The sequence below is a fragment of the Callorhinchus milii genome, unplaced genomic scaffold (assembly GCF_018977255.1).
Source record: "Callorhinchus milii isolate IMCB2004 unplaced genomic scaffold, IMCB_Cmil_1.0 Scaffold10, whole genome shotgun sequence".
In the NCBI taxonomy this organism is placed as follows: domain Eukaryota; kingdom Metazoa; phylum Chordata; class Chondrichthyes; order Chimaeriformes; family Callorhinchidae; genus Callorhinchus; species Callorhinchus milii.
Window position 1 is genome coordinate 10,782,889 of NW_024704751.1, and position 66,299 is coordinate 10,849,187.

A 66,299-nucleotide genomic window follows, 5' to 3' on the forward strand; every position below is an offset into this window, starting at 1 on the left:
TCAGGAAAGAAAGAGAGAATTAAGTGCCTATTGAATTGGAGATGAAGAACATTTTCAAAAAAGAAACTTCTTAGAAGAATACTTGCTTGAAGAAGCATTGTTAAAGGTACTTGGTTCCATGGTAGTGTATAATTGTAATCTTCTGTATTCCTGATCATTCTAAATGTTAACAGTCACAAAATTCACATTTTGTATACATTAATAATGATGATAATAATCCTTGCATTTGATATAGCGATTTTCTTCAAGACGTCTCAAAACACTTCATAGAATATACTGTAAAGAGAATTGACTGTATATTTGTGGGCGAAACACGGCAGCCAATTGCGCACAGCAGTGTCCAACAAATAGTCGTGGATTGAGTGACCAAATTGTTATTGTTTTTTTTCTTGAGGGATTATTATCAGGCATGTGGAGTAAGGAAACTTGCCCAAGGTTTCACCCTGCTGGGAATTGAACCCAGGTCTCTTGCTTATGATTTCATTTATTTTGTGCACACTTCAACAACAATAACATTTTATATAGAGTCCCAGAGTGCTTGATAATGGCAGAGCATGATTCCGAGGCAGGGGGAAGTGACCGTAGGCATGGTCGAAGAGGAAGATCTTCAGGCGCGATGGGGAAGGAGGAGGCACTTCAAAACTGAAACAAGGTTATTATAAAGTACATAGAATCGTGAAGTGTACAGAGGGCAAACATTGATTACATTTGTTTTCCTACTTCTATCCCATTGGGTGTCAAGCAATGTGTAGAGATTTTGTATTAAACTAAACAAACACTTTTGAGTATTTTAATAAATAATGAATTACATTTCATGTTTTATATGATTGAAGATCAGATATCTGGTTGGATCTCAATCCACTGTACACAGAAGTGGCCGCAAAAGCACCTAATGTCCCTCCAAGTCACAGGCTGTACCTTGAATACCGACCAAGAGAACTAGTCTCGCTCTGGAAATTCTCCATGTCTCAGGAAAATTAAAATCTAATCCACCTATCTATCGGAATGGGAGCATAACCAGATGGAACCCAATGTATTATGCCATGTGGTGCCTGTTGGAGCAAAGTCAATCCTTTCCATGCCAGAAAATGTGGTGTTGAAAATTGGCACCAAACTAGGCACAGCCTAATCGAGTTCTTACATGTGGATCAGATACATTTGCTAGGTGTTTGAATTGTTAGGTCTAATTGAGAGATACATCATACTTTGGTTACACGTCCATCACTGTATCAGTTAAGCTCGTGGAATTAGTTATCTTAACCTGGAGAAGGTACTAGCAGATCATTACTTTACTCCATGCGATCTTGCAGTAAAGTTCATGGTCCTCTTTGAAACTTTGATTGTTGTATTTAGATTCTATCACAATCCTCAGTTTGGTGTAGAGATTACTTCCAGCAACTTTTGGGGAGTCGCATAGCTCAGTGGTTAGAGCACTCGCCTTGAAGACCTGGGTTCAATTCCTGGGCAGGGTGAAACCTTAGGCAAGTTTCCTTATTCCACGTCTCATTCAGAACTCTGTCACCCGCATACTCATGTCTGTAAACTCCATACCCACATCTCACCAGTTCTGGCCCAGGCTCCACTGGCTCCCCATTACTGAACGAATCAACTTCAAGATCCTCACTCTCGTGTTGAAATCCATTCACTCCCTGGCACCTCCCTCCCTACCTCTCCAACCTCCTCACTCCCCAATGCACCACCAAGAGCCTCCACTCCACTGGCACCGGCTCCTGCTCATCCCTCGCACCCTCCGCCCTACCATCGGAGGGTGTGCTTTCAGCCACTATGCCCTAATACCTTGGAACACTCTGCCTTAATCCCTTCGCCTAGCTCACTCTCACCCCTTTTTCAAGACCTGAGTGACAACCTTTATCTTCGACCATGCTTATGGCCACCTCCCCCACCCCCCCATGGCTCGGAGTCAGGCTCTGCCACTGTTAAAGTGCTCTGAGATGCTACCCTGCATGGAGGGTGTGATAGAAGTGCAAGTTGTTGTTTACATAGTGGTAAGTAGGAACCCGGCTGTCAGTCGGTTGCGGATCCCTTTTCCGAAGTGATAATCCCTTCATAAAAAGAATTTTAAAAAAGAATAATAATTTGGTCACTCAATCCACGACTGTTTGTGGGACGCTATTGTACACAATTGGCTGCCGCATTTGGCCCACAAAATATACAGTCACTACACTTTACAGTATGTTCTGTGAAGTGCTTTGAGACATCTCGAAGATGTGATGAGGCACTGAATCAAATGCAAGGATTATTATTAATATTTATTATTAACCCATCTTTGAATGCTTAATAGCTACTGAACTGAAAATAAGGGATCTAAATGTGTGCCTCATGTCATTGATTGGCATGCATGTTCATCAAATTCTCACTCATCTAAAAATAACTGTAACTTGGGGATTTTAGGACTTTGATCTGCGTTGGCATTTTTGTAGAAAAGTTGACATATTAAGTATATCTCCAAAACATTGGAATATATGTCTGTCTGTCACCCTTTGATTTTGTCTGCTCCTCTTCCATGTATTCTATCAGTGGCTTTTATCCACCTAGAATTTTATACAGATCTAGCACAGGGGCAGTTGACCACTTGAGCTTTTAGAAGGAAAAAGGTATCAACAGCCTTGTTCCCTTACATTTCTTTTCATCCTCTCTCCTTCTCATATGCATTGTTGTTGTCATCACATAATAATTCTCCTCCTCCTAGGGGATGAGGTCACTAACATCCTTGTCAAGCTAACGACTAAATGGCTGCTGCTGCTGGCATGCCTCACCGATAACAGCCGATGAGGAGGTTTGAAAGACAGATGACAAAGGCAAGTAGCCTATTTATGGTAATTTTAGTAACTAAAGTAACTGAAATCAACCATTTCCATCCAAATGATAATTGTAATGATAATTGTCTACCTTAGCTCCTGGATGAGCAATACTTTTAGTAGCCTTGGAGGATGACCAGGAGCTGTTACCTCCTTCACCAACATGACCATTGTCAAATTCACCTCGACCTCAAGCCCAGCATTGTGCACCATCTTCCTCGGAGAAGAAACCATCCATATCCAATAATTCCATCCACTTATCCTCCTTCACTCGTGTTGCACTAGGTTGCCAATGGCGCCCCCCAAAAACCTCCAAGGGTCATGGTGCAACACACCAGTGTCAATTGGCCCCTGGAGCTCAACCTCCTTTTCCAGCCTCCCAACACTCGGCTGCTCGCTCTCTATGCTGTTTGTGCTTCCATTTCACATTGAAAGTGTTATTTAAATATGGCCACCACATGCAGTGATCAATTGTTGTCTTATTTTTCTTGTTGAAATAGGGTAATTCTGAAAGTGGTTTCTGTCCATCAGATTTTGCTTCCACCAGAGAGTATCACTTAGATATTGTAACTTCCACTGGTACAGATCCCTGACTGTTCAGCGCCTTAGGGCATCCTCCTGACGTGAAAGGTGCTATACAAATGTAATTTGTTGCTGTTACTGTTGACATTTCTAGTAAATTAAAATTAGAGAACCAACACCCAGACAGCAGCTGACAGAATTTTGAGCCCCAAGAAATCACGATTTGGTAACCAATCAGAAGTTTGGGAATGTGTCTGTAACTGTTACACTGGGGCTAGTCTTAAAGTAAACAATAGTTCAAAATTGATTGATTCTGCAGCGTGACCTGCATTGTACACTGAGCAGCCTGACACCCCAGGGAGCAAAGGGGAGGAGCCACGTCATGTTGTTTAAAAGGCTGAACTTCTGAAACATATTCAGAGAGAATCTGAGAGTCTTGAGGTGAGTGACAATCTGCCTCCCAGTGTTGGCGTGGGGGCTGTGTGGACACACACTGAGAAGCCACACTCCTCAAATATATACTCATTAGGTTGATAGTTGGGATGGGACATCTACAGCAGGCAATTTACTATCAGGACTGGGATTAATTTTACCATTAGGACACAAGACCTCTGATGGACATTTTGATGCACCAGCTATACTTTCAGGAATTAGGGTATCTCAATAGTTTAAGGAAAGTTACAACCATCTCTGTATTATTGAAGTCTGCATTTAATTTTCAGTCTCCCTATCGTTAATTCCTTTCCACTCTCGGACCATAGCTGAATCCCCAGTAACTGTGAGCCCGTCTCTAAATTGTCAGCTTGGCATCTGACTCATGAATGAATGTGTTTCTTTCAGAAATGACACCTGTGTGGCTCCTGGGTGTGATCCTCGCTGGCTTTTTCCAGGCTCCGACTGATGGAGTTTCAGCAGGTAAGAGACTGAGCAGGAATCCCCAGAGCTCTCCCATTTAGACATAGTCTTGGAGTGTAGCAAAGGCTCAGTGCTAATAACAGCTTAATGTTTTTCATGTATCTTCATGAACCAGACTATGCATATCCAAAAGGATTCAGTATTAGAAAAGACATCTCAGCAGATTATTCTCATACATTTCTGGCGAATAACTCCAAACTGTTTGCACAGAAGTTGTACTGATACATGTTTTTCATATTTAATTAATTCAGAATTGTCTGCATCAGTTAGTGGTGTTGTTGATTTCATTTGAAGAGTATCTGGCAGAGAATAATGGACTAAATCTCCCCGATTCAGAAAATTAAAATGTGTGAGCCCTTTGGAACCTCATACAGGTCTACAGGTGCAGCTTTGCTAACCTGCTGACTGTTTCTCATATTTTCTGTGCTAAATATTCAGTAGAAGTGAAGAAAGCTTTGGCTTGTCAGCCTTGTCTTTTGCTCACAGCCGCAGTGTTACACAAGGTCAGTTAGGCGCTTGAAACAAAGCTCAGCCTTCGTCAGTGATGTCGTGAGAGCTCAAATTTAAGTAAATATGTTTCAGCAGAATGGGGCTGGCTGTTATTCGAGTGACTGCCCAGTCCCAACTTGCTGTACCTGAGCCAATAAGGAATTACACACAAATCACACAACAGCCAGGACTCCCAGCACTGGAGACATTCTCTGTCTTTAATATGCCAAGTTTTTAAATAGAACCTCCAAACATTTCCCTGTGAGATGACTTCTTAGACATTAGCTCGCAGCCACTGGAGCAGTTATGCAACTCTCGGCAACACTGACCTCTGTTTATAGATTGATGCAGAAACTATCACAACACTTTTCATTGCCTGACCTCAGTCATGTGCATAGACCAAGCGATATATGCCATATTCTGCTGGCAGTGGACTGTGCACAAAGCTTGGTGTATTTAAAACAATGTTGTAAATAGCATCAATAAAATTCAATACCAAACAGACCATAGAGCAGCCCTGAAACACTGCCGTCTCACACACACAGTGTAGAGCAGCAGCTATGAGCTTGCAGTGCAGAAAAATGATACGTTGGACTTTGATCCAGATTCCACTTGTATATTCAGTAATGGAATAGAATAAGGTATAAAAATTATAAATTGATAAAATGCAATAGATTGGCTACCTGGAGAACAAAGAATAAACCTCCTGATCAAACTCATTAGCAAGTCAAAGAACAGTGTGGTGACTGATATTCTTCTGTTTCTTTTCCTAGATAATCCTTTGGCAGACATTACCTTAAGGTAAATGATACAATAATCCTTACATACGATATAGATCTTAAAAGGGCGAAATGCTTCACAGGGAATTTCTGTAAAGTTTAATGACTATGTATTTGTAGGCAAATGCTGCATCCAATTTAACTACAGCAGCGTCCCACAAAAAGCCATAAAATGAATGACAAAGATGTGGGATTGTTAGCCAGCATACCACGTGAAAAACCCTTCACTTTTTGAATAGTGCCATGGGATCTTTACTAGATTAGTTTAGACAAAGAAGGCTCTTTGGCCCAGCTGATATTATCCCTTCAGAATATCCACCCTTCCATTCTCCCATCACAGTGTCAAGCTGCTTTTTTAAAACCAGTCTAGTGTCCTGGCATCAACAACTCAACCTGGCATCTGTTCCAATCATTAATTAACCTCTGGGTAAAGAAAGATTCCTGGTATTTGTTCTGAAATTGCCCTTTCCAACTTTAAATCTGTGTACTCTTATTTTGGTACATCCTAAAGTATGACTCTGAATTCACTTTTCAATCCCATTTAAAATATCCCTCCATAAGGTCCCCTTTGAGTCGTCTTCTATTAAGAGACTGAAAAACCCGAGCATATCCAAGTTTGCTTAAAGCTCCTTCCTCCAACTTTGAGGATCATTATCGTTACCTCTGCTCTGCTTCGTGGGCTGGGCACCCTCCTTTTTGATACAGTGACCAGAACGGAGCAGTATTACAGGTGTGGCCTGACCAAATCACTATACAGCCTGAGTACAGAGTCCACAGAACACATGTAGGCGACAAAATGGTACATGTAATCTTACACATGGTTGTGTGACATCTTTTGATTATATATATTTGAGAAGATTAGATCTGAGCTTGACTCTATTGAAGGATTGTGTTTGGCACATATTCACATGTTTTAAAGCATGCTAGAATACTTGAGCAATATAGAGGGGCTATTCCCAGAATTGAACCTACTTATATCCTGCTTAAAAACTTCTCATCTGCCCAGGAACAGCATTCCCAGTAATAGCCTGAAGCCTTTCTGTTGCATGATTGGATACTTCCTATTCACATTACATTGAAAGTTGAACTGAACCTGTTAAGCTTGCTTAAAAATCATACAAACAAAACATTACAGCATGGAAACAAGCAGGACTGTGCGAGTTTCCCATCTATGATACCATACTATATCATGAGTAAGAATTGGTAGGAAAAGAGGCACAAATAGGAGGCTTTCTGTATGATACACAACAACAAATTACATTTATATAGTGCCTTCCATGGTGGGAGGATGACCCAGTGATTTTGTTATAAACAAAAAATGACTGCCCTTTCCTGCACCTTACAAATAATATTCATTGCATTTGATATAGTGCCTTTCACATCAGGAGGCCATTTCAAATGCTTAACAGGATTTGCTGTAAAGGGTAATGAATGTGCCAATCGCACAGCAATGTTCCAAAGACAGCCATGAAGTAAATGACCAGTTTTACCTGGGGGATTATTAGCCAGCACACTAGGATAAATTCCCTTCTCTTTTCAAATAGTGCCATGGGACCTTTAATCCACACCTGAACAGGCAAACAGGACCTCAGTTTAATGTCTCAACTGTAGGTTGGCAACACCAAAAATGCAGCACCCCTTTCAGCCTCGATGATGTGAGTTCAATTTCTGACTCAGTGACAAGAGTTCTATCAACTAAGGGGAGCTGACATATAAATCCTGAGTTATCAGTATATCAGAACTGAGAGTGACAATTTCCGATGAGCAGTTCTCAACTGGAAGTTTATGGGGTGCAACGGCAGCAACTCCTGAATTATTCCAACAATGTAGCAACAGTTTTTAAATTAGGAATTGTTCAATCATCAAAAGATTTTCAGCAACTTTGTCTTTAAGAGTTCTTTATAAACTGAAGATCTATTACTTATTTTATTTCATCTACAGAAGCTTCAATAATTTGGATGCCGAAGTTATTGCAAAACGAAACTACTGTGAGTTGAGAAACATTTTAACTATAATAAGAGAATTGAAAAGGGCAGAGGGCAATGTAGAGGAGGCCAGGCTTATAACTGTTCGAATACTAAATGTCTGACCTTCTTAAACAAAGATCGTAATGTGTTCTTTGTCCTCAAAATACCCAAAGTAACATGCTTTTTCAATTTGCTGACATATGAAAGTAGAGGTGCTTCTCATTTTATGTATATATAATATATATATTTACACATTTCATACATCACATAGAATTACATAGTCTTTCTGGCACCAAAACAGGCCATTCGGTTGGTACTGCCACTCCGTGTCAGTGTTTATATTCTACACAAGTCATCCTAATCTCCTTGATTCCCTTTTCTGTCTTTTATATCCTGCATGAATCAAGTTTTCTCCAAATGCACTGATGTTTTCTGGTTCAACCACACTTTCTTGCAGCGAATTCTACATTCTCATCATCTTCTGTGTGAAGTTCTTCGTAAATTCTTTTTTAGATCTGTGGATCTCTACATTATGCCCCCTTGTTATGAACTCAGCAAACATGTGAAAACTTCCTATTTCAGGTTCAGGTGGATGTTAAAGGCACTACTCAAAAAGAGAAGGACATTTTAACTGGTGTCCTTACCAACAATCCTCCAGCTGAAATTAGACATTTACTTCATGGTTGTTTGTGGGACATTGCGCTGCACAAATGGGCTGCAAATATACAGTTACTACACTTCACAATAATCCAGTGAAGTGCTTTGAGATCTTATCCTGACATGAAAGATACTATACCAAATACAAGGATAATTATTATGATTATTATTAAGGTTGCTTTATGGAAAAAGACAGAAATACCAAGCTATTAGATTATAGAAATGATCCCCTGTGGATTGTTAAGCTTGCTGTGCCTATATAATAATAACATGCATTTGATTTAGTGCCTTTCACGCCAGGAAATCACCTTAAAATGCTTTAAAGAACTCCACTATAAAATGTAGTGACTGCGTTCTTTAGGGAAACACTGCAACAAACTTTGTGCACAGCAATGTCCCATAAACAGCCATTAAATTGAATGATCACTTTTATCTGCGGAATTGTGTGTCAGAACACCAGGAGAAATTCTCTTCTCTTTTTCGAATAATGTCATAAGAACCTTAATGTCCACCTGACGAGGCCTTGGTTTAAGGTCTCATATGAACAACAGCAACTCCAACAATGCAGTGCTCTCCCACTGTATTAGAGTGTCAACGAATCGAAAGCCCCAATGTGGCTTGAACCCACAACCTTCTGTCTCAGCGACTTGAATGCTATGAACTGAGCCAGGTTGACACCCATCTGAGGTTCATAGCAGTCAAGTTGCTGAGACAGAAGGTTGTGGGTTCAAGTCACATTGGGGCCTTTTGCAAAATCTTTCTATTGTTCTTAGCTAAGTACTTGTCTAAATATATTTATTTTGTTCATTTTTTTAATATAATTTCTTGGTTTATCTCTTCCTTTGCTTTACCACCTATTCACCATTCCTGAACATAGAGAGAATGCACAGACAAGCTGTTGCTGAGCCTGTGTTAATTTATATCTTGACCTGATTGCTAAAGGAGACCAAGATGATCTCTCAATGCAGATCCTCTGCCCTAATGAGTTATTATGGCATCACAAATACCCCTTGACCGAATTCGAGAACTCTAAAATGGTGCCAACTCGTATAACAGCTCACTGACAATGAACGATTACTGACGATCTCTCACGTGATTTGCAACGCTTCCATTACTTCAGTGAAATTTGTTGGAATATTTTGTGATATTCCAATCCACAAAGACCCTTAACCACAATGCAATCAGAACTCCCACTCACTTTTGTGAATGTGATCTTCCAGTCACTGAGTATCAGCGAGTTATTCTCTACAACATCATAAGATAACATCTGATTGTTACACTGACTCGGGATATTATATTTTTATTTTCCAGTTCCAAACTGTGGCCCTATTCCTCATGTTCGCTATGCAAAATTTAAACTTCTAAGAACATCAGTGAGGTATACTTGTGATTCTGGATACACATTGATAGGACCAAACATAATATACTGTCAGAATGGAAATTGGGATCATGAACTACCAATGTGTCAAGGTAAGAAGGATTATGTGTAAGTGTCAGAGCTCAAGAATTCCATATACACTCAAGACTGCAGTAACATTATTGTAACATATCATAGCAAAGTTTCACAAATAATTACATAGAATGATACAGTATAGAAACAGGCTATTTGGCCCAATTGGTTTGTTAACCCTAACCCTAACCCTGGTTATACTCCATCAACTCCTGAAACAACAACAACAAAATTACAGTTATAGAGCGCCTTTCATGTCGGGAGGACATTCCAAGGTGCTGAAAACCCTTCTCCTATGTCCCCCATCTATTCCTTTCTCTCATGTATGCATTGATTTTCCTCTTAAATACATTATTCTTTTTTTGCCTCAACCACAGCTATGGCAGTGAGTTCCACAGTCCCATCATCATATTACTTCCCTGCTTGTACTTTATTCCTCTGGACATAAAACCAAGGATCCTAACAGCATTCATTATGTTTCATGTCTGCTTCAGACACAGCATATGAATCTCAAATGTTACAGCACTCGACATAGCCTCTTAGTTAGCTTTGATCTCTTTCTAACTGTTTTATTGTTATCTAATTCAAAAGGACCCTAGGGTGTTCTTATGATAGACAATATTAATTCGAGGCATTTTGAATTCTCTACAACATCACAAGATAACATCTGATTATTGCTACCTGAAAGTAGATAAATAGAACTTAGAATCATAATATATTAAGTAAGTTATTCAGCTCAATGTGCAGTACAGATTCCCAGTTTCTCTACTCTTTCCTTGTAAGTATAGGCTCTGAGCCGTGGTATCACATGTATTTCTATGATAGCCTCTGAATTCAAAACCAAGGGATCAACCTCAGAAACGGGTTACAAACCTCCAGATCGTCAAACGACTTAAAATTGTAACCTACAAAACATTGTATGAGGTCAACCCACCACCATGTAACTGACACAGGATTATTACTTACACATATCTAAACAGGATAACTGTTTGACAGCTTAGTCACAGCATGGATCCCAGAAGTAAAATGATTATATGTGCATGCATCTTAACCAGTGGTGCATTATTTTCCCAGTTTAGTTTCAACAGCATCACAAGATGCAGTTCATTTCTTTGATGATCTGATATAGATACAGTACAGGGTTAGAACCAGGAAAATATAGAATTGGAGATAGAGAGAGAGCGAGAGACTTAGAAAGAAAAAGAAATGTAGAGAAAAAGGCAGATAACAGCATGGCACCTTCTGATACTAGTGTTGACAATATACCTCCAACAGAACTGGTCCCAATTAGAGAAGATATTGGGATAAACTTTAGTTTTTACTATTAATCTGAGTAATTTAGGCTTAATAATGGCAGTGATACCACTTTATTACTGTATTTATTGTTTTTTGTGGTCAGCGTCATAGTGGATGAACTGAAAACATAAAGAACTGTTCAATCATCATTGATTTGAGTCTCCCCAGATTCGCCAGTCACTTGGGAATTCAGGACAGTTTATTGTAACATGGAAACACACCATTAGCAAATGGGTTGAGACTGGTCTGACTGCATTGCATTGAATAACTTTACAGTCAGCAGAGAAGTTTTTCACTCAATGTCACCTGAAGGCAATGAGTTGCCTTATCATACGATACCAATACCTGATATCTGTATAGCTAAAATGCTCAAAATATTTTTCAGCACAACCTAAATTCAAACCGGGACCCCCAGGTGATAAAGGTGAGCATGGACCAATAGGACCCCCCGGTGATAAAGGCAACAGTGGGCCAATAGGTCCTCAAGGTGAAAATGGTCCTCATGGATTTAAAGGATCAAAAGGTGAAATTGGGTTCCCTGGACCAAATGGTCAAACAGGTATTCCTGGGGACACTGGACTACCTGGACCACAAGGTAATCCAGGTCTATTTGGGGAAAATGGTGATAAAGGTTCCAAAGGTGACAATGGCATTCCAGGAATACCTGGTTCAAAAGGTGACAATGGACTAAGAGGAGCCCAAGGAGAGACCGGCTACATAGGACAAATGGGACCTCCAGGAAATATTATTTTACCAGTGAGATCTGCTTTCTGTGTCAAACTTACCAGCGCCAGTCCAAACTGTAACACCCCAATTCTATTCAACGAAGTTCTCTACAACGGTCAAGGAGATTATGATCCTGTCACAGGCATTTTCACTGCCAGCATTGCTGGGGTGTATGCCTTTGAATATTTCTGTGAGGTGTATACAAAAAATGCACTAGTTGTATTAGTACTAAATGGTAAAGTTGTCATTAGCACATATCAGTCCTATTACTCATTTTATGAAATTTTATCTGGAGGAGCAATACTTAGGTTGTGTGTTGGTGATAAAGTATGGCTGGAAACTCAACAGTCAAACAATGGGTTAGCAATTGGAAGTTATTTCATGGGATACCTAAAGCATTGCAGTAAATAATAATGTAAACATTATATAAGACAAATTCATATTTCTTGTGTATCTAATTCCAATAATGATCTTAACTATCATCTATATTCATTATTGAATTGTTCATTGAGGTTTATTTTTAATATTCTCATCAAACACTTAGTTTTAATAGGTAGCCATAAGAATTTGGAAAAGTAAAACGCAAACATGTTTTATTGGAGGACTGAATAATCACGCTTGAATTTCTGTATGTTTTTCAGGTACTTTATTTTACTCAATTACTCAAAAAATAATTAACAAGGTCTGCTGTGACATTGAAGAGATTTGACAAGTCTCTATAATGTAACACAGTTGGGTTAGAACTTACATATGCTGAAATAATCATTTGTAATTGTGGGAAATATATATAGCAGAAGACGAGACAACTGAAGCTATTAATGCTCTTCATTATTGCAGTGGCTGTTCATTATAAGCTCTAAAGGTCAGCCTTCCTACTTTCATGTAACATCCAACCATCTTTCAAAGTAACAGATTATTCTGATCAGGTTAAAGCGTGAGTTTGGTTAACAAACCAATACTTATTCGACAATAGGAAAGATGAGGGTTCCCTCTCATTTGGTTTAATTGTTACCATAGGTTTATTGCCCATTGTTATATATGTTCTGCTATAGCCAACATCCCAATATCCCATCAGAGACAACAACAGGCATCCAATCCAACCTCTGGGACAGCCAATCACAATTCTTCCTCCAGCTGCTCTGTCCATAATCAAAGCAGTTAAGGAACTGATGTACGGTCTAGATTTGCAGCATGACAAACACCTTCCCAGCACCTTCACAAGACTTTACAACCCAGACTGATACTGCAGTTCCTGCCCCTCACTCTGTAGGACCCCACTGGCTGGTGGTTGCTATAGATGCCTGGAGGCAGATATTGCTCAGTTTTACTGGTAACACATTTTGTGTAAAAGATAAAAATATCAACAAAGACCAACTCCTTCATTTCTGTGCATGTAGTTTTCTGATGCATAACATCTCACTTGAGTTGTCACCTATGAAATATTGATTTTGGGACTAATTATTAATAGGTATGACAGTATTGATCAATAATTAGACATAGATAATTAACAATTCACTTCCATAATGTTATGAATGAATAATTGTAAAGAATCAGTTTAGAATCCATTGGCTGGATCAGCAGTAGAATATCAGTCCAGTAGATTAATTGGGCTGGAAACAGATTAATTGTGACATAAACTGTAATTTCTAAATGTATGTTTCTGTGAAAACTCAATTGTATTAAAATTTTCAAAGATACACAATAAAGTATACTGCCACCTCACACGGGTAGTGCTGCCTTCTAATGGAATTCACACGTCATCAGATACAACAACTTGCATTGGTATAGCATCCTTAGTGTAAACTAAAGTAATCATAACTAGCAAGGAGCCAAAATGTTTCTTTAAGCTATTTTCAGTAGTTATGGTCTGCATTATGAGGCAAATCAATTGATTTCCAACTGAGAAAATCTTCAATGTGTTCAGTTAAACTTGCAAAGGTTAATCTAGCTGGAGCAATTCAGTGCAGAGAAAGCTATGTCTAGTTCCAGGGAATCCCTCAACACAATAACTGGTCAACTGTTAACTCCACTAGGCAATGACTGGGCAGATTTACACTTTTACCAGTAACTTCATTATATGCATATTTTGATTGAGAATTACTTATAAAGGTTCAATTTACCCTCATACTTTGAACACAAACCCTACTGTTTAGTCACAAGCCAGAATGTTTGGTAGAACTTACAGATTAAAATGATAGCAGGGCCTATTTAGAAAAGACTGCTTCCCACCACTTGCTGTTATTTATCACTAGCCTATTCATTCACTCTTAAGCGTATGTGCTGATGAAAACCCAGATAAACCATGAGATTGTGCTACCAACAGATCTCGACTGTTATTTGACTTTGTACTTTAACCATTCAAGAGGTTTATGGAGGGTATGTATGTCCTGTCCACAAGGAGAGAAACCATCTATATCCAATAACATTTCTGTCCTTGGTCAAATAATTTGCTCACAGAGAGATTTAGACTGGTTCATGTGGGGAAATATACATCAAGCAATACATTATGTAGCCCAATTTGTTTTATTTGTACCAAGACTGCAGACAATATTGGCAAGGCCAGCAATTATTGTCTGTCCACACTTGTCCTGAGGAGGTGATGCTGGGCTTTCTCTTTGGAACTATATATTTGTGCCCAGGATACTGGGGAGACATTAAAAGTCCCATCTGCTTGTTCATACCATTAAAGATCAATTGACAAAATTTGAAAAAAGAAGGTACTTTTTCCACAGTGTCCTGGCTATCATTCCCCAATAAAATTAATCAGTCACTCGTAGGATATTGCTGTGCGGGACTTGGCTGTCTTGTTCATCCACAAAACATATTCAACCACACCATTCTCAAGTAGATCCTGTGAACCGGTTTGGGACATCTTCGCGACACGAAAGATGCTGTACGAAATGGAAGGATTATTAGTATAACGTGAGTGTTCTCTGCTGGACAACCATTTTACATCCTGAGATACTGGGATATTATTTCCATTTCTGTATTCCCAATGAGCACAATTTCCACCTGAAGAAAAAGTTTATAATGAAGAGACAAAGAAAAAGTAATCGAGTGTGTGAGACACACAGAAAAAAGAGACACATGGATAGATAAAGGGAAAGACAGAGAGATTGAAGGTTAAAGATAAAAACAGTGTCACCAAGTAGACAACCCTATCCAGTGAGATGATGTGAAGGCCTTCTTTGGTATGGCTCCTCTCCTGTTCTCCTATGTCTAATAAAATTTACTGCCCTTATGAAACTTGTATGTAATGTTCTTTAATTTCCCATATTCGGCGCTATTGTGTGGGAGATTAGCATGGGTGGGAGGAATTTGATGATACAGGATGCTGCATAAGAAGTTGCAGTTGAGAGTGTGAATACAGAAGGAAACACTTGACACTCTGAGACAATAAAATGTTGGTCCCCAGGCAGGGTCAATAAATCTGTAGCAGCCATGGGAAGCCGTGACCTAGTGGCTTGCTTGGTAAGTGTCCAAGACCTGCTCTGTCAGAGGCCCCCTACCTCATATGCCAGGCTTTGCCTTCAGCTCCCCTCTCGACTCTCTACCCCATCCTCGCTCCCTCCCTTCCCTCCCCTCACCCTGACCATGTCCCCCTGCTCGGGTCCTGACCAAACTGTACAGCGCCTTGGGATGTCCTCCCGACGTGAAAGGCGCTCTATAAATGGAATCTTGTTGTTGTTGTTGTTGTTTGATTGGCTATATCCGCCTCATGTGAAAGGCACTATACAAATGTAATTTGTTGTTGTTGTATCATTTTATATCATTGTTGGACATTGTAATCAGAGATGAAGATGTCTCCTGGAATATCTCAGCACAACTGAAACAGCTTAAAAGAACCATTGACCACCATTAACTCTTGCAACATTTATCCAGTGTATCAGTCTGGCTCCGTTTTGTAGCATTCTCACCTGAATCAAGAAGGTTGTAGGTTTAAGCGCCACATCTAGGCTTGAACTCAGATAAGCTGACACTCCAATCTAGTGCCAGGGAGGTATTGCATTGCTGGAGGTACCACCCTCCGATGAAATATTAAACCGAGGTCTTGTGTGCCTGGTCCAGTGAATGTTAAAGAATCTTTGGCACTGCTCGAAAAAAGGGGAGTTTCTCCTGGTATCCTGTGTGCAATTGGGCTGCCATGTTCACCTACAAATACAAAGTCACTCCAGTTCACAGTAAAATCTTGTGAAGAGTTTTAGGATGTCCTCCTGACATGAAAGGCGCAATAGCAAATTCAAGGATTATTATTATTATTACTGTATCTCAGGTGGCCCTACCTGCGGACTGTCCCATCCACCAATGTGGCCACTGCAGTGCTTTCTAACCATTAGTTTGTACAGACCAAACCTAGAGATTGTAGAGACTCAAATGTCATGTTCAGATAACTGTTCACATGCACGTGTTTCTATGCTGCGATCAGTGCTGCAGAATGCACCTGCAGCATAAACAGGGTGAATCACACGTCACTAGTAGCCAAAGATATTACAGAGCTGCTTCCAATTGTGCAGCACCATCTAGAGTGTGGGCTAAGAGATTTTGCCTGTGCAACTGTGATCTTATCTGGTGACTGAGTTCCTGTAAATACAGTTCAAATGCTACAATTAACTGAGAAGCAAAACATGGGCCAACTGAAATAAGCAATGTTTCATGTGGCTGAGGGCTGAGGCAGGACCCAGCTACTTGAAGTCATTTTTTGCTTACACAGAACTCATTTTTTTTTAGTTACTGACATGTTGCCAAAATTATAAGAAAGATGACGAAAGGGCCAGAAACTGGTTCACACAAAGGAAAAGATAAACAACTACAATAATAAACCTTGCATTTGATGTAGTGCCTTATCACATTGTCAAAATATCTCAAAGAGCTTCACAGATTTTACTATAGGTCCAACAGCTGGCCCGGGGGATGTTTTCATCCAGCCCGAGACCATTTCCAACTTTGGGCCACCTGCGCCCTCCCCTCCCAATCGAACGTCCTCTCATGGTAGCGGCAGGAGCTGGCAGTTGGGCGGAACGAGCGTGGGGAGTCAAAATAATGGCAACTGTGACTGCAGTGTGTCACATACCTGGGAGATGGTGAAACACTAAGGCAGCATTGTCCAAAAAGTGTCCCTAGTCACATGTGGCTATATCAATTTTCAGATGTGGCCACTTCCACGTTAATGGATCAACTTGCATTTCAAGAAAAAACTCATTGGTAGAGTGCCTAATTATGCTGAAACAACTCAAAACACTTAGAGTAATTATTGTCAAGTGTTGTGACTGATTTTGTAGCGCTCTGCACTGCTACCCTGCTTGAGGGGTGCTATATAAATGCAAGCTGTTTTTTTTTGGTAAACATGGCAGCTCTTTTGCATGTAGCATATCCAAAACAGCTGTGAGGTAAATGAATGATTTAGCTGTAAGATTGAAGGACAGAACACAATTGCCCCAATCTCCTGACTCTGTGAGAGAACACCAATAAATTAGACATTATTATGGTGTGGTTGTATCCTGTTGGCTATACAAGGAAGAGTTTGTGGATTAGCTCATGTGAATTTCTTACTGAAATAAAACCTGGCCAATGTCACAGGTATATTGAAGTCCAAAGTACTGGAACTCTCTAATTGAGGACATGATAACCATCTAGTGTGCATTTTACACAATAAACCTATTGAGGAAGAAATGCCCATTCTAACCAGTTAAGAAAGGTGAGTGAACCAGTCTTGGTAGATTGTATACTGCCGTATGCAAAAGCAGAGTTGCATCTGATGCAGGAATTGAAAAACTGATTAAACTCCACATATTAATGTAATGCTCACGAACCATTCCCACTCCAATCTGCACCTTATCACTTGTAACAAGGAGTTAACTTGCCTAAAAATACATACCCCCACCCCCCCCCCCAACTCATATATTGTTCATTATGTATCAGGGTAAGATGCAAAATTAGGTGATGTTTGCAAAATGCTTTTGAATATTAGTTAGGATTTTAAATCCATCATAAGGGGGAGCTGCATAAGTTTAGTTCGGCTTTTTTTGATCTGGGTGCCTAACATGCGGAAACTATTCACCATACTTAAGTGTATCCAAACCAAACTACTAAGAGTTCTACATATGCATGGAAATTTCCATTTGTCTTGGATGGGGTAAGCACTCTCTCCTGTGTGAGACACACCATTCTTACCTTATTCCAGAGTATAGGTGCAATTTCATAAGAGACAAGGCTTTTGAACCCCCAAATATATATTGGAGTACTGCTGAAGTCTAACCAGTTAAAATAACAGTTTACATTGCAAATACTATCTGATGAGCTTCCCACTGCTGTACAGCGAGCACCACCATTAGGGCTTTGGCTTGCAAATAGAAACAATCGTTTCCCTTAATGCTACTCTGGTAGCTGGCTGCTCTGTCATCAACTATCTTAGAGAACTGTGGACCTACCTGGCTCAAGAACCAACTGGGAGGCTGTAACTGAGGATTAATTTCATTCTGATCTTCCTTTGAAGGCACGTGATCTTGGAACCAACTTACCCTCAAAGAGACCCTGCTTACCTCCCCCCAAGAAGATAGTTTGGTTAAAAAAAGTTAAACAAGACACAATGAAAAGAGCAAGGGAATAATAATTAGCTCCAATGAAGAAGCTAGTCACCGTTTTAGGCTTGATAGGCTGGATATCATTCTCCTTCATAAACTATAATTCCATGAATCTAAAGGATGGGTGTAATTAGTCCTCATGGAGAACATGAACTGAAATTAACTAAATTCAAGTGTCATTTCAGTTTTGTTTTATTGTAATGTTGATCACAATGGATATAAATTCTCTACACCAGACAAAAGGAAGCCATGCATATGTTGAACTTTCAGTTTGGTTTACAATATGAACCATGGTGTTTGATTGCAGTGTGTGTCTGACACTTGATGACCAAAAATAAGTTATAAATTCAATGAGACGATGTACAATTGCATCATTTTAAGTATAAATAAAACATTAATTCAGTCTTGTTTGAACCTGGTTAATATTTTGGCGATGTGTATCACATGAAACAACAGAGCAGAACCACACCTGACAGAACAAATAATTTTACTTCAGACCAGAGTAACCATCTCAAATCTACTTTAATCTTAGTTCTCAGCAACATAAATAATTATGTTGGCTCACATGGATTTTTTGGTAAATTGGAATGTCACATCACAGACACTGTGTAATTGAAACCATTAAAACTATGATTCAAGATTTGATAACCATGAAAAATACAATGCGTACAGCACAAAAATGCCCGATGAAGCACCTAATGTCCCTCCAAGTCACAGGCTGTTCCCTGAATAGAGACCAAGGGAACCCAGCAGGTCTCACCCTGGAAATTCTCCATAATGTTTCAGGAAAATAATCTAATCTGCCACATCTCTGTCTGATTTGGGGCACGATAACCAGATGGAACTCAATTTATTGGCCATGCAGAGCCTTTTGGAACAATGCCAGTTCCCTCCATGCCACACACATTGTGTGTTCAATATAGGCATCAAACTAGTCACAGCCAAATTGATCCTATGCATTTTTTCACTGTTTGAATAGTTATGTCTGGATTGAGACACATGCCATATTTTTGCAGCGTCAATATGATTATATCAAATGTGGTTAGTCCAGCCTTGGCCTTTGCTTTACTAGAGTGTGTTCCCTCTGTAAAAAAAACCAATAGCTGTGGGGTTATTCCCTCTATGAAGGATGGTGACCTGGTTTGTTCTCTCTGTGATAGAAAGTGGCCAGGAATATGTCCTCGCTTGACTCTGGGTATTATCCATACGTTGCTTCAAATAAGATCACTGCAACTAAATCCTGATGCAAACATGTCTAAGACTCCACCCAGTGTTTGCTTCCCACAAAAGTAAATATACTATTGCATATTAAGAATAATCTTCAACAAGCGGAGAATTGGCCAAACTATGGAAACTAGCATCCAATTGTTAGCTTGATTCAGAATTATCCTTTTATTTCCAATAATCCAGTCACATGCTTTTCATCAATTGTGAGATTATCTATTAACCATCAATGATGCTTATTTCACAGGAAAGTACAGATGGATGTCAGGTCTTATTCTCCCAAAATATAGCTTTCTGCTGCCTCTTTACCATGAACTCCACAAACTTTAATTTTTCTTAGTTTCTTGATACACTTTTACTTCTTAAAACCCAAATAAATTATTGTCCTCATCCAATCTGTTCACATACTCCCTGAAATAACTCCAGTCAGCATAACTTATTTTAAATCCATCCAATAATTTGCCAATAAATCTCTTCATGAAATCCAATTTACAACAACAAATTACACTTGCGTAGTGGCCTTCACATCGAAAAGACATTTAATATATTTAGAAATCCAAGCAATGATAAGCAATTGAAAGGCTGAATGAGTGAACCATCATATTAAGGATCAATTCATCCAATGGATTGAGAGGCACAGGACAAACTAAGATGACTGTAACATGACACTGCTAATACATAATATTCCTCTAGAGGTTAAAGGTATTTGTGGGCAAGATGCCAGAAACACTAATGTCTACTTCAGATGCTTCCCACTCACTTCTATAGTTCTAAAAAGGAAAAAAAATGGTTGGTGATGTGTGAATGACTATAAGAAGGCTCAAATATAATCAGAATAATGCAAGTAGGGATAACACTGTACATTACTTGATTGCGAAACACTAATTGATTTAGAATGGAATAAGAAATTTGACAGGACATTCATCAGGAGCATGCTAATCCCTGATACACTGTACCAGCCTCAACCTGCAGATAATAATAATCCTTGCATTTGATATAGCGCCTTATCATGTCGTTGACACATCTCATGGTGTGTCAGTCTGGTTCAGTGTAGCACGCTTGCCTCTGAGTCAGATGGTTGTGGATTCAAGCCCCACATCGGGACTTGGAATCACATAGGAAAATGTTGACACTCCAAAGCAGTGTTGAGGTGTGGGGTGTGGGGTTGCATTGTTGGTGGTGTCGTCCTTCCGATGAGATGTTAAATAGAGCTGCCGTGTGTCAGTTCAGTTGGACCTTAAAGATCCTATGGCACTACTCGAAAAGAGAAGGGAGTTTACCCCAGTGTCCTTGCCAACAAAAATAAAATTGGTAAAGTCATACAATGAATTCTTCCAAACCATGAAAATATATTTGAAATATAGCTATGAGTCTTTGCTGAATCAGAAATACGGGAAACTACCTTTAACCATACAATGCACCAGCTTTAATTATAAAAGTAGTGCAACTTTAAAATTAATTAGACATTAGTTTCAAGGTGATTGATTCTGCAGCGTGACCTGCATTGTACACTGAGCAGCCTGACACCCCAGGGAGCAAAGGGGAGGAGCCACGTCATGTTGTTTAAAAGGCTGAACTTCTGAAACATATTCAGAGAGAATCTGAGAGTCTTGAGGTGAGTGACAATCTGCCTCCCAGTGTTGGCGTGGGGGCTGTGTGGACACACACTGAGAAGCCACACTCCTCAAATATACACTCATTAGGTTGATAGTTGGGATGGGACATCTACAGCAGGCAATTTACTATCAGGACTGGGATTAATTTTACCATTAGGACACAAGACCTCTGATGGACATTTTGATGCACCAGCTATACTTTCAGGAATTAGGGTATCTCAATAGTTTAAGGAAAGTTATAACCATCTCTGTATTATTGAAGTCTGCATTTAATTTTCAGTCTCCCTATCGTTAATTCCTTTCCACTCTCGGACCATAGCTGAATCCCCCAGTAACTGTGAGCCCGTCTCTAAATTGTCAGCTTGGCATCTGACTCATGAATGAATGTGTTTCTTTCAGAAATGACACCTGTGTGGCTCCTGGGTGTGATCCTCGCTGGCTTTTTCCAGGCTCCGACTGATGGAGTTTCAGCAGGTAAGAGACTGAGCAGGAATCCCCAGAGCTCTCCCATTTAGACATAGTCTTGGAGTGTAGCAAAGGCTCAGTGCTAATAACAGCTTAGTGTAAGTGTAACCTCATCATTCCATGTTTTTAACGTATATACTTAAATCAGACTCTTGGGCTCAGCAAGGATTCAGGGTCTCAACAGTTGATTCAATTCTCATTAGTTTCTTTCAGACCAAGGAAGTAATTCAAAACTGTTAGTACAAAAGAACTACCGAAACACATTTTTATATTTAACTAATTGTCTTATTATTTTTATTATGTGTATAAAAATATTTTGAAAGATATTACTGGAAATAAAAAAAGGTGCCAAATCCAGAATATCCCAAAGAAGACCCTTTGCCTATTTAGAATTTTTTTCTCTGTTAAACCTTTTGAAGAATGCTGTCATGAAACACGATTAATATTTCTAGGATGTATTTATCTGGTCATATTCTGCAAAAGTACCGAGCTACAATAATTAATTCTAGTGGTAGTTTTCCTTTCCAAAAACCTTTCCAAGGAATCAATATTACACGTAATGGTGTTTCATATAAATACAAAAATGAATACAATAGAAATTGGTAGCTTCCAGAATTCACTTACATCTGTTCAAAATTGTAATTAGTATTATATGCACTTGTACAATAAGCTTTCAATAAGCTATCTTATGTACAATGAGCACAGATCTTATGTACAATAAGCTATCTTATGATCAGGGATCTCCTTTATTTCCACTAGCAAAAGAAACTCTCATCTTCATTTTCAAAATTATCTTAACAACTCAATGAAAAACACAATCTATTAGGTTATGTAGACTGAACAATGCATATGTTGTCAATACTATTAAGCTCTGTGAGGTTGGAACACATAAAATCAACAGCACATGTAACTTGATGTAACCATTTGCTGTACAAGAGCAGTCCATACCTTACACTACAGTGTTTTCATTCCCATTGTCTAAAGTTTCTAATCAATCACGTTCTTGGTTGTTGCATAAGCGAAGCATTCTCTGGAGCATTCCAATGTCACCTATGTTGCTCAAACAACTTCCAACTGCAATCAAAGGTTCCTTTTAAATCAGATTGTCAGTTTCTTTTCATTTGCATTTCTACCTTAGTTTTCACCAAATGCCCATTTTGGATTTGATAACTACTTCCAAGGTACTTTTTATATAGAAAGCGCATACAGTTCCAAAACGAAAAAACATGCTGAGAAAACGTAGTGCTTAACTCTTAGAAACTTACAGTTTACAAGAGAGAAAACATTTGCAGTGTGAACGAGAAAGAACACTTGCAGTGTGTGTGAGAGAAAAATAGAACATTTGCAATTGTGTGGGAGAACACTCAGTCTGAGAAGAGATGGAAAGTACCTTATGGTCTGAGAACAAAGGTTACGTCACTATAAGTCCTGTGTAAATTACAATAACAGCTTGCATTTATATGCCTCTTCATGCAGGGTAGTGGCTTGAAGCACTGAAAATTAATATGTTAACGGTTAATTGTTAGATGTAGACTTTGCCTGTCCAGCGCCTTGAATCATCTTCCTGATGTGAAAGGCGCTTTACAAATGTAATTTTGTTGTTGTTGCTGTAGACAATTTATACAAATATTACATGGCTCTGAGTTATTGATAGTCCAGACAGACAATGCACACATGTACGCACTAGTTAACAATGAGTCAAACGAAGGCTGAAAAGACTTGAGAACAGAACTGCATAACAGAACTGGGGTGCATTTTTTTTGTTTGATGTGAGTTTAAAATTCTCAAGTCCTGATTAAAATTTTGATGACAATGGGATAGAAAAGGTGGCCCTGAGGAAGTTGGAAGTGTTATTGGTGCTTTACAAACCATAGCTCGGGGCTAAGGTGATCTTGAATTTCTGCAGAAAACAGAAGTCTTTCAAGTGGTGAGGTGCCAACAGTATAATCATTAGAGGAATATAACCTAGAGGTGTGTAGCACTGTACAGAATAGAGCATTTAGAGGCAAACTAGCTCAGTTGATGCAAGTGTTGACATGACTAATCCTACATGAAGCCTAAGATGTTATAGAATTACATCTGGGAGATCAAAAAAGTTCAATGCCTTTCAGAAAACATCAATTCTACCAAAAAATAATTGACTTTATGCATGTACCTATATACTGTTCCGCTGTAATATAGTCCTTGCAATCAAAGCAGTTCAAAACCAGGAACAGGAGGTTCAGTACCTTGTAACAGAGTGATCATCAGAGTTTAAAAGCATTACAATGCTACAATGCTAGATTCAATCCTAAATTACACAATTTAATCACATTAGATAAAAAATATTACAACCTAAATAAAAAGATCCAAATATGGCCAAAAATTTCCTCTCCAAACCAGTGAACTATTCACTAGCCATTACAATGTGTGACTGACTTACCACGTTTCCTATTTCTTTATAGGTATTCAGCAAAGCATTGATCTTATGGAGAGAGGGTATCTGAGCAGCAACCAATTGTAGGTATTGCAGTAAGACTGCTCTCTTACATGTTGTCTGTAATTAGTGATACAATACTCACAATAACAGTATGAGAATCTGGGTGGAACTATATTAGATGAGATCCTCTATTGTGGGAGAGAGCAAGGGATTAATTAAGAATTTTTAGGTGACGTGGCAACAAATTTGTGAACAGCAATGTCCCACAAACAGCCATGAAGTGACCAATTTTATCTGGGGGAATACTGGTCAAGACCCCAGGATACACTCCCTTTCTTTGGTAGTGAGTGTTCAAATAGTGCTATGGGATCTTTAACGTCCACATGAACAGGAAGACAGGACATTGGAAGGACAGCATCTCCATCAAAGCAGTGTACCCCAAGTTCTGAGTTGCAGTATCAGCCTAGACTATGAATTCAAAGTATCTCTGTGAGGCTTGAACCCACAACCTAACTCAGAGATGATAGTGCTACAAATTGAGCCAGGCTGACACCCTGAGTATGAGACAATATATACATAAAGAGAGACCGTTCCCCCCTACCCCCCACTATCAGTGAGGTTTAGAATTCTGAAGAGGCACAGCAAGATAAGTACGGAAAATCTATTTCCTTTAGCTGGGGAATCTATGGCAAGGCAGCAGGGCATCATAATTGCTGTCAAACGAATCAGAGAGAAAAAATGGCAACTCAGAAGTTTGAGACTTAAGTGGTCATTGTGGTTCGATCAATAGAATCATTCAAAAGATACTAGATAAACATTTGAGTAACAAAAAACATTAAGAAGTGTGGGGAAAGAGGGATTAATAAAAATAGAGACTTTAGAAAAACAGTTATCTTTGTCACAGATACCATGTCTTGGCCACCTCCTCTGCAGAATTATTTTCTAGTGGTCAGTGGCCATATACCATTTACTGTAATGTGAGAAAATCATGAATACCTGTATCACAATCCTCACATTTGGTACAGTGCTTTTCATGTCAGGAGGATACCCAAAGTGCTTCACAGGGCACACTGCAAGATGGAGTGACTTTGTTTTGTGAGCAAATATGGCAGCCAATTTGAACACAGCAATGTTCCACAAACAGCCATGAAGTGAATGACCAATTTTATTTTGGGAAATTGTTGGCCAGGACACTGGGAGAAACTTCCTTCTCTTCAAATAGTCCATCTGAACAGGTAGATGGGGTCACAGTTTAATGTTTCATCAGAAGCACAGCATCTTCAACAGTGCAGCATACCCCCAGCACTGCGCTGACGTAACAGCTTGGACTATTTCAGTTGCAAGTCCTGATTTGGAGCTTGAATCCACAGTCTTCTGATTCAAGAGGCGAGAACACTAGAAACTGAGCCAGCCTGACAACATATTGTGCAAAATTTTTGTCCTTAAGAGTTCTTCTGAACTGAAGATTCATTAACTTTATATTTCATCTCCATCTTTCTTTGCTTCACTAGACCTGCAGTACAAGCAATCAAGCCCCTCAACAGTGGTCTTCAGAAACGAGCACACAGTAAGTTGAAATCCATTTTTAGTAAAATCCAGTTCATAGAATTGAAAAGGGAAAGAGAGTTATTTATAGAATAATAATCCTTACTTGAGAATATAATTAGACATTTACATCTGATAGACATTTGTATGAGTATGTATCGCTCAAACCAAATGAAAGATACTCATTCATTGATTATTATTATGAAACAATATTCTTAGATATTGGAGACAGCAGGGCAAATGTTCAGGATTCTGAGAGAACATCTAGGACAGACATTCAACTTTACACAGAGGATAGTGAATGGGTCTCCAGGAAGGGTGGTTGAGGCCAGGAAACAACTTATTTATTTGACAGCTTGATACTGAAATGGGTTTTGGTATTTTTGGAAGGAAGAGATCAAAAGTGGTCAAAAGGCCTTCTACATCCAAATATTTGTAATTTTGTGTATCAGTCTCTGACTTGATGTTAAGGATATGTTTTATCTTCCAGTGATAGATTGTGGCCCTGCTCCTCTGGTTAAACATGGGCACAGTATTATTCTTGTTCGTGGATATGCAGTGAAGTTCACCTGTAACTCTGGATTTATACTGATTGGTCCAGCCCAAATAATATGTTTGCCAAATTGTCAATGGGACAAACCACCAGTCTGCCAATGTAAGTACTTCTTTGTAACAACATAACAGCGTCATGTTAATATGTTTACTATATTTAAAATGCTAAACACAGAGCATGTCATTGGAATTAGTCCATAGGTTTACATTTAAGAAATTTAAGATCTTTAGGTGACTTTCCCCCTTTTCCGAGGAGCTGAGCTGGCTCCCTCCAAATTAACATGACTGACAACAAAATATCAGAATTGAGTTAACCCTTTGTTGTTTCTTGGTAAGATAGTGGGGCACTGCTGATGGCAGACAAGCCAGCCTGGCTCCCCAGCAGGCCTTAGATTGATCACTGGGATCTGGGATTCTTCCCACCCGGCTCTTGTTAGCTCTACAAACAAACGCCCCAACTGGTAGGGTGGCCCAAGGTGGACAAGCAGTAAACGAGTTGCCAGACAGTACTCTCAACTACAAGCTATGCAGTTTTAGTTGAACTTCAGAAGTAACCAAGCATTCTCTTTCCCCAATCTGATACTAATAATCTAACAATAATAATTCGGTAAGAAGAGTGCATCATTCCAATACAATATAATACAATTTGTAAATAGCACTTTTTATTGTCAGGAGGACATCTCGAAGAGCTTTATACAGCCATCACTATCAGTCCTTTCTCCTCCCCCTCACACAGCACCAGACCTTCTCTCTTCTTCTCCCCCAACACATTGCAAACCCTTTTCTCTTATCCCTTCGCAATGCCAACCATTTTCTCTTTCCCCCCTGACACATATTGTCAGCCCATTTCTTTCTATCTATGTCTGGCTGTGTCTGTCTGTCTGCCTTTTTCTTTCTCTGTATGTTTGTCTCTGAATATCTAATCTGTTGCTGGTATGTCTTGATGACAGGAAGAAGAGTAGCCTCTTTTCCTGAATGGTGGTCTCAGCTCTGATTGAACTTCTCTTCCTGCCCTAATTCACACAAGATCCCTCATTGTCAGCTGATGCAAACAAAATTCACGAGCTTAAACGTGAGAAAATCCAACTGTCACATCTCACGTGCATTTATATAAGCACAGGTAGAATTCAAGATTCTAAAAGCTACAGTTGAGTGTCATATGGTCTTACATATGGGGTACTTGACATTGCTAGTTGTTTAGATAGCATCCAAAAATAATAACTGTTTGGTATAGCGCCTTTCACAGCAGTAAGACATCTCAAAGCACTTCATTGGATATACTGTAAAGTAGAGTGACTATATTTTGTGAGTGGATGAGACAAACGATTTGGACACAATAATGTCCCATGAACAGTCATGAAGTGAATGACCAAAGTGTTTATTTTTTGGGAGGGTGGGGGTGGGTGGCGCAGGGGAGAACTTGAGACACTGCGGAAAACTCTCTTTTCTTATGGACAGAAATTCACCCATTTGTCTCTGTTTCACTGGCAAAATAGTCCGTTCAGAAAAAGTAATGCTCCTTGTGTACAATCATAAATCTTCATCCCACAGCTTTTACATATCCAAAAGGACCGAAAGGAGAGCAAGGTGATCCAGGATCAAGAGGAATGCCTGGTGAGCCCGGTGATGAAGGGTTCAGGGGAGTATCAGGCAATACAGGATCACCTGGTCTAAGAGGACAAAAAGGTGACAATGGCTGGAATGGAGTACCTGGGTCAAAAGGTTTACCAGGCTTCACAGGACCAATGGGACCAAAAGGTTATATGGGTATGAATGGAATGCCAGGTCAAGATGGTGACCCAGGTGATTTTGGGCAAACAGGGATTCCAGGATTAATGGGCAACACTGGACCAAAAGGAGAAGTAGGACTTCCAGGTCCTATTGGATCAATGGGACCTCCAGCAGATCTTAGTTCTTTAGCTCAATCTGCCTTCTGTGTAAATCTTTGCAACAACCAACCACCAACTAACTCAATAATTATATTTCAAAATGTGATCTACAATGACCAAGGAGATTTCAATATGAATACCGGTCAGTTCATAGCCCGCATTTCAGGCGTGTATTTCTTTAAGTATATCTGTGAAGTGTTCACAACCAATGCATATATTGTATTAAAACGAAATGATGACATTATTGTTAAATCTTTCCAGTCATATCATGATACTTATGAAATGTTAAGTGGCGGTTGCATTATTCAACTGAATTGTGGTGATAAAGTCTACTTGGAAGCTTTAAAATCGCAGAACGGCATCACAAAATTTAGTTACTTTATGGGATTTTTGATCTTTCCATGTTCATAGGATTGTATCAGACAGAGTCATAATTTTATGTTTCTTGTGTATCTACTCTAATATTCTTCACTGTATTCTTAATTTAGTTATGCATCACTTCATAGCTGTTATGCTTTTAAGAGTACTCCACAAATAATCTACGGAAAGGGAAAAGGAGGGGAACACAAGAAATCTGATTTTGGAAAAAAAGTTTGGAATAATGTAATTTTGTTTTAACTTGTCTGATTAATCATAATTGTCCGGTCTGCTAAGTATGGTCCACAGCTAAGAAATCTGGGGCCAATGCCATGAATCTCTCTATGGTGGCACCTGTGCTTATCTTAAAATCAAGCTCAAACATTTAGAAACAGCTTTAATTGATGAACTCCGAAACAATAGGCACTTTATGTGTAACACAGGTAATTAAGTTCTGGAATAAAATATTTGCTCAAATAATTCTAAATTTCAAAAACTAAAGAAATCTGTGAAGAAGAAAAATAAATTGACAAATAAAGGGTATTCTTACTTCAACCAAATTGGACAGATCTGAAATGATCAGTTGCAGATAGCTTACAGTCATTTTCATGTGTGATGTGTAGAAAGGTATTTGAGGAGAATATAGGAAGAATATTTGAAATTCGGCTTAACATTAATGTGCTTCATTAACATGGCTCCTACTTATCTTAAGCGCTAAAAGTCTGACTTCCTGGATCTGTGTGACATCCAACAACACCATCTTTCGAAGTAACAGATTATTCTGATCAGGTTAAAGCGTGAGTTTGGTTAACAAACCAATACTTATTCGACAATAGGAAAGATGAGGGTTCCCTCTCATTTGGTTTAATTGTTACCATAGGTTTATTGCCCATTGTTATATATGTTCTGCTATAGCCAACATCCCAATATCCCATCAGAGACAACAACAGGCATCCAATCCAACCTCTGGGACAGCCAATCACAATTCTTCCTCCAGCTGCTCTGTCCATAATCAAAGCAGTTAAGGAACTGATGTACGGTCTAGATTTGCAGCATGACAAACACCTTCCCAGCACCTTCACAAGACTTTACAACCCAGACTGATACTGCAGTTCCTGCCCCTCACTCTGTAGGACCCCACTGGCTGGTGGTTGCTATAGATGCCTGGAGGCAGATATTGTTCAGTTTTACTGGTAACACATTTTGTGTAAAAGGTAAAAATATCATTTTGTGTAAAAGGTNAAAAAAGACCAACTCCTTCATTTCTGTGCATGTAGTTTCTTGAGGTAGAACATCTCACTTGAGCTGTTACCTTTGTAATGTTGATTGTGGGCTAATTATTAATAGAGGTAATAAGGGATTAATCAATAATTGTTAAGATTATAAAATATATCTGTAATTAACCTTTGTAATGTTGTGAATGAACAGCTGTAAAAGATCAGTTTAGATCCATTGGCTGGATCAGCAGTAGAATATCAGTCCAGTAGATTAATTGGGCTGGAAACAGATTGTCATAAAGTGTCATTTCCAAATGTACATTTCTGTGAAAACTCAATTGTATGAAAATTTTCAAAGATACACAATAAAGTATACTGCACTCTCACACAAGTAGTGCTGATTTTATATATGGATTTTTAAAATGGCATACCCGCTAAACCAGAGATTATTTTTCTAATTTGTTATCAAGTCTCTTACAGTACCAAAACGAGTTAACTCATTATTCAGCAATAATGGTACCGGGGCGAGGGCGGAGCACTGGTGAAGGCGGCCAATGGGGCCGGGGGGAGCGGTACTGGGGGCGGAGCACTGGTGAAGGTGACCAATGGGGCCGGGAGGAGCGGTACTGGGGGCGGAGCACTGGTGAAGGCGGCCAATGGGGCCGGGGGGAGCGGTACTGGGGGCGGGGCACTGGTGAAGACGGACAATGGGGCCGGGGGGCGGGCGCTCGATCCCCGGGAGCGGTTGGTGAAGGTTTGAATGAAGTGCTGCGCGCGGGGCTGCTGGTGCGCGCGCATTGCCGCTGCTTCTCGCGCTGAGTCCCGGGGAATGGTGATGAGGTGGGGAAGGCGGGGTCCGGCTCGGCGCTGTCCCGCCCCAAGGTAATCCACAGCGGCCACTTTATGGTGTCTTGTCTCTGCACCGACTGTGCGGGCCGGGCCGCGGGCTGTGACTTTGATAGTCAATAAGCAGACTTGCCGCAATTACCCCTTCGGGCCCCGGAGCACCGGCCACCTGAGCATCGACGCCAGCCTGACCAGCTGCTGCAGTACATGGCCTTGGCTTACAGGTACTGACTGATCATTCATATCACGAATAATCTGCACGTTCAACAAAGACCTTCCAAAAATATAAATGGGTTGTTCCACTGACTTTTATATTTCGTAAAGTATTTGGGAATCCTATTTCGGATTGTATCTGAACTTTAATTCTGTCTTCAGATGTATTATTAATAATGATTATAATCCTCACCAATAACCTGATTACATCATATATTACAGTCCAACAGGTGTGAACCCGCCCAATCCAGCCGCGGCGCTGGACGTGCTGACGCGGCGCTGGACGTGCTGACGCGGCGCTGGACGTGCTGACGCGGCGCTGACGCGGCGCTGGAGCGGCGCTGGACGTGCTGACGTGGCGCTGTGCTGGCATGGCGCTGGTGGCGGGTCTGTCGTTGCCGGTGGCGGTGCTGGTGGCTGTGTCGCTGCTGCTCGGGGCGCTCATTCTCCTCATCTCAGCGGCGCTGGCGGGGCCCCGGCCTGAGGCTGAGGGGAGCGGGGTCGACCATGAGGGTAAGCAATACCGAGCCGGAGAGGCCTTGTCTGCGGGGTGGCCCTGAGTGAGCAGCGGGGGTCTGCCCCACCCACGGGGCTGCCTATGTCTCTCCCCCACCCACGGGGCTGCCTATGTCTCTCCCCCACCCACGGGGCTGCCTGTGTTTCTGTGAGTTTCCTCATTTACACCAATATTCACATTGACTGTTGAGGCCAAAGTCTGAAACCTGACACTTCAGCATCGCCCCGGCCTCCGGTTTGTTCCTTGTCCCCTTCGCTCCACCATTGGCAGCCGTGCTCAGCCACTACACTCCCCAATCCACCCGCCTTCCCCTCCTTTACATCACAACTGAATCTCATCGATCGTGCTTTCGGTCACCGCCATCAGCTCAGCGTCCGACTCCGAGATGCTGCCCCGTGTGAAGGGAGCTATATAAATCCAAATTGTTGTGCCCTCTTTACAATTCTCTGCTGCCCTCTTCACCATTTATAACCTCTCCCAAGCTTTATGACATTGGAAAATTTAGGTAATCTCTAACCAGGTTATTTATATTTCCTACTGGTATCCGGGCCAACAAGCCTCCAGATAAAATTGGTCAGTCACACACTCCATGGGTGTTTGTGGGACATCGCAGTACGCAAACTGGGCTGCTGTGTTTGCCCACGAAATACACAGTCACTTTACCATACATTCTGTGAAGCGCTTTGAGACATCTCGACAATGTAATAAGACGCTGTATCAAATGCAAGGATTATTTTTAGGTTTAGGGTGAATGAAGCACTGTGTCTCAATATCAATCCCCAATAGACATTACTTTTCACTGCTGTCAATCAATGATCCATTTATCCCAACTCTGCATCCTGCCTTGCAACCAATTTCCTAACCATGTCACAATATTGATTTAATTTCCATGTGCCAATGATTAGCATTTTTTCCTATGGTACCTTATGAAATCCCTTCTAAAAATCCATATATATTAATCAACTTGATCCTCCGACTATTACCTCAGTGGTTATGTCAGAGTTTCAGCGCCTTGGGATGTCCTGCAGACATGAGAAGTACTATATAAAAGCAGTATAGCACCTTTGAGACGTCCCAAAGATGTGAGAAGGCGCTATATCAAATGCAAGGATTATTATTTATAGGATACCCTATGAGAAATGGCACATTTACGGGATATGGAGGGAGCGGGTGGCCCAGTTGTATGCGGAGCTTGTGATGTATGGAGGTTTGTGCATTTCACTATACGGCTTATTTCCTTCGCAGAGAGCAGTATCGTGGGGAATGGAGTGGCAGAGAAGCAAACCACGTCAAAGAAGCAGAAGATGCAACGCTTCCGCAAAGAGAGGCTGCAGCAGCACGTGTTCAGCCACCCTGTGCTGGCAGCCGCCCTCAAGGTAACGTGTGGGATAGGATACTCAGTGCAGAGTATGTATATCCATGTGTGGGAAGGGTGGGATCTACCTACAAATCAGCAAATCATAAAGAAGCAAATGTGTATCATGAAGATAAATCAGTACAGTAACTGGGAGAGTGGCTTGGTGCATAGAGGGGTGGTCTCTCACTACAGAGGGGGATGGTCTGTCAGTACAGAGGGCAGTGGTCTCAGTACGAAGTGGGTAGTGGCTCCAGGTTGGTGACGCGGAGACTGGTGCTGATGTTGCCTCCTGTCATGTTTTGAAGGGTCACAGTGGGAATATAAGCTGCCTGGATTTCAGCAGCAATGGCAAGTACCTGGCGTCCTGCTCTGACGACCGCACAGTGCGTGTCTGGAGCACCAAAGACTTCCTGGAGCGGGAGCATCGCTGCATGAGAGCCAACGTGGAGCTGGACCACGCCACGCACGTGCGCTTCAGCCCCGACTCCAGGTAACTGTGCTCCAGTCACTCCCAACAACAACAACACCTTGCTTTTGTATAGTGTCCCTTATGCAAGGTAACCTCCCAGAGCGCTTGAAAGTGGCGGAGCATGACGCCAAGCCAAAAAATTCATTTCTGCATAAATTTCTCCTGGACTCAACCCAATGATGAGATCCCACTCTTTTGGAAATTGCGATAGTGAGACATGGGGCGGGTGGGGCCTTGTTTTGTTAGGGGCTTGGGATTGCTGTGTTGGGGGGTGTAGGGGGATCGAGAGCACTGTTGAGAGTGGGTGTGGACACTGTCCGGGTTGGAGGTGTGGACACTATGTCGAGGGGCAGGCAGGGTTTGGGGGCCACCTATAATCTGAAGCTGTAAAGAACTAGTGACTCCCAGCTGAGTTCTGTGCTACAGGTGAGGGGCTCTGATTCTCTCTGTCTGGGACTACACTAGAAGCTTCTTTTCTGAAGGTTTGTTGGCATCTCTCACTTACCCATCTGCAGAGCCTTCATCACTTGGCTGGCAAATGAAGAAACCGTCCGGGTTTTCAAAATGACCAAGAAGGACGATGGCTCGCTCACATTCAGTGCCTCTGTGGACGATTTCCCCAAGAAACACCGCTTTCCCGTCATCAATATCAGCATTGCAGAGACTGGTGCGTGAGGGGCAGCATCTAATGATCGAGTACGGGGCTGGTGAGGGAGATGAAACTGGGAGGGAGTGGGATTAATCGATAGCTCTTTCAAAGAGCCAGCAAAGGTACAATGGGCCAAATCGACTCCTTCACTGCTGTAAGATTTGAATAATAATAATAATATTTGCATTTGATACTGCGCCTCATCACATCTTCGAGACGTCTCAAAAGCGTTTTACAGAATATACTGTAAAGTGAATTGACTGTATTTTATGGGCAAAACTTGGCAGCTAATTGGACACAGCAGCATCCCACAAACAGTTGTGGATTGACTGACAAATTTATTATTTTTTTGAAGGAATTATAAACCCAGAAAAAATCGATCCGCCAATCGTAACAACCGGGTTCCTACTTACTGCGAGGTAAACAGGCGTGTGGAGTAAGGAAATTTGCCTAACGTTTTGCCCTGGTAGGAATTCTTACAACAATGGGGAAAGCTAAGCGCTCTGTGATGAATCTGGCCAGTATTTACCTAGCTCCCGAGCTCCTAAATCTGGACAGTACTGTAACCACTTTTGCCGCGAAATGGTCCATTGTGATTTATTACTGTCTGCATTGGGGGATGTGCTTGCAGATATTTCCTGCAGTGTGCATATGTGCCACCAGGTGGTGCCATTCCTGATACAATGGTATGAATGCCAGTCATGCCTGTTGTGTAAAAGGACAAGGATCCAGCACCAATGGCACAAGCCTCTTTTCCTACAGTCAGACAGGATAATAATGACTGTTGTGTCTTGATTTTAATTGTAGGAAAGTTCATTATGTCTGCAGCTAGTGACACAACCATCCTGATCTGGGATCTGAAGGGAGAGGTGATGGCCACAATTAACACTAATCAGATGAACAATGCATTTGCCACTGTGTCTCCCTGTGGAAGGTGAGTCTTAGTTACTGATTGTGCACCTCAACTATGACCGCAGTTATGCTTCATTGTTCTGACAAAGGGTTGTGGACCTGAAACTTTGACTCACTTTCCTTTCTCTGTAGATGCTGCCTGACCTGCTGAGTGTTCCGAGAGACTTCTGTTTTTGTTTCACACTTGATTGTTTATTGTGCTGCAGGTTTGTAGCCTCTTGCGGTTTCACACCAGACGTGAAGGTTTGGGAAGTATGTTTCACCAAATCGGGTGAGTTCCAGGAAGTACTCAGGGCTTTCGACCTAAAGGGGCATTCTGCTGGCGTTTATTCATTTGCTTTCTCCAATGATTCCAGAAGGTGAGCTCTGGTCAATAACATGATTACATCATATACTACAGTACAACAACTGTTCGTACAATTATAATAATTGTCAATGTCTTGAAAGAATATGTTATAAAGTGAAATTTTGTGAGCGAAATACCGCAGCTAAGCAGTACTGATTCAGTGACCAAATTATTATTATTTACTATTTATTTTGAAGGGATTATTACCCACAAGAAAGCGATCTGTAAATCGACTAACAACCAGGTACTTACAGTTAATTAAACAGATGCCTGGGAAGTAAGGAAACTTGCCTAATGTTTTGCCAAACCCAGAAATCGAACCCGGGTCCTCTTGCTTGCGAGGTGATTGCTTTAAGCAATACGCTACAGGACTATCAGATGGAGTAATCCGTTTCAATATGCCCATAATAAATTTGCCTAATAGTCTCACCAGCAATTCCTTGAATAGTCCCAGACTTTGGACTATTGCGTGTTTTTCTTAAACACATTTTGCACGGCCTCGAGCTGATCTTTTACGATCTATCATTCCTCTCAGGATGGCAACAGTTTCCAAAGATGGGACGTGGAAACTGTGGGACACGGATGTGGAGTACAAGAAGCAGCAGGATCCATATCTGCTACTGACCATAAAGTGTGATGTAGCGGATCCGTGTCACATTGCCCTGTCGCCCGATGCAAGGGTTGTGGCTATCTCCAGTGGTTTCAGCATCAGTGTTTATAACGCCAAGACTGGTGAGAAGGAGGAGGAGTTTTTAAATGTGCACGGAGAGGAAATTGCGGACTTGGCCTTTGATGTAAACAGTAGATTTTTAGTGTCGAGCGGAGACCGAGCAATTCGTGTCTTTCACAATGTGGTCGGCTATCGTGCGGTCATCACAGAGATGGAGGCCATGCTCAAGAAACCAACAAGCGAAGCCATGCGGGAGAGACTGCAGCAACAGATAAGCAATGCTCAAAGCGCACTAGACTCAGTGTGTACCAAAAAACAGTAAGGCCTCAAACAGTGTAACCAGTGTGTGTGTGCGTGCGTGGTGTGTGTGTGCACAGTGTAGCCTCACTGTGTATGTGTGTGTGTGCGTGTGTGTGTGTGTGGGGAGGGGGGGTGGGCAGTGTAACCTCACTGTGTATGTGTGTGCGCGCGTGTGCGGGGGTGGGTCAGGTGGTTTCACTGCTTTTAACTGTTTAGCATCGGAAGCGGTGCTGTCCCATGTTCTCGGGATTGAAGTGTTGATTGCTCCACACATTGATAACAAAGGCTGATTTCTGCAGCTGTTGCTGTAGCTGAAATTTTGGAGCTTGGAAAAGAAAATACAGATTTCCAGAATCTTCACCTTTGACTCCTTTATCATTAAATTCCAAAACAGACGTGAACACAAGATAGCAAACAAACATGGGTAAACACATACAGTGTATTAAAATGTGTATAAACACAATTATAATGCAATGCATCACTGCAGCTAATGCCACCAATTTCTCATTCACTGTTTGCTCCATGGGTCACTTTGAAAATGCAGCATGAAGCCAATCAACAGCATGTCCAAGGCACAAAAGGCATAAGCACGTTAACCCATTGCACTGAGCTGGAGAAATTAGACCCAGTGCTTTCTGGTACACAGGATAACAATAATAGTTTCTGTTGCCCTCCAGCCCTCCTGATCCCAACCCCCAACATGGGTCCAAATCCCTGACTGTCCAGCGCCTTGGGACTTTCTCCCAAGAGAATGGCGCTATATAAATGTAATTTGCTGTTGTTGCAGACTAGCAGATCTTGCAGCACGTTTCACACACACTGATAAGGTGACTGACAAATGGTGCGAGAGATTAAAATATCGCCATGTACAGCATCTAAGAGGCTGCAAACCGAGCTATTGAGAGTTCATTATGTAACTCAGCACAGTTTGTATCTTCAGTGTATGAATTGTAACTGACCTGGTGACAAAGCAATAATGCACTCGTTACCATGGGCATGAAGGTGAAAGTGGGAGAAGGGAGTCAGGTTTGGAGGCTCATGCAAAGTAAACATTGCACAGATTAGTGGATTGAATGGCCTGTTTCTGTGCTGTATATTCTGTATGTAATTCTCTGGTTATGAATAGATGGATTACTCCCTTTTATCCCACTAAATACAGTCAATCCACTTTACAGTAGTGCTTTGAGACCCCTGACTACATAAGGCTCTATCAAATTCAAGGATTATTATTACAGTATCATCTCTCAGTTGATGTTCCTTGACCAAGTTATTGCCTATAAGACCTTCGCAGACTGTTGTTCAGCAACTGCAGACTAATATTCTGAAAGCAATAACAACTCCACTATAGGTATTAAGGGATATGGGGAGAAAGTGGGAAATTGAAATTGAAAGGATTAGTTGAGGTACACTTCAGCCATGATCTAATTAAATGGCAGAACAGGCTCGAAGGGCTGAATGGCCTCTTGTTCTTATGTTCCAGATAAGGGGTACAGACCCTATCTGACATTTGCCTACATTTCTCACATTTCTCAGCTTGTGTAAGAGGACAGCGAATGAAAGCAGTTGAGAGTAAGAGTTTTAGCAGGCTTTGGAAGGAGAGGAACTCAACCAAATGCATTTTAATATTCTGTGCATAACCCCATTTGTTTCAATTAGATGTGGTTATACAGAGCTGGTAAATCAAATTGCACTCATTCAAGTGTATTCCAGATGCAGCCGGAATTGGGTTACCCTTGAACTCGCAGCCCAGGAACACAGCAGTGGATGTAGCAGCCTGACTGGGTTGGGTTGGACAGAGCGGGGCTGAGCCCGGTTGGGACAGTGTCCCTGTACGGGCTGGCCGTACACTCAAGCCAAGGTTTGTTACTTGAAAGAGATGATCAGAATGATGATGAGAATCAGCAGCACCATAAGAACAAACGCCATGTTCAGCAGACATTTCTGTAGGAAGCAAGAAATAATAATAATAATATTGAATTTGGTATAATGCCTTATCACGTAGTTGAGACGTGTCAAAGTGCTTCAGAATATACTGTAAACAACAAAGCCAAATTATATTTGTACAGCGCCATTCATGTCGGGAAGATATCCTAAGGCACTAGATAGTCAGTGATTTGGACCCGAGCAGAGGTTGGGATCAGGAGGTGTGTAGGGTATGGGTATGAGGGTGACTGAAGGCACGGTTGAAGAGGAGGGTCTTGAGACGTGTCTTGAAAGAGGTGAGGGAGGGAGCGAGGCAAAGGGACTGGGGATTAGAAATCCAGAGGGTGGCAGCTGAGAGGCTGACTGGCAAGGGACATGGAGTAGGCCAGAACCTGCTGAGCGGATGTAGCTGACAGGTCGATATGGAGTCAGCAGGTCACAGAGGTAGGAAGGAGCAAAGCCGTGGAGGGCTTTGAGGCGATGACGAGAATTTTGAAGTCTATATTCTGGGACATGGGTTGCTAGTGGAACCTGCTGCGGGAAAGGACATGAGCTGCAGAGTTCTAAATGTGTAGGGAAGAGTTGTCGAGGCCGATAAGCAGGGAGTTGGTGTAGTCAAGCCTGGATGTAATGAATGCATGAATGAGTGTCTTGGCGGCCTTAGGGGAGAGACAGTGGCAGAGCCAGGCGATGTGGGGGATGGCAGAACGGTGAATTGACTATTTTGGGGGTGAAATGCAGCAGCCAACAACCACTTGCACTTGTGTAGCGCCCTCCACGCAGGGTAGCGTCTCAGAGCACTTAAACTCAGCCAGTTGCACACAGCAGTCCCAAAAATAGTCATGGATTTAGTGATAAATTATTTATTTTGAAGGGATTATTATCCTCAGAAATTGATCCACCAAATCGACTAACAACTGGGTTCCTACACACTGCTCGGTAAACAGGTTTGTGGAGTAAGGAAATTTGCTTAAGGTTTCGTCCTGCCCGGGAATTGAACCAGGATCCTCTTGTTTGCGAAGCGACGGCTAAAAAAGAAATATAATACAGTATGCTCCACATACGCTATGGTACCAAGAAATGGCCAGTGCAGTGTAAGCATACCACCAACAACAACTTGCATTTATATAGTGCTCTTCACGCAGGGACACATTCCAGAGCACTCTTCTGTGTAGAAGAATTATGGAACATACATGTTGATAAATTTGCTATTTATAACAATAATTCTTGCATTCAATATAGTATATAAACATCAAATTGTCTCGAATTACTTGACTGGGAAATGCTGTAAACATAGTGATTGCATTTGGTGATTAAGGTGACTGCTAATTTGCACAGAGCAATCGCTGACAGACACCCTTGAAGTGAATGGCAAAAAAAATCTACGGAATTGTTGACCAGCAAACTAGGAAAAACTTTTTGAATTGTGCAGTGGAATCTTTAACGCCCATGTCAACTGGCCGATGGGATCTTGGTTTAACATCTCATTCAAAGGATGGTATTTGTGACAATGCAGCTCTCCTACAGCAATGCACTGGAATGTCAGTACTGGTAAAATGTGAGCCACCTCCATTGGAGAATAGAACCAGGGTTAGTAACCACAGCCCCGTGTCTCACCTGCCGGCTATTACTCTGAAGGTTTGTTGCTTTCTTTGTCTCATTCTTAGCCTGTCCAATGGAGCCTGCCGCCTTGTCTGCATTCCGGTCAATGTGGTTCACTGTCTTTCCCTGCAACAGGTGAAATATTTACAGTAAGCAAAACACAAGCTTCGTATTGACGCTGGAACAGTAGAACAGGCACGCTAACACTAATTCTGATATTCCATTGCCAGGCATGTCACCTTGGAGTTCACTCCCCAATGATATCCTACTTATCTACACCCCAAAGAGGATAGTCACTGGTTTTCATTAGATATCCAACAAGGTTTGAGGCCTCGCTAGGTTGATACCAAGTACCAGGAAGGCCCTGTGAATCTCCTTATGAGCAGCACTACTCACACAAAGTGTGAAAGCATTGTTGCTCTCTTTGTGCGTGTCCACAGCTGGGACACACATGCCCACCCGTTGAGTGATAATTACATCAGTTGGAAGTGTAGAGCTTTAGCAGCAGCTGTTGACGTCTCTGCATCCATATCAAGGCAGATACCAAGCCCTGGCTAAAATATAGTCAGCTCCTGGGCAGTAAAACATTAATGGATATGGGCAGAGCTGGAAAATGAGGTTAATATAAGGTTGATTTAGAACAACAGGTGACAATGGCATTGACAGGATGGCTGAATGGCTTGCTCTCTTCAATGCTGTGTCTCTCAGTGTTGTCTCAATGTCTCTCTATGTTATCAGAGTGTTGTCCCTCTTTGTGCTGTCTTCAGTGCTGTCTTTGTCAATGCTGCCTCTCAGCTCTGTTTGGTTATTGTAAAATCATTCTTTGACACCAGTAATGAAAGAAGGCACAGGAGTAGGTTGGAGGAAGAGGGCAGGCAGCACTCAGTTTCTCAGTCTGTTGGAAGAAGGAACTATTGCTGTCTGAGCCTGGGTTGGTTTGAAACCTGTATTAGGGCAGGCGGCTGAGGCTGGGCTTCTACCTTGTACCTGATTCTCCACCAGCCGAGGCAAGCTCTGGATCAGGTTGTGCAGCTCGCGGATATCGCTCTCCAGTTTAAGAATCTGCATGTATCGGGTATCAATATCAATCAGGGCTCGCCTGGAAATAACAGGCTCCTTTATCTGTCATAAGAGGCAGACACAGAGAGTTAGTGACTCAGAAGTGAGAGAGAATCAGATGTGAGACAGCGTTAGAGATTTGAACCTGTCTGTTTCCTCTTCTCCTGTCTCGGTGAAAGTATTGTTCTGGATTTACTTTCTCAATGCTATTTAAAATCATATATATCAACTGATTGATGGGTAAAAAGGTAAACGAGCAATGGGAGGCCTTCAAGAGGAAATAGTTAGGGTACAGACCAAACACATACCCATGAGCGGAAAAAGTAGGGCAGCCAAAGATAGAGCTCCCTGGATGACTCCCGTGGAGTCCTGTAGCTCAGTGGTTAGAGCACTCGCTTTGCAAGCGAGAGACCTGAGTTCAATTCCAGGCAGGTCAGGGCGAAACCTTGGGCAAGTTTCCTTACTCCACACACCTAATAATAATCCCTCCAAAACCAAAAACAATAATAAATTGGCCATTTTCAAACTACAGCTGTTTGTGGGACACTGCTATGCGCAATTGGCTGCCGCGTTCGCCCACAAATATACAGTCAATTCACTTTACAGTATATTCTGTGAAGCGCTTTGGGACGTCTAGAAAATGTGAAAAGCGCTATATCAAATGCATGGATTATTATTATTATGACTAAGGAAATTGGGATTAAAATGAAACAGAAAAAGGAGGCTTATGATAAATATCAGGATCAAAATACATTACAAAATCAATACCGAATACAGAAAATACAGAAGAGAATAGAAAAATGAAATAAAAGGGGCAAAGAGAGTGTTTGAGAAAAGATTAGCAGGTAACAAAAGGGAACACTAATGTCTTCTATAAACACAAAAAGTAAATGGATGGTCAAAACCAGGGTGGAGCTGATTAAGGACCAAAAAGGAAAACTTCTTGTGGCGGTAGAGGGCATGGCTGAGGTACTGAATCAGTACTTTGCTTCTGTCTTCACAAAAGAGGATGCCACCAATGCCACAGTAAAAGAGGAGGAGGTAGAGAAATTGGATAGAAATAGATCGAGAGGAGGTATTCAAAAGGTTGGCAGCTCAAAGTAGAAACGTCACCCAGTCAAGATCAGACGCTTCCTAGAATGCTGAGGGAAGTTCGGGTGCAAAGAGAGGCTCTGACCACAATCTTCCAATTCTCCTTGGATATGGGAGTGGTGCCTGAGGACTGGAGGGTTGCAAATGTTACAACCCTGTTCAAAAAAAGGGGAGCGAGATAGACCTGGTAACTACAGGCCAGTCAGCCTAATGTCGATGGTGGGGAAACTTCTAGAGACCATAATCGAGGGCAAAATTAATTTTCACTTAGAAAAACATAAGCTAATTAATGACAGTTAAAGACAAATTGTATTTGACAAACTTAATTGAGTTCTTTGATGATATAATAGAGAGGACTGATGAAGGTAGTGCAGTTGATGTAGTGAACTTGCAGAAGGCATTTGATAAGGTGCCACATAATACACTAGCTAGCAGAATTGAAGCCCATGGGATAAAAGGGAAAGTGGCAGCATAGATACGAAATTGGCTAGGAGACGGAAAGCAGAGGGTAGTGGTGAATGGTTGTTTTTCAGATCGGAGGGAAGTATACAGTGGTGTGCCCCAGGGGTTGGTGTTAGGTCCACTGCTCTTTTTGTTTTATGTGAAAGACTCAGGTATAAAGAGCAAATTTTTAAAGTTTGTGGATGACCCAACACTTGGGAACATAGTAAACAGTGAGGAGGATGTCAGCAGACTACAAGAGGACATAGACAGACTGGTGAAATGTGCAGACACATGGCAGATGAAATTTAATGCAGAGAAGTGTGAGGTGAAGCATTTTGGGAAAAGAATGAGGAGAGGCAATATACAATAAATGGTACAGTTAAGTCATCAGTCAGACCTCAGCTGGAGTATTGTGTCCAATTCTGGGCACCACACTTTAGGAAGGATATGAAGTCCTTGGAGAGTGCAGAAGATATTTACTAGAATGGTAAAAGGGTGGTGGAAACAGACTCAATAACTACTTTCAACATGGAATTAGATAAGTACTTGAAAAGGAAAGATATGCAGGGGTATGGGTAAAGAGTGGGGAAGCGGGACTGATTAGGTAGCTCTTCCAAAGAGCCGGCACAGGTATGATGGGCTGAATGGCCTCCTTCTGTGCTGTAATATTCTATGATTCTATGATACTGTAAGTTCTCATTGACCAATTAACTGAGAGACTGTTGGTCAGGATACTGAGAGAAATCTGTTTTGACACAAGGAATGATGAATATTTCAGTATTAAATATATGAGTGTTTCGGCTCCGAAATTCTGGAACACTCTCCCTCAATCCCTCCTACTTGCCCCCTCCTTCCCCATCTTCAGGTGACACCAGAAGACCTTCCTCTTCAACCGTGCCTACGGACACTTCCGCCCAGCTCCACGTCGTGCTCCGCCACTGTCAAGTGCTCTGGGACGTTATCGTGCATGAGGGGCACTGTGTAAATGCAAGTTGCTGTTGTTGAGTTAGCAAGCACCCTTAGATCTCTTTCAGTTTCCCTCTTCACACATTTTTACCCATCGATGGAGCACACATGACTCCTATGTTTACTTCCAATATGTAATGGATTGTATTTGAACTTCAATTTCTTTGCAACTTATTCAGCCTATGTTCATACCAAGCTTTCTTTGTATCAAGCTTTCTTTGTAAAACAAAAGGAAAAGTCTCTCTGGAAGACCTCTGCTGCCTCCCCTCATTCCTTATTCTTCCCTTACTCCAACTTGGCATCCTCTGCCCTTCACTAAGAAACAGTAAACTTCTCTGCACTATTGCATCCAGCACTCCCAGATAAGATTTAGCACAGGTTAGATCTAGAGTAAACCTCTCTCTGCATGTTTCTATGTAATAACAATAAACTCTTCTATCAAGCAGATGAAGACCCTAATCTATTCTCAGAGTGAAAATAACAACGTACGGCCAACCAGCTGTGTATTTGCAATAATAGAACCTGACCATCCTTGCGACCATGTGCGCTGACACACAGCCTGTCCCCTAATGGCACTTACCCCTGCCATCAGAGTGTCCTGGTTCTCACATGTTGACATGTCCGCAAAATCTTGGTGTGAAGTCACTTTCCCAGCTGGAAGGTAGAAGGCACAGCAACCCATTAGCTCTCAAATTTACAATGTAATATTCCCCACAGTTTGTGATATTTATTATGCACTCCATTTTCTATCTGAAAGGTCCATGTCATCTGTTAGCCACCGGCAGTCCAACAGACAAAGTTACGTAGCGATACCTGTCTCTGCATGGCAAGGTTTTACAGTGCTCACCACTTCCTCTGGCCCCCACACTGGCCCTGCACTTACTGTCTATTTGGATTTGCTCTACGTCAGTTAGGTTCTGGCACTTTGACATTGTTATCTGCTCAAACACCTTCCCCGGGGCTCTGCTCGTATCCTGCAAATCGTTCACTTTTGTCTCTGTGATGTTCTCAGTTTGTTCTTTCATTCTCCTGTAGATCTGCCTCCAGTCCAACAAAGCGCTGAGGCCCTGCTCCGCCATATCACCACTGCAGCTGCTGTTCATCTCCGTGCCCAGAGCATCGAGATTCAGGAGCGGCCACGGTGTCAGGTTACCAGAGGAGAGACAGCTATTCAAATGCCAATGCAAATGTACTGGGTGCAGTTCCCTGCGCCCCAGCAGAGTTGCTGCCCAGCGAGAGACTCCGCCAGCTTTTGTTGCATCCCCATCCACTCCCAGCCCTTCCTGCTCCAGTCCCCACCACCCTGACCTGGCCACAAAGAGCAAACCGTCTCACAGCATGAGGACTACTTTTGGGCTGTGAAGTTCACAGTTGCCTCCTTTATGGCCAATCTCAAGAAATTCCACTTCAAGTGCGCCTTCGATCATCCCCCCACCCCCATCCTCCCAGCCCTCCACCCCTCCTGATCCCAACCCCCTACTAGGTCCAAATCCCTGACCGTTCAGCGCCTTGGGATGACATCCTTCCGACGTGAAAGGCTCTACACAAATATAACAGAATAGATCTAGAATAGAATGGCTACTGCAAACTGCCTTACACCTCACCCCGATTTGCCCTCTCTGCTTGCCCTTCAACCTCATCAGAGTGTACAACCGTGGGTCAGGGGGTGTGAGGGAAGCAGTATCATGTGTTGCTGGCAGACTTCGCTGTTTGTGTGTTGCCACATCCGCCTGACCAAGGCCGCCGCCTTCCACCTCCACCACATTGCCCACCTCCAACCGTACCTTACCCCAAATTCAGCTGAAACCCTTGTGCACGCATTTGTCACTTTCCCCTTGGATTCCTCCAATGCACTCCTCGCTGGTCTCCCAGCTTCACCATTCACAAGATCGGCTCATTTAGAACTCTGCCACCCATATACTGAGCCAGACCAAACTCCGCACCCACATCTCACCAGTTCTGGCCCAGGCTCCACTGGCTCCCCATCACTGAACGGATCGACTTCAAGATCCTCACTCTCGTGTTGAAATCCATTCACTCCCTGGCACCTCCCTCCCTCTCCAACCTCCTCACTCCCCAATCCACCACCTAGAGCCTCCGCTCGACTGGCACCGGCTCCTACTCGTCCCTCGCACCCTTCATGTGGGGCAGCATGTCAGAGTGCTTAACAGTGGTGGAGCCTGACGCCAAGATGGGGAGGTAACCATAAGCACAGTCCTCAGTCATGATCTAAAAAAAGAGAATGGAGGGCAAGGCAGAGAAATTGGGGAGGAGAGAGTTCCAGAGCTTCGGGGCATAGTGGCTGAAAGAAGAGCCTGTGGAGGGAACGAGGGACAAGCAGGTGGCCAGAATCAGCCAAGCAGAGGCAGGGGGTGCTTGAGTGGGGAGTGAGCTGGAACTCCTCATTTGTCCCTGAGCACATTAGGTTTGAGGTTTGATCAGAATGGTGAAGCTCTTGCAGTATCCATTACCCAGGGAGTGGAAGCCTATATGGTCACTCTGTACATTCAGACTGATCAAAGTACAGTTGTTGTACCACCAGCCACTGCCCAAAGCGGTTGCGCAATTCCTGCTAGACAGGTCATTTTCCCAGTCCTTGGTGGAAAAACCATGCTGTCATGCATGGCAAAGCCTGATGTCAACCCATCTCCCACTGTAGCTGCCCAGCTTCGTTGTCAATAGCAAAGTCACGGTAATCAGCAACTCTTTACTCACCGATGGTGATGACAATCAGAAACTTGTATTTTCTCTGGTGCGTCAGTTGGTTAATGTACCTATTCCCCAACCGATGGTCAGTTTCTATATCTCCAAATCCATACTTGCAAGTTGACCAGTCTTGTCCCCAAATGTCTGTGCTCTTGATGATGTCCTGTATATCACAAAACACCAGCAGCATTCGACCTCCCTTAAATTGGATGACATAAAGACCACTTGTTTCACTGAGCCTGCACTGCAGTCTCTGGCCACCTGGCCTGGAATCACACAGAGACATAGTTTGAGGTTTAATGTTGTGATGATAAAGCAAGGGTTAGAGTTTAGATTCAGGGTTAGGTTTTTTAAATGTCTTGCATTCCATGTGCTGGAGTTTTTTTTTGTTAAACTTTTCTTCGGGCTTATGATTGTATTGTCTTGCTCCAAATATCTTGTACTGTACAATATTTTGTATTGTACAGGTTAGGGGTGAGTAAAACCACCCCAAAATTTAAAAAAAACCTAATCCTAACCCCAACCCTAAACGTTACCCTAAACCTAATTGGTAACCGTAACCCAGTTTGAGGGAAACTGTTGCCAGATAAAGGGGCGGTCACAAATTGACAGATGGCAAGAATTGAATGAGTACTTCAGCCTGTACTCAAGTTTGCAGCATGTATATTATACATGTATATTGTTGATATGGCTATCCCAAGTGGATATAATGTAAAAAAAAGGAACTATATTGATCTACAAATTGAATGTGGCAAACTAAACAAATATAGTTCCTATAATCGTCGGTGCAACTGGGACTGTTAATAAGCCTATTCGGAAATAGCTGGCAAGATACTGGGTGAATAAAATATCAACCTCCTGGAAAAAGTAGCTGTTTTAGGAAGCTCAAATATAATAATTTTGTATATTTTGTGGGCAAAACTTAACCTAAGAAAAGTAACATGTGAAAAGTGACAGTGATATTGGTCTGGCTGACCATCACTGAAAACCACTTGGAAACTGCCTCCTCATTAATCGTTAATGACATAAAATAATAATAATCCTGGTATTTTCTATCCCAGTGAATTGATTCTGAACTTGAGGCTGATTACGCCACTACAGTCTTTTTGAATCAACAGAAAGTCTGTACCATTCTCTCCATCACATTCTTTCTCCCATCTGTCACACTTTCTCTCACTCTATCAAGAGCTCCAGGGGCTCCAAGAGGCAGCTCGGGGTGGCCGGGGTTTTATTATGAAAAAACATCATAATAAAACATCTTCGTTTATATTATTTTTCGTGGTTAAAAAAAAAATCACCTCTCGCGTCAGTGGGAAATTATTACTCTTTTACAATTTTGATTTGTGTCAAAAAAATTAGAGGAAACACTGTAAATTGAATCCGAAAACCGGTGCAAAATGTTCCTAATTCTGCATTAATCCCAATCATATCCATGGGGTTTGGCATTGACTTTGGGATTCCCTAATAACCGCTCTCCGGGAACAACGCGGGAAACGGGTTTAAAGTGCAATAGTTTATTAAACTCAATCAGCTGCAAACAGGAGCCAGACAGGGGCGGGGCTAGTGACGGAGGTGGCGGGGCTAGTGACAGGTGGGCGGGGCCGAGACTTGTGACACGTTAGGGGCGGGGCTAGTGACTGGGGTGGGCGGGGCCGTGACTTGTGACGCGTTAGGGGCGGGGTTAGTGACTGGAGTGGGCGGAACCGGGACTTGTGACACGTGAGGGGCGGGGCTAGTGACTGGGGTGGGCGGGGCCGTGACTTGTGACACGTTAGGGGCGGGGTTAGTGACTGAGGTGGGCGGGACCGGGACTTGTGACACGTGAGGGGCGGGGCTAGTAACTGGGGTGCGCGGGACCGGGACATGTGACACGCGAGGGGCGGGGCTAGTGATGGGTAGGCGGGACCGGTACTTGTGACACGTGAGGGGCGGGGCAGGTGACTGGGGTGGGCGGGATCGGGACCTGTGACACGTGAGGGGCGGAGCTGGTGATACGGGAGGGGCGGGGCTTTTGCCGGGTGGGCGGGATCGGGACTTGTGACACGTGAGGGCGGGGCTGGTGACGCGGGTTGGGCGGGATGGGGACTCGTGACACGTGAGAGGCGGGGCTGGTGACGCGGGGTGGGCGGGATCGGGACTTGTGACACGTGAGGGGCGGGGCTAGTGACTGGGGTGGGCGGGACCGAACTTGTGTTACGTGGGGGCGGGGCTAGTGACTGGGGTGGGCGGGACCGGGTCTTGTGACACGTGAGAGGCGGGGCTAATGACTGGGGTAGGCGGGACCGGGACTTGTGACACGTGAGGGGCGGGGCTAGTGACCGGGTTAGGCGGGACCGGGACATGTGACACGTGAGGGGCGGGGCTAATGACTGGGGTAGGCGGGACCGGGACTTGTGACACGTGAGGGGCGGGTCTAGTGACTGGGTGGGCGTGGTCGGGACTTGTGACACCTAAGGGGCGGGGCTGGTGACGCGGGGTGGGCGGGATCCGGACTTGTGAGGGCGGGGCTGTTGACGAGGGCAGGATTTCAGTCTGTAGACCGTATTTTGGAATTAAAGCGAGGTCGTCACCCTCTTAAAGGCAGGAGCGAAGGTGTATTGGGCATGTGGGTTGTAAACCGCCCCACTCACATGCACAGCCCCCCCCACACACACACAGACCTCACCCACACACACAGACCTCACACACACACATGTACAGCCCCCACACATGTACAGCCCCCCCACACAGACACACACATACACACAGACCACCACCCCCACACACAGACCCCCCCACAAACAGAACCCCAACCCAGTAGATAAAAACAGTAGAGAGGAAAAATTTAAATCAGAAAAGCAGGAAGTGGAGTCAGTATGGGTAGAATTAGGTAACAACAAGGGGCAGAAAACTCCAGTGGGAGTAGTTTATAGACCCCCGAACAGCAGTCACAGTATCTCTCAAGGTATAAATCAGGAAATTAGCAGAGCATAGAGTAAAGGAAAATCATTAATTGTGGGTGATTAATCTGCACATAGATTGGGACAACCAAATTGGAAAAAGTATGATAGAGGAAGAGTTTATAGAATGTGTTAGGGATAATTATCTTGATCAGTGTGCTGAGGAGCCAATCAGGGCGAAACCTTGGGCAAGTTTCCTTACTCCACACAGAGCCTAATAATATTCCCTCCAAAACCAAAAAACAATAATAAATTGGTCATTTTCAATCTACGACTGTTTGTGGGACATTGCTGTGCGCAATTGGCTGCCGCGTTCGTCCACAAATATACAGTCAGTTCACTTTACAGTGTGTTCTGTGAAGCGCTTTGGGACGTCCTCCCGACGTGAAAAGCGCTATATCAAATGCAAGGATTATTATTATTATATTAGACCTTGTTTTGTGCAATGAAGCAGGGCTGATCAGCAAACTGGAAGTTAAGGCTCCCATAGGGCAAAGTTATCATAATATGATGGAATTTAGCATTAAGTTAGAGAGAGAAATAGTTAAGTCCGAAGCAAAGGTTTTAAACTTAAGTAGAGCCAATTTTGCGGGTATGAGAGAGGATTTAGCCAAAATAAACTGGGAAATTAGACTTAAGGATTTGACAGTAGACCAGCAATGGCAGATGTTTAAGGAGTCAGTGCAAAATTCCCAGCGAGCATGTATTCCTTTAAGGAATAAGAATGCCACGGGAAACGTGGCCCAACCGCGGCTAACTAAAGCAGTTAGGGAAATTATAAAGTTAAAGGAAGAAGCCTATAAAACAGCTAAGATGAGTAGGAAACCCAAGGATTGGGAGAACTCGGGTTCTCAACAAAGGAGAACCAAAAAAGTGATTAAAAGGGAGAAAATGGAATATGAGGGCAAACCAGCGAGGAACATAAAGACAGACTGCAAGAGTTTTTATAAATATATAAAGAGGAAGAAGCTGTCAAGGGTAAATGTGGGTCCGCTACAGGCAGAGACGGGGGAATTATAGTTGGGGATACAGACATGGCAGAGTCATTAAACAAGTACTTTGCCACTGTCTTCACCTTAGAAGACACTGAAAACCTACCAAGAATAGAGAGGAACGGAGAAGAAAATGTTAGCGAGCAACTTGGAGGAATTAATATTAGTAAAGAAATGGTTTTAGGTAAATTGTCAGTCTTAAAACTGATAAATCTCCTGGACCTGATGGCCTACATCCTCGGGTTTTAAAAGAGGTGGCTACTGAGATAGTGGATGGCTTGTCTTTTATCTTCCAAAATTCTCTGGATTGCGGAATGGTTCCCATTGATTGGAAGATTGCAAACGTGACACCACTATTTAAGAAGGGTGGGAGAGAAAAGATGGTGAACTATAGACAAGTTAGTCTGACTTCAGTGGTAGGGAAAATTCTTGAGTCCTTAATTAAGGATGTTGTTATGGGATTCCTGGAAGACCATAACAAGATTAGGCAGAGTCAACATGGCTTTACAAAAGGGAAGTCATGCTTAACTAATCTTTTAGAGTTTATTGATATATGTATCTAGCAGGTTAGATGGGGGTGAACCAGTAGATGTAGTATATTTAGATTTTAAAAAGGCATTTGACAAAGTGCCACACAAAAGGCGATTGCAGAAGGTTAAGGCCCATGGGATTAATGGGAACATATTAGCATGGATTGAAGAGTGGCCAACGGGTAGAAAACAGAGAGTAGGGATAACCGGGTCATTCTCGAATTGGCAGAATGTGACTAGTGGAGTGTCACAAGGATCAGTGCTGGGCCTCAGCTATTGACAATTTACATCAATGATCTAGACGAGGACATTGAATGTAACGTATCTAAATTCGCGGATGACACTGAACTCGGTGGGAGAGTGAGCTCTGAGGATGATGCAAAAAGATTGCAACGGATATAGATAGGAGAGGGGAGTGGGCGAGTAGGTGGCAGATGGAATTTAATGTGGGGAAGTGTGAAGTTATTCACCTCGGTAGAAAAAATAGAAAAACAGATTATTTTCTAGAGGGGGAGAGATTAGATAGTGTTAGTGTTCAGAGGGATTTGGGTGTCCTTGTACACCAGTCTCAAAAAGTTAGTTTGCAGGTGCAGCAGCAACTAAGAAGGCGAACGGCATGTTAGCGTTCATTGCAAAAGGTTTAGATTACAAGAGTAGGGAAGTCTTGCTGCAACTGTATAGGGCCCTGGTGAGACCGCACCGAGAGTATTGTGTGCAGTTTTGGTCTCCTTATTTAAAAAAGGACATATTTGCCCTCGAGGGGGTGCAGCGTAGATTCACTTGGTCAGTTCCTGGGATGAGGGGACTGACCTATGAGAATAGGCTGAATAAACTGGGGCTGTATTCTCTATAGAGTACAGAAGAATTAGGGGAGATCTTATTGAAACGTATAAGATTCTTAAAGGGCTGATAAAGTAGACACTGAGGGACTGTTTCCCTGGTAGGAGTATCTATAACCAGGGGTCACAGTCTTAAAATTAAAGGTCAGCCTTTTAGAACAGAGTTGAGGAAACATTTCTTCACTCAGAAGGTAGTGAATTTATGGAATTCACTCCCCCAGAAGGCTGTCGATGCTCAGTCAGTCCTTGAACATTTTCAAGGCTGAGACTGATAGATTTTTTAAAAAAGAGAGGGATTAGGGGATATGGGGATAGGGCAGGTAATTAGAGTTAGGTCAGAAGATCAGCCATGATCTTATCGAATGGCGGGGCACAGGCTCGAGGGCGAATGGCCTACTCCTGCTCCCAGTTCTTATGTTCTTAACCCCCACATACATACAGCCCCCCCTCCCCCCACAGACACTCACAGCCCCCAACCCCACACAAACACAATCCCCCCCCCACACACACACAGGCGTCCTCCCCCAACACACACATACACACAGCTCCCTTCCCACCCCACGCACAACACCTCCCCCCATACACACCACCCACTGCCACTCACAAACCCCCCCACACACACACAGCCCCCCCCACCAATACATACACATACACAGCTCCCCTCCCACACACAGCACCTCCCCCCACACATAGCACCCTGCCCAGACACACACAGCCCCTCCTCCCCCATACACACAGACGCCCCACATACCCTGCCCCCCCCGACACACACATAGCTTCCCCTCAGCACATAGACCCGCCACCCCATACAGCACTCCCCACACACACATACAAACGGCTCCCCTCCCACCCTGTACACAGCACTGCCCCCCACACACAACACCCGGGGTTGCTGGGGCTGGCTCCTGAGATTGGTTCAGTGTGGAGTTGGTTTGTGTTGGGGCTGATTCAATATAGGTAAACAGCCTATTAGTTTAGAACGGTGTCTGACTTGGATGTGTTGCACTACGTTGGACTACATGGTAAGTGAAGATTCCTGGAAACCTTAGGGGGACGACTGAAGTTCATGCCCTGTTTCTCTCTCTCTCTCTAGCTCCTTGGGACTCGTGGAGGATAAGGTAAGTCTGTACTTGTGCGAACCAACCCAGTGATGATGGCAAAAGTTGTATCGCTTTCTCTCTTACACCTGTCCACACTCCAGAGGTTTGGGAGCACCATGTGGACATCATGGAGGATGTCTGTCATCTGAACACATATGAGCCAATCTCTGGATCACACTGGAGGGTGAGATTAGAAGTAGTTAGTAACAGAGACCAGGGTTTGAGAGGGACAGGATGGGCAGATGTTGCTGGGTTAATGTGGTGCGGTGACATTTTGGATCCAGAGTAGAATTAATTGGTACAGATTGCATGAATCGCAGAGATTGAAGTCTGACACTATAGTTAGATGGTATTAGATTTGATAACATCTATTACAATAGTTTGATCTGAGTTCAGAGTGAATTTGTGTTGTTGGGTAATATAGAGTCACTGTGTGGAGGTTGGCTTATTTGCCCAGAGCCAGTGTCTGTCAAGGTCGGTTGGGTTTAGTGGCTGAGAGTCAGTTTGTGTTGGGGCTGGTTGTGGAGCATTAGTTTGTGTGCGAGTTGGTTCAGGGCAAGTGACTGTCTGTCGAGGCCGGTTGAGGGTTAGTGTCTTTCAGGCCTGGCTCAGTGCAGTTGCCTCGGGTCAGTCGCTGCCAGGGCTGGGTTGGAGCAGTTTGCACGGCTGGTTTGCTAGTGACCGGCAACGTGTAGCTGCCGAGAGTCAGTCGCTGCTGGGTTTGGGTCAGTGCAGCTGCCACGAGTCAGGTTCTGTCCAGACTGGTTTAGTGTAATTGTGGAGTGAGTTTATGCTGAGATTAGTTTAGAGTTGGGTTTGTCAGGGTGAGTTCAGTCCAGATGTTGAGAGTTGGTTTCTTAATGTAGTTGAAAGTTGGTTTAGTTGAGAGTGTTTGAGAGTTCGCTTGTGTCAGGGCAGCTTCAGTGCAGTTGCAGTGTAATTTAATGAGTGGGGCTAGGGTTGGTTTAGTAGAATTGTTGAGAATGAATTTCTGTGGATTTGATCAGTGAAGTTCACAAGTTGGTTTGTATTGGGGCTGGTTTAGTGAAGTTGAGGTGTTGTGAGATGGGACTGGCTTTGTGTTGCTGAGTTAGTTTGTCAGAATCCTTCATGTAGTTATCGAGGCAGTTCTTGTTGAGATTGGTTCAGTGTATTTGATGAGATTTGGTCAGTGTCAGGGCTGGTTCAGTGCAGGGGCACAACTAATTTATTTACAGGTGAGCTTGGATCAGACTTGTTGAAATACTTTGGACTATAGGGCAAGTGTGAATTTGCGGAAACCTTAGGATATTTGTGTCCTCTTTCTTTCCAACAACTTGGGATTTGTGGGAGGTAAGGTTAGTGTGATAGCAGAAACACTCTCTGTCTGCACTGTTATTATTCCAGGTTTTGTGAGGCTCCTGTAAATGTGTTGCTTTGCTGGGATTTCTTTAACTATTTCAAGCTTGTCCTGGAGCCAATGCAGGTCTATGAACAACATCATTCCAGTTGTCACCCAAAGCCAAGTCTGTACAAATGGGAACCAAACACGGACGACTAAAGCTCACACCCTGTTTTTCTCTCTCTCTCTCTCCAGCTCCTTGGGACTATTGGAGTTTGCGGTGAGTCTGTACCTGTGGGAACCCTGCGATGATTGCGAAGGTGGTATCTCTCTTTCTCACTCACACCTGTCCAAACTCCAGAGGTTTGGCAACACTATGTGGACATCATGCAGGATGTCTGACCTCCAGGGGCTCCAAGAGCTCGAGGGGCTCCAAGAGCTCGAGGGGCTCCTCTCTCTATCGCAATCTTTCTCCTCTCTTTCACACTTTCTATCAGAATATTTCTCCTTCTCTCGATCATAATCTTTCACCTCTCTATCACAGTTTCTCTCCTTTTCTCTATCACAAACTTTCTCCTCTCTATCACACCTTCTCTCTATTGCAATCTTTCTCCTCTCTCACACCTATTAGTGTTTGTGATCTGATTTGATGGTGTGTTTGATAGTGGCTCTGAAGCATTCAGTAGGAAATTCTAGGAAAGTGTGAATGCTGTAAAGTAATGAATATCAACCCTGTGAATTCTCTGAACCAGCCAATAGCCAACAGCCAATGTGATGATACTGACTGTTTGCAGCTGTGAAGGGAGGACGTTCCCTTCAACTGGACCTCGTGAGGAATGTGATTCGCTCATTGGCCACATGTCAAACCTGAACCTTTGGGTATTTAACCCAGAGGCTGAGCTCAGTCAAACAATTGGAGGAAGGAGTCACTTCATCAGCCTAGAAGAGAGCAGATGAGTTGTTGGAGGCTTGTGGTTCAGAGCAGTGAAATGGTCAGTTTGTGTGTGGTGGAGCTTGGCTCAGGCTGGTCTCTATGGACTATGTCAGGTAAGTCTGTATTTGTGAGAACCTTCTGGTGGGCTGTAAATTGTCAGTAATGTTTGTGAACGAAAGTTGTCTAAACCTTGGGTGTTGTCAGCCCTGTGAGCTTCAGAGACATTACCACTGTCCACCTGCTCTCCATGTCAATTGTGAGCAACTCTTGGCCAGTTTGGCTTCTCCTTTTATTGTATAATATGTCTCAAAAAATTGCTACTTTGTTTCTATCTGGAGTCTGTAGACAACTCCCACCAGAGTCTTCCCTCCTTTGCTGTTCCTTAATTCTACCCATAGTGTTTCTCTGGCCTGATCACCTTTACTAAAGTCCTTTCTATTTACTGTTATACTTGAATGTTATCCATATTGCTCCCCTCCTTTCCCAATTTCCCTATCCTTTCTGAAGATCTTACAGCCTGGAATTTTAGCTCCCAGTAATGTCCAACTTGTAGCCAGGTCTCTGTAATGGCTACTATATCAGATGCTTTAAGCTAAATTTGTATTCCTAACTTGTTTCATTTTTATACCATGTGTATTTGTCACAGACACTTATTAGGGTAACTGTCCTCACTTGCCCATATACCCAATAGTCTTTTTCTTGCTTTTTTTGTGTTTATTTTCTTAAACTGTTTCTCTTTCTGGAGCAACTCAGTTAGTAATCACTTTTGGTTTTCTAACCTTTGCACTTCTCTCAGTATTTAGTTCTGTTTCTGCTTCAGTCAGAGGTTGTCCTGGAGCCAGTGCAGGTTTGTGTTGCTTTTGAACGCTGGTCTAATGCTTGTTCATACAAGATGAGCACTCGGTATTCATACATCAATGAACTTTGGAGACCTTGTTGCCATCCATCTTGGTTTAATGTGAACATCTCTTGACATGTCCCACTTTTCTTTGTATTGTGTAACTCGTCTCAGAGATGGCGATGACAGAATCACTGTATAGAATTATTTTGTAGTGTTAGTCTTTAAACCATCATCTAGATTTTGGTCAAAGATGTCCAACTAGGAATTGTTTAGAGATGAGATGCAGCTGAAAATTGTGGAGATGTAAGTGGTTAATGGGCTGAGCTCAGTTGTTTGGTCGAGTCCTGTAGCTCAGTGGCATTCGCCTTGCAAGCGAGACATCTGGGTTCAATCCCAGACAGGGTGAAACCTTGGGCAAGTTTCCTTACTCCACATGCCTAATAATAATCCCTCCAAAAAACAAAACAATAATAAATGATCATTTTCAATCCACGACTGTTTGTGGGACGCTGCTGTGTGCAGTTGGCTGCTGCGCTTTGCCCACAAATATATGGTCAATTCATTTTACGGTCTATTCTGTGAAGCGCTTTGAGATGACGAAGATGTGAAAAACGCTATATCAAATGCAAGGACTACTATTATTATTGTCACCCGAAGCCAAGTCTGTACTAATGGGAGCCAAACGCTGACGACTGCAGCTCACGCCCTGTTTCTCTCGCTCTCTAGCACCTTGGGATTCGTGGAGGATAAATAAGGTAAGTCTATACTAGTGGGAACACTCCGAAGACAGCAAAAGTTGTATAAGCCTTTTTTTGCACCTTTCCACACTCCAGAGCTTTAGCAACACTACGTGGACTTCATGCAGGATGTCTGACATCCAAACACATATGAGCATTAACTCTGGCTCACACTAGAGGTTGAGATTAGAAGTCGTTAGTAACAGAGACTGGGGTTTGAGAGTGACAGGATGGAAGAGATGTTGCTGGATTAATGTGTTGAGCTCACAGCTTGGGTCAAGGGTTTAATTCATCGACCCAGAGTGTAGGAATAACAGAGATTGAGGTTAGACACTGTTAGATGGTATAAGATCAGATTTGATGGTATCTGTTATAATCTTCTGAAGAAACAGTAAATTTGCTTGATCTTGGGTAATATAGAGTAGCTGAAGGTTGGTTTTGTTTGCCCAGAGCCAGTGTCTGTCCAAGTTGGTTCAGTTTACTGGTTGAGAGTCAGTTTATGCCAGGGATAGTTTGGAGCAGTTGTTGATCATTAGTTTGTGTCCGAGTTGGTTCAGTGCAGGTTGTGAGGTTGTAAACGGCTAATCAAAATAGGGTGAATGTTTGAGATCATAGTGAGGGGTCCCAAGTGCTCGGGATTAATTTGGTAGAAACGTGTCTTGGGCACATTTGAGATATAAAAGGGAGGAGGTGGAGATGAACCAGAATTGTTGAGGTTTGGAGTTTTCACTGACACTTGACTAACATTACTAATTGTACAAACTCTGAATTTCAGGAACTTGTAAAATATTTAAGTTTGGGGTAAGGTTACTCTATTGGTTGCTGCCTCACAACCTGCAAAATTGTGAAGAGAAGGATGTCTCCTTCAAGAGTGCACTTAAACAGCATGTAATTCTCAGCCAGTGATAAGATACCGTGACAGGGTGTGGAGTCGGTGTCTGTCAAGGGTGGTTCAGGGCAGTTGTAGAGAGTTAGTGTATGTCAGTTACTGTTGTTGATACTTTTTATCCCGAGATTGGTTCAGTGTAGAGTTGGTTTGTGTTCGGGCTGATTCAATATAGGTAAACACTCTATTAGTTTAGAGCGGTGTCTGACTTGGATGTGTTGCACTACGTTGGACTACATGGTAAGTGAAGATTCCTGGAAACCTTAGGGGGACAACTGAAGCTCATGCCCTGTTTCTCTCTGTCTCTAGCTCCTTGGGATACGTGGAGGATAAGGTAAGTCTGTACTTGTGCAAACCAACCCAGTGATGATGGCAAAGGTTGTATCTTTCTCTCTTGCACCTTTCCACACTCCAGAGGTTTGGCAACACGATGTGGACACCATGCTGCAGGATGTCTGTCATCGGAACACATATGAGCCAATCTCTGGTTCACACTGAAGGGTGAGATTAGAAGTAGTTAATAACAGACTAGGGTTTGAGAGGGACAGGATGGGCAGATGTTGCTGGGTTAATGTGGTGCGGTGACATTTTGGATCCAGAGTAGAATTAATTGGTACAGATTGCATGAATCGCAGAGATTGAAGTCTGACACTATAGTTAGATGGTATTAGATTTGATAACATCTATTACAATAGTTTGATCTGAGTTCAGAGTGAATTTGTGTTGTTGGGTAATATAGAGTCACTGTGCGGAGGTTGGCTTATTTGCCCAGAGCCAGTGTCTGTCAAGGTTGGTTGGGTTTAGTGGCTGAGAGTCAGTTTGTTTTGGGGCTGGTTGTGGAGCATCAGTTTGTGTGCGAGTTGGTTCAGGGCAAGTGACTGTCTGTCGAGGCCAGTTGAGGGTTAGAGTCTTTCAGGCCTGGCTCAGTGCAGTTGCCTCGGGTCAGTCGCTGCCAGGGCTGGGTTGGAGCAGTTTGCACGGTTGGTTTGCTAGTGACCGGCAACGTGTAGCTGCCGAGAGTCAGTCGCTGCCGGGTTTGGGTCAGTGTAGCTGCCACGAGTCAGGTTCTGTCCAGACTGGTTTAGTGTAATTGTGGAGTGAGTTTATGCTGAGATTAGTTTAGAGTTGGGTTTGTCAGGGTGAGTTCAGTCCAGATGTTGAGAGTTGGTTTCTTAATGTAGTTGAAAGTTGGTTTAGTTGAGAGTGTTTGAGAGTTCGCTTGTGTCAGGGCAGCTTCAGTGCAGTTGCAGTGTAATTTAATGAGTGGGGCTAGGGTTGGTTTAGTAGAATTGTTGAGAATGAATTTCTGTGGATTTGATCAGTGAAGTTCACAAGTTGGTTTGTATTGGGGCTGGTTTAGTGAAGTTGAGGTGTTGTGAGATGGGACTGGCTTTGTGTTGCTGAGTTAGTTTGTCAGAATCCTTCATGTAGTTATCGAGGCAGTTCTTGTTGAGATTGGTTCAGTGTATTTGATGAGATTTGGTCAGTGTCAGGGCTGGTTCAGTGCAGGGGCACAACTAATTTATTTACAGGTGAGCTTGGTTCAGTTGAATGGCTGAGAGTCAGTTTGTGCCGGGGATGGTTTGGAGCAGTTTCGATCAATAGTTTGTGTCTGAGTTAGTTCAGTGCAGGTTGTGAGGTAGTGACGGACTAAAAAGATGGGGTGAATATTTGGGATCACCAAGAGGTGTCCCAGGTGCTCAAGACTGAATGGGTAAAAAAAAATCTTGGGCACATTTGAGGTATAAAAGGGAGGAGGTGGAGATGAACCAGAGTTGTTGAGGTTTGGAGTTTTCACTGACACTTGACTTAACCTTACTAATTATACAAACTCTGAATTTCAGGAACTGGCAAGAGGTTTCAGTTTGGGGAAATGTTACTCTATTGGCTACTGCCTCACAACCTGCAAAATTGAGAAGCGAAAGATCTCTTCTACCAGAGTGCACTTAAACAACATGTAATTCTCACCCAGAGTAAGATATGTGCAAAGGTCAGTATCTGCGAGCAGGTTGTGAGAGTTAGTGTATGTCAGAGATCCTGTTATTGATGCATTTTATCCTGAGATTGGTTCAGTGTAGAGTTGGTTGTTCAGTGTTATGAGTTGGTTAGTGTGGGGCTGGTTCAATGTAGGTAAAGAGCCTCATAATTTACAGCAGTGTCTGACAGATGTGTTGTACTACTTTGGACTATGTGGTAAGTAAAGTTCTAACCTTAATGATGGCTAAGTCCCCTGTTTCTCTCTCTAGCTCCTTGGGACTTCTGGAGGATTAGGTAAGTCTGTACAAGTGGGAACTCTGTGATGATGGCAAAGGTTGTATTTCTTTCTCTCTCACACCTTTCCACACTTCAGAGGTTTGGCAACACTATGTGGACATCATGCAGGATGTCTGACATCCAAACACATATGAGCCAAACTCTGGTTCACACTGGAGGTTGAGATTAGAAGTTGTGAGTAACAGAGACCAGGGTTTGAGGGACAGGACAAGAAGTTGTTTCTCGGTTAATGTGGTGAGGTCACATTTTGGGTTGAGGGTAGAATTAATTGATACAGATTGTATGTATCACAGGGATTGATGTTGGACACTGTAGTTAGATGGTGTAAGGTTAGATTTGCTAACATCTATTACAAGAGTTTGATCTGAGATCAGAGTGAACTTGTTTGTAATAGTTTCTGTCAGGGTAATATAGAGTCTCTGTGTGAAGGTTCGTTTATTTACCCAGAGCCAATCTCTGGCGAGATTGGGTTTAGTGGCTGAGAGACGGTTTGTGTCGGGGCTGGTTCTGGAGCATCAGTTTGTGTTGATTGGTCAGGGCAGGTTCGAGTCAGTTACTGTCTATCGAGTGCAGTTGTTGAGGGTTAGAGTCTTTCAGGCCTGGCTCAGTGCAGTTGTAACGGGTCAGTCGCTGCCAGGGCTGGGTCGGAGCAGTTTGCACGGCTGGTTTGCTAGTACCTGCAATGTGTAGCTGCCGAGAGTCAGCGCTGCCGGGTCTGGGTCAGTGTGGCTGCCATGAGTCAGGTTCTGGTCAGACTGGTTTAGTGTAGTTGAGTCAGTTTATGCTGAGATTGGGTCAGAGTTGGGTGAGTCAGTCCAGTTGAGTTGGTTTCTGTCAGTGTTTCCTGAGTGTAGTTGAGAGTTGGGTTTAGTTGAGAGGGTGTTTGAGAGTTGGCTTGTGTCAGGGCGGGTTCAGTGCAGTTACACAGTGTAGTTGAGTTAGTAGAGCCAAGGTTGGCTTAGTAGAATTGTCGAGAATGAATTTCTGGATTTGATCAGTGAAGCTCAGGGGAGTTGGTCAGTGTCAGGGCTAGTTTAGTGAAGTGGAGGTGTTGTGAGACAGGATTGCCTTTGTGTTGCTGAGTTGATTTGTCAGAGAATCCTCTGTGTTATTGATGTAGTTCATGTTGAAATTGTATTTGATGGGAGTTGGTCAGTGTCGGGGATGGTTCAGTGTAGGTACACAACCAATTTATTTACAGCAGAGCTTGGATTGGGCTGGTTGTGCATTTGGACTATATGGTAAGTGTGGTTTTGTGGAAACCTTACTGTATTTGTATCCTTTCTTTCCAGCAAGTTGGAATTCATGGTAAAAATGTAAGTAACAGTGGAAAACTAAGTTGGCAACTAAAGCTATTACACGCCTTCTCTCTTGCACATTTCCACACCAGAGGTTTGTTGACACTATGTGGACTTCATGCTGGATGTTATGAACCCATGTGAACCAACTCTGGTTCACACTGGAGGTTGAGATTAGAAGTCGTTAGTACAAAGACTGGGGTTTGAGAGGAGCAAGGTGGGGAGATGTTGCTGAGTTAATATGGTGAGGTGACAGTTTGGGTTGAGGGTAGAATTAATTGGTACAGATTGCATGAATCGCAGAGATTGAAGTCAGACACTGTAGTTGGATGGTGTAAGGTTTGATTTGATAACATCTATTACAAGAGTTTGATCTGAGATCACATGGAATTTGTGTGTTGTTGGGTAATATAGAGTCTTTGTGTGAAGGTTGGTTTATTTGCCCAGAGCCAGTGTCTGTCAAGGTTGGTTGGGTTTAGTGGCTGAGAGTTGGGTTGTGTCGGGGCTGGTTGTGGCGCATCAGTTTGTGTGCGAGTTGGTTCAGGACAGGTGTAGATTGAGGGACTGTCTGTCGAGGGCGGTCGAGTGCAGTTGTTGAGGGTTAGAGTCTTTCAGGCCTGGCTCAGTGCAGTTGCCTCGGGTCAGTCGCTGCCAGGGCTGGGTCGGAGCAGTTTGCACGGCTGGTTTGCTAGTAACCGGCAATGTGTAGCTGCCGAGAGTCAGTCGCTGCCGGGTCTGGGTCAGTGTAGCTGCCACGAGTCGGGTTCTGTTCAGACTGGTTTAGTGTAGTTGTTGAGTCGGATTATGCTGAGATTGGTTGAGAGTTGGGTTTGTCAGGGTGAGTTAGTACAGTTGAGTTGATTTCTGTCAGTGTTTCCTTAGTGTAGTTGAGAGTTGGGTTTAGTTGAGAGGGTGATTGAGTTAGCTTGCCAGGGCAGGTTCAGTGTAGTTTGAGTCAGTTGGTGTCAGGGTTGGTTACTAGAGTTGATCTGTGTCAGGGCTTCAGTACAGTTGTTCAGAATGGATTTCTGTCCAGTGAAGCTCAGGAGAGTTGGTCAGTGTTGGGGCTGGTTTAGTGAAGTTGAGGTGTTGTGAGACAGGACTGGCTTTGTGTTGCTGAGTTGGTTTGTCAGAGAATCCTCTGTGTAGTAATTGATGTAGTTCATGTTGAGATTGGTTCAGTGTATTTGTTGGGAGTTGGTCAGTGTCGGGGATGGTTCAGTGTAGGTACACAACCAATTTATTTACAGCAGAGCTTGGATCGGGCTGGTTGTGCATTTGGACTATACGGTAAGTGTGCTTTTGTGGAAACCTTACTGTATTTGTATCCTCTTTCTTTCCAGCAAGTTGGAATTCGTGGTAGATAAGGTAAGTGCAATAGCAGAAAACCCAGTTGGCAACTAAAGCTATTACACTCTCTCTCTTGCACCTTTCCACACTCCAGAGGTTTGGTAACACTGTGGACATCATGCTGGATGTTTGACATGTGAGCCAAACTCTGGTTCACACTCGAGGTTGAGATTAGAAGTTGTTAGCAACAAAGACTGGGTTTTGAGAGTGACAAGATGGGTGGATGTTGCTGAGTTAATATGGTGAGGTGACAGTTTGGGTTGAGGGTAGAATTAATTCATACAGATTGTATGAATCGCAGAGATTGAAGTCAGACATTGTAGTTGGATGGTGTAAGGTTTGATTTGATAACATCTATTACAAGAGTTTGATCTGAGATCAGATGGAATTTGTGTGTTGCGTAATATAGAGTCTCTGTGTGAAGGTTGGTTTATTTCCTCAGTATCTTTGTCGAGGTTGGTTGGGTTCAGTGGCTGTGAGTTGGTTTGTGTTGGGGAGCATCAGTTTGTGTATGATTTGGTTCAGGGCAGGTGTCGAGTCAGTGACTGTCTGTCAAGGCCGGTCGAGTGCAGTTGTTGAGGGTTAGAGTCTTTCAGGCCTGGCTCAGTGCAGTTGCCTCGGGTCAGTCGCTGCCAGGGCTGGGTCGGAGCAGTTTGCACGGCTGGTTTGCTAGTAACCTGCAAAGTGTAGCTGCCGAGAGTCAGTTGCTGCCGGGTCTGGGTCAGTGTGGCTGCCACGAGTCAGGTTCTGTTCAGACTGGTTTAGTGTAGTTGTTGAGTCAGTTTATGCTGAGATTGGTTCAGAGTTGGGTTTGTCAGGGTCAGTCAGTCCACTTGTTGAGTTGGTTTCTGTCGGTATTTCCTTAGTATAGTTGAGAGTTGGGTTTAGTTGAGAGGGTGTTTGAGAGTTGGTTTGTGTCAGGGCAGGTTCAGTGCAGTTACAGTGTAGTTGAGTGAGTGGGGCCAAGGTTGGATTAGTAGAATTGTTGAGAATGAATTACTGTGGATTTGATCAGTGAAACTCAGGGGAGTTGGTCAGTGTTGGGGCTGGTTTAGTGAAGTGGAGGTGTTGTGAGACGGGACTGGCTTTGTGTTGCTGAGTTAGTTTGTCAGAGAATCCTCTGTGTAGTAATCGATGTAGTTCATGTTGAGATTGGTTCAGTGTATTTGATGGGAGTTGGTCACTGTCAGGGATGGTTCAGTGTAGGTACACAACCAATTTATTTACAGCAGAGCTTGGATCGGGCTGGTTGTGCATTTGGACTATACGGTAAGTGTGGTTTTGTGGAAACCTTACTGTACTTGTATCCTCTTTCTTTCCAGCAAGTTGGAATTCGTGGTAAAAAATGTAAGTAACAGTGGAAAACCCAGTTAGCAACTAAAGCTATTACACTCTCTCTTGCACCTTTCAACACTCCAGAGGTTTAGTAACACTATGTGTACATCATGCTGGATGTTTGACATGTGAACCAAACTCTGGTTCACACTCTAGGTTGAGATTAGAAGTCGTTAGCAACAAAGACTGGGGTTTGAGAGGAGCAAGGTGGGGAGATGTTGCTGAGTTAATATGGTGAGGTGACAGTTTGGGTTGAGGGTAGAATTAATTGGTACAGATTGCATGAATCGCAGAGATTGAAGTCAGACACTGTAGTTGGATGGTGTAAGGTTTGATTTGATAACATCTATTACAAGAGTTTGATCTGAGATCACATGGAATTTGTGTGTTGTTGGGTAATATAGAGTCTTTGTGTGAAGGTTGGTTTATTTGCCCAGAGCCAGTGTCTGTCAAGGTTGGTTGGGTTTAGTGGCTGAGAGTTGGGTTGTGTCGGGGCTGGTTGTGGTGCATCAGTTTGTGTGCGAGTTGGTTCAGGACAGGTGTAGATTGAGGGACTGTCTGTCGAGGGCGGTCGAGTGCAGTTGTTGAGGGTTAGAGTCTTTCAGGCCTGGCTCAGTGCAGTTGCCTCGGGTCAGTCGCTGCCAGGGCTGGGTCGGAGCAGTTTGCACGGCTGGTTTGCTAGTAACCGGCAATGTGTAGCTGCCGAGAGTCAGTCGCTGCCGGGTCTGGGTCAGTGTAGCTGCCACGAGTCGGGTTCTGTTCAGACTGGTTTAGTGTAGTTGTTGAGTCGGATTATGCTGAGATTGGTTGAGAGTTGGGTTTGTCAGGGTGAGTTAGTACAGTTGAGTTGATTTCTGTCAGTGTTTCCTTAGTGTAGTTGAGAGTTGGGTTTAGTTGAGAGGGTGATTGAGTTAGCTTGCCAGGGCAGGTTCAGTGTAGTTTGAGTCAGTTGGTGTCAGGGTTGGTTACTAGAGTTGATCTGTGTCAGGGCTTCAGTACAGTTGTTCAGAATGGATTTCTGTCCAGTGAAGCTCAGGAGAGTTGGTCAGTGTTGGGGCTGGTTTAGTGAAGTTGAGGTGTTGTGAGACAGGACTGGCTTTGTGTTGCTGAGTTGGTTTGTCAGAGAATCCTCTGTGTAGTAATTGATGTAGTTCATGTTGAGATTGGTTCAGTGTATTTGTTGGGAGTTGGTCAGTGTCGGGGATGGTTCAGTGTAGGTACACAACCAATTTATTTACAGCAGAGCTTGGATCGGGCTGGTTGTGCATTTGGACTATACGGTAAGTGTGCTTTTGTGGAAACCTTACTGTATTTGTATCCTCTTTCTTTCCAGCAAGTTGGAATTCGTGGTAGATAAGGTAAGTGCAATAGCAGAAAACCCAGTTGGCAACTAAAGCTATTACACTCTCTCTCTTGCACCTTTCCACACTCCAGAGGTTTGGTAACACTGTGGACATCATGCTGGATGTTTGACATGTGAGCCAAACTCTGGTTCACACTCGAGGTTGAGATTAGAAGTTGTTAGCAACAAAGACTGGGTTTTGAGAGTGACAAGATGGGTGGATGTTGCTGAGTTAATATGGTGAGGTGACAGTTTGGGTTGAGGGTAGAATTAATTCATACAGATTGTATGAATCGCAGAGATTGAAGTCAGACATTGTAGTTGGATGGTGTAAGGTTTGATTTGATAACATCTATTACAAGAGTTTGATCTGAGATCAGATGGAATTTGTGTGTTGCGTAATATAGAGTCTCTGTGTGAAGGTTGGTTTATTTCCTCAGTATCTTTGTCGAGGTTGGTTGGGTTCAGTGGCTGTGAGTTGGTTTGTGTTGGGGAGCATCAGTTTGTGTATGATTTGGTTCAGGGCAGGTGTCGAGTCAGTGACTGTCTGTCAAGGCCGGTCGAGTGCAGTTGTTGAGGGTTAGAGTCTTTCAGGCCTGGCTCAGTGCAGTTGCCTCGGGTCAGTCGCTGCCAGGGCTGGGTCGGAGCAGTTTGCACGGCTGGTTTGCTAGTAACCTGCAAAGTGTAGCTGCCGAGAGTCAGTTGCTGCCGGGTCTGGGTCAGTGTGGCTGCCACGAGTCAGGTTCTGTTCAGACTGGTTTAGTGTAGTTGTTGAGTCAGTTTATGCTGAGATTGGTTCAGAGTTGGGTTTGTCAGGGTCAGTCAGTCCACTTGTTGAGTTGGTTTCTGTCGGTATTTCCTTAGTATAGTTGAGAGTTGGGTTTAGTTGAGAGGGTGTTTGAGAGTTGGTTTGTGTCAGGGCAGGTTCAGTGCAGTTACAGTGTAGTTGAGTGAGTGGGGCCAAGGTTGGATTAGTAGAATTGTTGAGAATGAATTACTGTGGATTTGATCAGTGAAACTCAGGGGAGTTGGTCAGTGTTGGGGCTGGTTTAGTGAAGTGGAGGTGTTGTGAGACGGGACTGGCTTTGTGTTGCTGAGTTAGTTTGTCAGAGAATCCTCTGTGTAGTAATCGATGTAGTTCATGTTGAGATTGGTTCAGTGTATTTGTTGGGAGTTGGTCAGTGTCAGGGATGGTTCAGTGTAGGTACACAACCAATTTATTTACAGCAGAGCTTGGATCGGGCTGGTTGTGCATTTGGACTATACGGTAAGTGCAGATTTGTGGAAACCTTATGATATTTGTGTCCTTCTTTTCTTTATCAACGTAGGACTCATGGAAGGTAAGTGTAATAGTGGAAACCTTACGGTGGCAACTAAAGCTGTTGCACTCTTTTTCTCTTGCACCTTTCCATACTCCAGAGGTTTGGCAAAACTATGTGGACTTCATGCAGGATGTCTGACATCTGAACACATATGAGCCTTCACTCTGGTTTACATTGTAGGTTCAAATGAGAAGTTGTCAATCAGATGGTGTAAGATTAGATGTATAATCAGATTTGATATTATCAGTTTCTTCTGATTAGAGGGAATATGTTTGCAAGTGGGTGATACAGTGAAGTTAAGAGCTGATGTTTGAAGATTGTTGAAGTATAGTTTTGAGTTGCTTTCTGTCAGTGTAGTTTGAGGGTTTAATTAGTTGAGTTGATTCAAGGCCAAGGGTTGGTTTGTGTCAGAGTTGCTCGAGTTGGGTAGCTTCAGGGCCAAGAGTTGGTTTCTGTCAGGGCTGCTTTGAAGCGGGGTCTCAAAGTCCGTTTACTAGCGACTGGCTTTGTGTATCTGCTGAGATTCAGTTCCTGTCAGCGTTGTTTGAGGGTTCAGTTTATGTTGAGTGAGTTGATTCGAGGCTGAGAGTTGGTTTGTGTCAGAGTGAGTTGGGTAGCTTTAGGGCCAAGAGTTGGTTTGTGTCAGGGCTGCTTTGAAGCGGGGTCTCAAAGTCCGTTTACTAGCGACTGGCTTTGTGTATCT

At 43.0% G+C, this 66,299-nt stretch overlaps 2 protein-coding genes across 2 annotated transcripts; both read left to right on the forward strand.

The window, feature by feature from the left end:
• The first annotated feature begins 3,761 nt into the window (after positions 1-3,761).
• LOC103180671 lies at positions 3,762-28,380 on the forward strand. The gene is made up of 11 exons (XM_007896659.2): positions 3,762-3,782; positions 4,182-4,256; positions 5,519-5,546; positions 7,466-7,512; positions 9,460-9,618; positions 11,280-12,023; positions 21,441-21,515; positions 23,951-24,005; positions 25,437-25,492; positions 25,961-26,125; positions 27,574-28,380. Exons 2-11 carry the CDS (start codon positions 4,184-4,186, stop codon positions 28,320-28,322), a joined length of 2,151 nt encoding a protein of 716 aa, XP_007894850.1. The 5' UTR covers positions 3,762-3,782; positions 4,182-4,183; the 3' UTR covers positions 28,323-28,380.
• Positions 28,381-30,861: 2,481 nt separating this feature from the next.
• Positions 30,862-36,124, forward strand: tbl2 (transducin beta like 2). The gene is made up of 7 exons (XM_007896382.2): positions 30,862-31,057; positions 32,307-32,437; positions 32,724-32,908; positions 33,403-33,554; positions 34,344-34,470; positions 34,655-34,807; positions 35,330-36,124. Exons 1-7 carry the CDS (start codon positions 30,916-30,918, stop codon positions 35,784-35,786), a joined length of 1,347 nt encoding a protein of 448 aa, XP_007894573.1. The 5' UTR covers positions 30,862-30,915; the 3' UTR covers positions 35,787-36,124.
• Positions 36,125-66,299: the final 30,175 nt, after the last annotated feature.

Bases quoted from the DNA above. Each gene is read 5' to 3' on its own strand.
- LOC103180671 (XM_007896659.2), top strand. From the start codon at position 4,184: ATGACACCTGTGTGGCTCCTGGGTGTGATCCTCGCTGGCTTTTTCCAG. The intron at 4,257-5,518 runs GTAAGAGACTGA...TTCTTTTCCTAG, and splicing joins GACTGATGGAGTTTCAGCAG to ATAATCCTTTGGCAGACATT. The intron at 25,493-25,960 runs GTAAGTTGAAAT...TTTATCTTCCAG, and splicing joins TCTTCAGAAACGAGCACACA to TGATAGATTGTGGCCCTGCT.
- tbl2 (XM_007896382.2), top strand. From the start codon at position 30,916: ATGGCGCTGGTGGCGGGTCTGTCGTTGCCGGTGGCGGTGCTGGTGGCT. The intron at 32,909-33,402 runs GTAACTGTGCTC...ACCCATCTGCAG, and splicing joins CGCTTCAGCCCCGACTCCAG to AGCCTTCATCACTTGGCTGG. The intron at 33,555-34,343 runs GTGCGTGAGGGG...TTTTAATTGTAG, and splicing joins TATCAGCATTGCAGAGACTG to GAAAGTTCATTATGTCTGCA.